Below are 72089 nucleotides of genomic sequence, written 5' to 3'. Positions count from 1 at the left end.
AACTAAAGGCCTATGGGAAGCCTATAAAACAGAATTCCCACAAGATTTCCAAATGTTAATAGCAATGGGAGCAAATCCTTATAATTTTACAAATAAGATACATAGTTTAATAACAGGAGAAGATCCAAATAGTGGATTAGTAGTATTACAGAAAAATGCTTTAATAAAACTAGAACAATTAAGTATAAGTAGTTGGTTTCATATAAAAAAGTTTTTAAATGATTATTTTTACTATTGTACTATAAGCGGGAATGCTTTCGATCAGAATTTAGGTAAAAAACTATTCGATAAATTACCAGGAGTTTTAGGAAGAGAAATAGAAGAAAGATGGTATAAAAGAGAAGGAGTAATACATAATCCTCATGCAAAATGGTCTATAGGACATAAAATACAGCATATAATGGAAGTACTACCAGAAAAATATACTAATTTACAAATACAGAAGCAATTAAAACAAAATAATATGAGTTTTTGTAGATCGACTGTATACACAACGCAGAGTTATGATAAAAATGAGTATAAAAGGAAAAAATATAGAAAATATAAACCGCAATATAATAAAGGATATAATAGAAAAAATTATTACCTTAGAAAATCATCAGCTAGAAAGCCATATTTAGACAAAGATAGACATGTTAGGAAATATAGAACAGACAGAAATTATAAAAATAAATTAGAATGCTTTACTTGTGGTAGTGTCGAACATCTGGCAAATACATGCCCAAAGAGAATTAATAATAAAACAAGGAATTCACAGTTAATAGAAGATTTTCAAGAAACTTTAATAAATGTAGATGAATATATGTCAGATAATGAAAGCATATACTCAATAGCAAGTGTAGAAATAGAAGAAAAAATCCCGATTGACACCTCAGAATCAGAAGAAGACGATCTAATAAATGAAGTGGGATTAGAAAGACTAAATCTAGAAGAAAATAATTTTGCAAATATATCAGAAGAATGTGCCCATAATTTCGAAAGAAATAAAGGGTTAGATAGTAACCAATGTTTATATGTAAATGGTACCCTAGTAGAAATAAGAGAGCTAAATGTAAGCTATGCTATTTAGAAGGATGTATAACTTGTATAGAAAAGGATTTTGAAACTAAAATAAATAAAGAAGAAAAATATCAAGAGACAAGTAATCCTACAATAAACTTGAGAATAATGACATTAGAAGCCAGAATAAATGAGTTAGAAGAAAGAATACAGAAAATAGAAAAGGGAAAAGAAAAATTAGGAGATATAAAAGAAAGCATAGCGACAGTAGAAGAAGAACTAATGAGTATAGAAAATTATGACGCACTCATATGTAATGAAGATAAAAGATTAAGTACAATAAAAATCCTAACAAGAATCAAAATAGAAGAATATGAAATAGAAACATTAGCTCTAGTAGATTCTGGATGCACAAGATGCATAATAAATAAAAGAATAGCCCCCCCAAATCTGATAAAAACTTTAGACAAACCAGTTGCAGCCATGCAAATGGATGGAACTCATAATATATATAAGCATTATATAGATAAAACACAGATTAGTTTTATAAATACATGCTTAGATTTTTATAAACCAAGCTATAAAATGGATAAAATTTGGGTAAGAGATTTAAATATAAATGTGGATTTTGTATTAGGATTAAGTTTTATATTACATAATAATAGTAGTTGTCTAATAAGTAGAGATGGAGTAATATTCTTTAAAAATCTTACACAAACACCAGTACAAACAATAGAAACTGCAACTAGAATAAGAACAAGACTAAATGCAAGCCAAAACAACTTAGAAAATCAAGAAGAATGTTGTAAAGATTGCAAAGATAAAAATACATGTTGTAAAGACTTAAAAGAATCTAAAACCTTAATATTAGAAGAAGATGAAAATAGAGATATATTAGAAAAAGATTATACCTTAATAGACATAGAAACAGAACTATACAACTTTAAAACAGGACTACAAAAAATAGGAATAATAAAAAACGAAAAAGATTTAGATAATATAATAAAGATATTAGATGAAATAGAGATAATAGGAGAAAAACCTTTAAAACATTGGGAAAATAATAAAGTAATGTGTAAATTAGATATAATTAATCCAGAATATATAATAAAAACAACATCAATAGAAGCTACAAACCAAGATTTAGAAGACTTTAAAATCCAGATTAAAGAACTTATGGATTTGGGAGTAATAAGAAGATCTACCTCTAAGCATAGGTCGGCAGCTTTTATGGTCAGAAATCATAGCGAAATAATAAGAGGAAAAGCAAGAATGGTAATAAATTACAAAAGACTTAATGATAACACTAGAACAGATGGATATAAGCTACCAGATAAGACAGAATTAATAAATAGAATACAAGAAAAAAAGATATTTAGTAAATTTGACTGTAAATCAGGATATTGGCAAGTAAAAATGCATGAAGAAAGCATTGAATGGACAACATTTACTTGTCCAGAAGGACATTTTGAATGGTTAGTAATGCCATTTGGATTAAAGACAGCTCCACCAATTTTCCAACGAAAAATGGATAATATATTTGGAGAATATAAGAGATTTGTCTTGGTATATGTAGATGATATATTAGTATTTAGTAAAGATATTAAAGAACATTTAGGACATCTACAGACTGTATTTAGATTATTTGCAGATAATGGAATAATAATTAGTAAAAAGAAAATGGAATTATGCAAAAATTATATAAACTTTCTAGGAGTAATTTTAGGGGATGGAAAAATAAAATTACAACCCCATATTGCTAAAAAGACCCTAGAAATGCCAGATAAACTAGATAACACCAAAGAATTACAAAAATTCTTAGGTATAGTGAACTATGCGAGAAATTTTATAAAAGATTTAGGAAAAATAGCGGGGCCATTATATGCTAAGACAGGCTCTACAGGACAAAAACACTTTAACACAGAAGACATTAAACTAGTACAAAAAGTTAAAGAAAAGATAAGGAATATTCCCGACTTAAACATGCCATTAGAAACAGACTATTTAATTATAGAAACAGACGGTAGTTTTGAAGGATGGGGAGCAGTTTTAAAAGCAAAACCAAATAAATATAGTGACAAAAAGACAGAAAAAATATGTGCTTATCAAAGTGGAAAATATAAAGAAAAGGGAAATATGAGTAGCATAGATGCAGAGATATTAGCAGTAATCTATGGATTGAATAGTTTTAAATTATACATATTAAACAAAAAAGAAGTAACAATTAGAACTGATTGTGAAGCAATAGTAAAGTTTCATCAAAAAATAAATACAAAAAATAGCAGTAGAAGAAGATGGTTAAATTTTATAGATACTATATCAATATATAACTTAGTTTTTGAACATATTAAAGGAAAAGATAATAATTTAGCAGATCAATTAAGTAGACTTAAAATTATGATCAATTAACAAAGCATATTTTGTATGTACAACATGAGACCAGCAGTTTCAAAGACTACAGACAAAGGGAAGGGCGTTCAAGCCTCACCCTCAGACAAATATTTACAGATAGTTTTAGGTAATCTCCATTTTAAGCCACAGTCTTTCTTAGAACAGACTAATTTAGAAAGAATAAATTTTGGGAAACATAGTCTTATATTTTTTCCACCATCTAATATGTCTTTTAGAATTTTACCAGATTCGTTCATGCGCCAATCAATTGACAGTGAAGCAGAGAAGGAAGAGTTTTGATCACCGTGTGGGTAGTCTCTATTAGGGTTTCCGTTTCATGTGCACTAAAAAGGAAGGAAGACTGGTGCGACTATAGTAATGCCAAGCATACGAGCAAAGGACTCTACCTACCCCATACTGACGAATGAAAGAAGCTCATCGCGGATGATAGGACAAGCGATAGCGGTTCCATTCTTGCTCTTCCTATTCCATACCATAAACAGACACCTTTGATTCATCGACATTGGCGCTAGAGGCTCTACCCCCACCCACCAGCCCTTTATGGAGTTAGCGGACCAAGAGCAAAAATTCCCCGATATAATATAGAAAAACCTCTTTTTAAGGGATTTAATGATTTTACTGAAGCATTAGATTATGCAAGAGGAGTATTAGGGCCAAATTACTATATTACCCCAGCTCTAAGACAAAATCCAGAAAAAACCCCTCAATACAACATCCGAAAAGACGATGGTAAAATAATATTTTGCGATCACTGCTCGTCAATGACAGAAGCCTTCAAACGGTTAAACCAAAAGAATGACATCTTGACACAAGAAAATACGAAGCTCATCGAGCAAGTAAAGGTATTAGAACACAGAATACAAGCACTGAGGTTCGAGTTAACACAATCACAGACAAACTCGCAGACTCAGATCATACCACAACCAGATTCAGAAATGAACAGTCCAAAGAGTTCTCCATCTCAAATAAAAATGGATGAGACGGGTGTGCATTCCCCAAAGAATGCAGTAAGATCCATTGTATCTGATAGTGATACAGCTAGTCCGGTTCAAATGGTAACCGGTAAAGACAAATCAAATCCGTTGATGGCTGTCACTTTGCCAAAAAGTGAAGATGAAGGATCATCAAGAAGAAGATTACCAAAAACCTTAACACAAGGAGAAATGCTAAAGAAAAAGGGAGCGATATCAAAAAAGAAAAAAAATGAGAAAATAGAAAAATAATTAAACAGACATTAGAGAATTTTTTCCAAGAAAAAGAAGAACAAGACAAGCATATAGTTAAAAATCCAAGTCTCAGTCCAAGAAGTCTAAGTCCAAGTCCGAGATTAAATTCAGGAAGGGAGCAAAGTTCTGAAGAAACTAATGACTTTCTAAATTATCAAGATGCCCAAGACCCGAATGATTATGATTCTAGTATGAGTTTCGACTCAAAAGCCATCCATAATCTAGATACATAAAACCATCAGAATAGGGCAAAGAAGAAGACCAACAATACAAAAGAAGACCAGACCAATAATGAAAAAGTGGAAAGAAAGACAAGACGAAGAAAAGACTGGTACCAGAAAAGAAGACAGTTGTGCTAAAAGACGAAGATGATGTGACCAGACAATGACACTAAAAGACAAGCCAAAAAAGTTGAGTGGACTAAAAGGGCGCATAAAAAAGGAATCTTCGACAAAGCAACGTGCAGATGGGGCCCAAAGTTGTACCCTGCGAAGCTTGATAGGCGGATTCCTAACACATTTTGAAATCCAATTTTCAAGTCCGGCTCAAACTCTCTATCTATAAAAGGAGAAGAATGAAGAGAAGGGAGATCATCGAGAAAAAAAAAAAAAGAACAACCAGAGAACCGTTCAAAAAACCCATCCTCTCAAACTATCCAAAAAACTCTCAACCATCTTTGTAAAATACCTCTATGTATAATATAGTAATTTTCCCTCCTCCTCTAAGTTTGTAAGAAAAATAAGTTCATCAGCTTGTACGAAATAATTTTCAAGGTTTTCAGTAAGGTTTTCGGGTTTCCCGAAAGGGAAATCTCTCTCATATAAGCATGTAAGTTATTCATCTTTATCTAAATTATGTTTCTGATAAACATTACCCCCGTTTGTATTTTACTAAATCTATGATTGTTAATTAGTTTGTATTTTATTGTTCTTATGATTATTAGTTAACACTATGTCTGTACATTAAATTATTATAGAACACTCTTAGTATATGGTTAGCTTCCCAATTTCTTAACAACTATGATGGATTAACCTGTAAATTCCTAGGAAAAAATTGGTTAAAAACCCCAATTAATGAAGAAAGGGTATAAGTGTTTAACCATGGCCAGGGTGAGGTTAAAGAAATAGAAGTTAAGAAAAGGGTAAAATCTTTAAACGATTGGGAAGAAGAGATGAACAGAGTAAAAAAAAGAGTTACGGGGTAATATCAGTTCATAATTTAGCTAATATGTTAACTTTTCAAGTCTATAGAATACGAGAGAGAGAGAGTACCGAGTAGGATTTTCACAAATATAAGATTTAACTGAAAAGAATTTTACTATTAATGTCCAATAACCGCAACAACTACACTCATCCAGAAAGTTTTGCTAGAAGCCTTACTCAAAATTTAGAAGAATTTATAATAGACATAGATAGTGGATTCTATTCTATAATAGATCTAGCAGTACATTTTATCTACCTAGAACAAAATAACAGCAGCTGTTTAGATAAATATAGAAAACAACTATACCTAATATCAGAAATATTCAGATATCACCAGTCAATCTACTCCCACTATCAGAGAAGAAGGTTTCAAAGAAGGAGAAGAATATACTACTAGACAATTGGTTTTAAATCCTAATCCCCCTTTACTATTAATATACTACTAGACAATTGGTTTTTAATCCTAATCCCCCGTTACTATATATAAAAGCACGAATGCCTTTAGCGAAATGTCGTTCTTCTTTTTTACCCTTTTATAATAGAGTTCATATTAGATAAAATAGTCATTTTATTATTTTCTTAATATTTAGTAATAGTAATTTGATTAGTTCCCTACTATTTAGGAAGAATTATTATTTTATTATTCCTCTAATATTTATAATATTGATTTCAATTCCTTTCAATTCTAGAATTCAATCGCTAACAATTCGTACAAAGGAAGTTTCTTTCACTTTCAACTTCATCAATATTTAGGAGTCTTCATATTTCTTCCTTTTCGAATTAGGGCTTTCTTTAGTTAAAGAGTAAAAAAAACAATTAATTTCTTTAATAGGAAACCTATCGTTAAATTTATTTATTTCCAACCAAAAGACTGTTTGATCCCAATGTCGCATTTATTATTCCAAAACTAGGTTCAATTGATTTTTAACAAAGTACAAACTCGAAAAATGTTATGTTATGTTTATCATGACATTTTTGTTTAATAAATATGAATATTCATTCAAGATTATCAATCAACAAATAAAAAATAAAAGAAACATCTTAATATTACTTTTTACATGACTTTTTAAAATTTTGTACTCATGACTAGAGGTACTTTCGTATTTATATATTGCAAAAATTGCTAAGTTAATAAAAATTAGTTGACCTAAATCGAGGTTATGTTGAAGCATTGTGCTATTAAGATTACTGTTTTCGAGCATAATATCTTAATATTTTACGATTAATATTGTTAGTGTTCAAGCTGTATAATTTAGCATTCTTATGAGATGACCGGAAGCTTAAATATGAGTATGTTGTTTGATATAGATAAAGAATGACAAAAATAATAATTATGTGATTCTACAAAGATGTTTGTGGAACACGAAAGTCGTTAGCGAAATGTCGTTCGTCTTTTTTGCCCTTTAAAAATAGATTATGCACTAGGCAAAATAGTAATTTAATTATTTTTTCTAATATTTAAGAGTTTGAAATCAATTAAAATATTGACTACTAAATAGTTTCCTAATTTAACTTGTATGAGTCCTAATTTGCACATACATTATATCTTTATAATTTATAAAAGCTTTATTATTATTTTCTTATATTAATTAATTAATTAATACCTCTAAGTTTTATACAAGGAAATTAATTGATTTTTAGGGTAGTCAAATCTCCTACTCCTAATAATTGTCTAACGAAGTAAAAACAAGTTATATAAAGAAAATCTATTTCTACGGACTCATTAATTAAGTAATTAATATTTCTACATCTTACACAAGGAAATTAATTGCTTTTTACGAATGGATTCCATTGTGCTACCTCATAACAATGATTACACAATGTTAAAATACACGTAAATATTATTAAATACAATGTTAAAATGTTAATAACAATTATTAAAATGATTATACGTATTATTATTAAATACACGTAAATAATATTATATTAAAAGGAGAGTAGTATGCATTGTGGTTAAGTCAAGTGGCAAGCTAAAATGAAGTCACATGGCAATATATATATACATATATATATATATTGATCAACTCATAGATTTTCTTCTATATTAGCTAGAAATATGGAGGTTAAAAATTAATTAAAAAAAACTATAATAGAAAAAAAATAAAAAATATAGAGATACGTAAATTGAGATAACCTATGACTATTTATATTTTGGAGTAAGTTAAAATATAAATAAAACTAAAATTTACTTAAGATATTAAAGATTTATTGAGTTTAAAAAATTAATAAATTCAAGCCGCAAAATAAGATCTTATTAAAGTATACAAATTATTTATACGGTAAGAAAAAAACTAAAGAATCAGTAAAAAAAATATTTTAATAACAATAATAATGAAGTCATATTATTATTGATAAGTCAGGCAAACAATTATCTTATACGTAAATATTACTACAACATTTAGATATAATGTGTTCAAACAATTAAGAAAATACTTTTGTATGATTAATATTTGAATTGAGTACAGTTAGTTTAAGTTTGAAAGCATAATATAAAATTTTGAAAATGCGATCCAATTTAGAAAATAGAATGATAAAAAAATATTTGAATTTGAGATGAGAAAGTTATTTAATTTTTATCTATATTATATTAGAATGAGTGTGATAGAAATATATATTAAATTCAATCAAGCTAATAAAAATCCACATGACAATGTAATAATATTAGGAATTGAATAATATAAAATCAAAAATAAAGACTAAATAGAGAAAAAATAAAAATTCAGATTTTTTATCATAGAGAAAAGGGATAAAACTAATTTAAATTTGAGATAAGAAAGTCTTTTATATTGTGATAAGAAAAGTCATAATATGGGTAAGTCCACGTAACTCAAGTCTAATATACAAAATCAAAAACTAAAAATATTGAATAATATAAATAAATTAGAGATAATGTGAGGATATTTATAAATCATGAGTTTAGAAAATAAAATAAAGTAAGTATATAATACTTAAGAATATTATTAAAATTTAAATAATTTAAAATTTTCAAGCAATATTTTTAAATCAAAATAAATACTTGTTTTATGATTAAAAAATTATATATTTATCTATATTATATTAAATAATAGTAGTTTATAATGATATTAAATAAAGTTACAAGTTGATGAAAAGCCACATAAAACGTAATAAGACTATATATCAGATTAAAAAATAGCAAAATTACGTTAAATTACTGAAAAATTACTATTCGAAATGAAAGGGAAAAACTATTTGAATGTGAGATTAGAGTTCTTAAAACTATGATGAGAATGCTCAAACTATGGATAATACCACAAAATTGAAGTCTTATTTATGAAAAAAAATAAAAAAATAAAAAATAAAAATTTAAAAATAAAAAATAAATTTCTATATAGGCAATTTTACTAATAAAAATTAAAAATTAAATTTGTATCTTAAAGCTAAAAGAGAAAGAAAAATTACATAAGTAAATAGTATGACAATGAAAATATTGCTACAACATTCAGATATAATGTGTTCAAAATAATTATAAAATATTTTTTTGTGATTAAAATAAAATTTTAATATAGGTAATTTTACTAATAAAAATTAAAAATTAAATTTACACCTTAAAGCTAAAAAGAAAGAAAATTTAACTGCAGCTAATACAAAAATAATTATAAGAGAACTCAATACATTTGGAACATAATAATCAAATAAATTAATTCAAAGTTACAATTTAAAATAAAATATGATATTATTTTGGTTATAGGTGAAATAGTAATATAAAAACTAATTAAAATATTGTAGTAGAGAAGAGAGTGTATAAAAAATAGAGGTAGTGTGAGGATACTTATACTTTAAATTAAATAAAAATAAATAAATTAAATAATTAAAATATATTTTAAAATATTACTTATAAATATAAATGATTAAAAAAATTCGAATAAAAGGTTACAAGCATAAAAATATACCAAATTTCAAGAATAAAACATTTATATTTATTAAGGACTACTAAAGGATAATAAGCAAGACATTAATTTAATGATTAAGCTAATAAAAACTTAATTATATGATAGTATAATAATATTAATTAATAAATAATACAATAACTATAAGAAAATAACAAAACAAAAAAATTGCATAAAAATGATGTGATAAATAAGATATATTTGACTTTCAGTCTTTCAGATAAAAACAAAGTAATAGTAAGAATTTTGTCCGCGCATCGTGCTATTCAAGTAGGATTACATTTATGACCAGTGCCAATTAAAAGAAGGCAATAATTGAGTTTAGTTTATATAAATGTCAAGCCATCACAATATACATGTCAAAAAGAAGGTCCTAAAAAGTTTTTGCTGCGTACTTTTGGTCTATTAGCAATCAAAAAGAAAAATAAAGAGATTGCTATATAATCTATATTTATTTATATCTATATATTATATTAAAAACACGAAGGCCATCAGTGAAATATTATTTGCCTTTTTTTACCCTTTAAAAATAATTTTTACAATGAACAAAATTTTAATTTAAGTTACTTTCCTAATATTTAAGAATTTAAAATCAATTAATTTTTTGTATATCAAATTTTTCCTTATTTAACTAGGTAAGAAGTCCTAATATTTAGGAATTTAATCAATAAATAATTTACCTTATATAAGCTATACTAATTGAACATAAATCCTTTCTGAGGAGACTTATATTGTGACTTCAATTGATTTTCAATTAAAAACTTAAAATATGGGAACATATAAGTTAAAAGTATTTAATATAACTAGTATTAGTGTACGTGCATTGTACGTGTACATCGCGTCAATTATTGTTAAACGTATACAAGATGAAACAATTATTGAAAAATAGCAGTTGAAGTTAAAATAAATTTAATCTATGTTTAAATAATAAAACAATTAATTTTCATTGATAGAATAGTTAAATTCAATATCTTTTGAACATGCAAAAGATAATAAATTTAGTTGGATTAGTTAAATAGTATAGTATTTGATTATAATAGTTAAATTCAATATCTTTTGAACATGCAAAAGATAATAAATTTAGTTGGATTAGTTAAATAGTATAGTATTTGATTATAAATAAATTATATAAAAAACATATATTTTATGTCGTTATATTTCACCTAACATCTCTTCATAAATGTTATATTCATAATATTAAGAAAATAATAAATTTTAAAAAAGGCAAGTAATGAATATAAGTAAATAACGAATATTTTAATATTAATTATAAATTTTGGACAATTGATCATTTTAACAGAACTAATAGCCTGTTTGGCCAAGCTTCTAAAATCTGTTTATTTTGAAAAGTACTTTTTTTAAAAGTACTTTTGGTGAGAAGTAATTTGTATTTGACTAATTAATTTAAAAAGCACTTTTGAGCAGTAATTAGTGTTTAGCCAAGCTTTTGAAAACTACTTCTCAGAATAGTGCTTTTGGAGAGAAGTTACTTTTTTCTGCTTCTAAAAAACAACTTCTGTTTCTCCTCAAAAACACTTTTTTTCCTTTCAAAAGCTTGGCCAAACACCTCATAAAAGCTATCTCTTTCAGTTGGTATAAAATGGAGTATAAGAACTTTATGCTAATTCGTATCGTGTAACGAATCAATTAGTTTTTTACTTTTCTAAAAAATAAAGAACGTAATATTTAATTTTAATTTATCAAGATTCTAAAATAGTTATTTTATATAGAAAATGAGCTTAAGCTACTTTTATAACAAAAGAGATTAAGAGTTTAAAAGGGTTCTATGCTCTTTACTTTCATTCTTTGTCCTTTTCTTGGATTGATTTCACTCACATTTTGTCGTTGATAAATATTTTGTACTTGAGTTTTATAATTTTATAAACTATAAATAAATATATATTATTTTGGAACTTTTAGTTTTAAATCATCTCAAATTTTAAATATTAAAGTGTATTTATAATTTTATTGAAAAAAACTTATATTTTCAATGTGTTCAAATAAGAAAATTTACGTAAGATGAAATATTAATTAATTTTAATTTATTAAACGTTAGGAGATACTACATATTCTTTCAAATAAGAAAAAATTTAATAAGCAAATTATAATTTTAGCTAATAAGAATTTTATTTTTAAAGTGCTTAATGAGAAAAGAATTTATAAAAATAAAATTTAAGTGATTTAGTCATAAACGTTAGGAATTCTTAAGTATAATCTAAATAAAAAATAATTTCTTAAGCTAAATGTTATTATTTCAACATTTTAAATATTAGAAAAATAATAAACTAATATTTTTGTCAAATGTAAAATCAAATTTACAAAAATTAAAAAGTCGATTTGTTCATGCATTTTTGGAGGTGTTTGACGGTGTTTTCCTCTTTTCACATGTAAGTTTCAATTTATCTTTTACGGAAGTCACTTTAGAATTTTTACAATTTATGAAAATCAAGCTATTCAAAAAGTAATTTTAAAATCCTAAATATTAGGACTTTATACATAGTTCAAATAAGGAATAATTTAATAAATAAAATTTTAGTTGATTTAAAATCCTACAAATTAAGAAAATAACTTAAATTACTATTTTGTCTAATGTAGACTTCTACTTTAAAAGGTAAAAAAAGCGAACGATATTTCTCTAAGACCCTTCGTGATTTTAATTAAGTTTAGCAAATTTAATTTTTAATACTATATTATAATGGATTTTGCTCTATTTTCTTATTTCTTTCACGACCGTTCTAATGAAAATAAATTTATGTACCTTAAAAGTTTTATCAACTTGACAAATAATTTTACTTACATAATGATTTTGAAAAATATTGAATTGATTTTTTTTTTGCTAATTTATTAATGCAAAGACTTAATTATTTGTTGAGATTTCATGCTTTTAAGATAGTATAGAAGATGCGAATTATTTTTGAACTTTTTCCTACTCGAACAATATATTATTCTCTTTATCAATTTGTATAATATTTATATAATGTCGTTCGCCTTTTTTACTCTTTAAAAATATATTATACTGGACAAAATAATAATTTGCTTATCTTCCTAATATTTAGGACTTCTAAATCAACTAAAATTTTATTTATTATATCTTTTCTTATTTGAATTCTGTAGAAAATAACTTTAATATTAACTCATGAAATCCTAAACTTTGGAAAACAAACAACTTATGAATATTCGTAGGATGCTTTAGGAGCGTTCTAATTTTTTATCGTGATTGTGTACACGTTCGCATGACATAATTATGATTCTCAAAATAACATCCAGGTATGCGTTTGCACGACTTTAGCCAAAACAATTTTAATTATTAATAAAGCGTGATTAATTGTGTACATGTACGCATGTCATGATTTTAGCGCCCCAAATAAAACGGATTTACACACATGTAATTTGTTTCGAAGATTAAATCCATAACGTCATAATTAAAAGCGGTAAAAGATAAAATGTACAATAAATTTGAAAATGAGATGGTCATTAGGTATACCCAAAAGAAAGAAGGAAGAAATCTGCAATACATGAGAGTTGCGCTCCTTTTTACGTTTCTTACTGACGGCCATCGAAAGGTCATTTGTGTGAGTTCTTTATTTTCTTCTTTCTTTGTAGGATAAGAATGTTATGTGGCATGATTGTTAACCATCCTCAATGAGCTTACTTTCAACAAGTGATGTGAGCATTAATATTTCACTTTTATACATAGTATATAGTATAAGATCGGGCAGGACATGATGCAACTTCAGATCTATGAGGACATGGCTCTGGATAGGAAGATGTGGAGGTCGAGCATTAGAGTTGTAGGTTAGGAGGGAGTCGAGCGTTTTTCTACGTTATTTCCGGCGGCAAGACTAGGCACGGACTTAATTTCCTCGAGAATATTTATCACGGAGTCCAATATTACGATGCATGCACGAACTTAATGTGATGCATTAGTTTAGGTCTCGGCTGGTGGAAATGCCAAGGGCAAAATACATAGATGGCTACCTAAACTATGGATCAAATCTCTCTTACATACTTTCTAACAGCGAAAATTATTTTACACATTCAACCTTTCAAAAGTGTGTCCAACACACCACTTTTGTAGTTGACCAGTTTCACAAAACATGTCTATGTCACGCACCAATGGGGTTTCGATATGTGTCCTTAACGCAAAAAATACTTAGATTTAAAAATATACCCTCATCTCCTTCCCTCTTAGATTCCTGGACGTTTTTTTTCCGGATTAAAGTTCTCTTTTAGTTGTCTTTTTTTTTTCTTTCAAAGTCACCCTAATCAATTTCAATTCATTCCAAACATTAGATTTAGCTTTGTGCAAGTGTTTTCATCAAGGACCTTGAATACCCACTTGAATTTGAACATCAAATTTCATATCCAAATTTTATTCCGACTTCAACCTTCGAAGCTTTGCCGGCAATGGTGATTTGAATATTACTCCACCCAAATCTCATCCCAAACAGTGATTACAATTCAATTTTCCATCTCACAACACCACTATTTTTAAAAATAAATTTTATTGTAATAGATTTGAGGTGAGTTCCATTGTTCGAGTCAAAAATAAAATTCAATTTTGAACTCGAATTTATAGTTGGCATCAATGGATAATAATTGTGTGGGTTATTGAAAGCAACTGCTGATTTCAAAAGACTTCAATGGCGAGCAGAATGCAAAAATAGTTACTGAGTTATAGGTTGATGCTAATTTACAACAACAACAACAACAACGACCCAGTATAATCCCACAAGTGGGGATGTTGATGCTAATTTGAGATCTAAAAATTATATGGATTGTTTACTGTTTGGAATTGATTAAGAACTAATCCTTGAGCTTAAAACCATTTGAACGGAGTGATTTCACGAGGAATTCTAAACTTCCATGGTTGAGTTCTCATGACTTCAAAACCGAGTTAAAGTTTTAAGTTTTTTTTTTTAATTTTTTTTTTTGGAATTCACTCGCCCTTTTTTTGTGTATAACACGTGAGTGCCAGCTAAGCAAAGTGGTGTGTCATAGAGACACTTTTGAAAGGTTGAATGTGTAAGTTAATTTTCGCCGTCAAAAAGTGTGTAACACAGATTTAATCCATAGTTCAGGTGGTAACTTATGTATTTTGCCAAATGCCAAGTAACATAAACAATAATGCTAATAGAATGTGGTTAAGAATACTTGGTAACATAATATTCTCTTTCATCAAAGAAGGGGCAAAATTAAGAATGTATACAAAATTTATTAACGCAAATAATAAGGGTAATAGAATGTAATGAGATTAATGTTGATTTAGTAATAATCGTGGCTGTTTTACTAGGTGGATAGTAAAATAGATGATAAAAGTGTATTATATGACATGATATAATTATAGTCTGTTTGGCCAAACTTCTCGCCATGCCAAAAGTGCTTTTTTTTTTTTTGAAAAAAATGTGTTTGGCTATAAGCAAAAGCAATTTTGAAGAAGTATAAAAAAGTAGTTTCTCTCTAAAAGCAGAAACAGAAGCAATTTTGACTTTTCTTCCTACCAAAAGTACTCTTTGCAAAATATTATATATACCAAAATAATCTTACTTAGTTAAACTATTAAGTAATATAAAATGACTTTTGGGATGAACTTTCATATTTATTGAATGATTATTTGATATATTTAAATTATCTTGAAAGAATAAAGTACTTTTCAATTTTATTTTTATATTTTACATAAATAAAATTTAAAAACTTAATTATTATCTTTAATAATAAATATTTGTAATTATTTATCTACTTATATAATATTAACTATTAAGCAAATCTCTTCATGCCCTTATTTGTAATTTGACACTTAAAAGCACTTTTTGAAAAGTTTGGCCAAACACAAAATTGTTCAAAAATGTTTTTCAAATTAATTAGCCAAATACAAACTGTTTTTTTTCCAAAAGTACTTTTTCGAAAAGCACTTCTCAAAATAAACTGATTTTTCCAGCTTGGCCAAACAGGCTATTAGTCTAATGAAGTCATTACACCAATTAAATCAGTTCTAAGCTCAACAGATTAATATTAAATTTTAATAGGTCAAGTTGTCTAACTTTAAATGTTGATAAAAATACATTATCTTAACCTTAATTAGGGAATGACACAGTAAATATACACATTAAACAATTGCATTTGTGCGTTGATATAATCTCTCTTTTTTTGGATTTGGAACTTATTAGCCTAAGTTATCTAATTCTTGTCGAGTAGGTTCATTAATAGAATATCATAATATTTTTTATTTTCAGAGTTTAAACACGAGCTGATCAAGATAAAAGTGAAAAGATCTTAATGACGCTATCACAATGTTCAATACTCAATATTATCTTATATTAATCACAAAAGGTGGTAAATATAATCGATCACATAATAGAATTTCAATTGTAAGTGTCTAGCACATAAGAGACCAAAATCATATATTCATCTTAAATTTTGTCTAGAAAAAAAATTAAGCTATAGTTTCCTTGCTTATAAGGCACTTTAAGTTTGTAGTTCTTTTGAAAATAAAATAAAACACAAATATTTTTATTTTTTTATATTTTATTTTTTTAAAAAAAAACACAAATATGAGGTAAACGGCCTTAGCACTACTTTGCTTTGGCCGCATCAAATAGGTGACGTGGCATGATATAATTAGTCTGCTGAGGTCATTACACCAATTAAATGTGGCATTTACTCCAACATGATACACAATTAATACTCCCTCCATCCGGTCCAAACTAAGTGATTTTTTGATTTTTTTCTTGACGTCCAAAATAAGTAATTTTTTCAAATTTTAAGAATGAATTAAGTATTTTTTTTCCTACATTGCCCTTGGAGTAATTAGTATTGGAGTATGTATTAGGAGTGTTTATGTGAAAAGACAATAAATGTTAATATGGTCAATTTCATTGTCAATTAATGTTAAAAGATTAATTTTTTAATATGTGTGAAAACAACCAAAAAATCACTTATTTTGGACCGGAGGGAGTATTTAATTAGTCAAAGTTATCAAACTTTAATGTTCCAAAAAATTTATTACATTAATCTTAAATAGCAAGGACAGAGAAAATGATATATACCCAACATTTTGGAGATTGATTTACTCTTATTTTAATTTCCTTAAATATTGATATTCAAAATTATATGCAGATATGAATTCACATCGGGTGAGTTCATTAAGAAAAGTTAAAACTTCTCAATTAAATATATTTTTATTTTCGAGTTTAAATTTAAAATCTTTAATTAAGAATAAAGTCAATGAATTAATTTAAGAATAATGGAGATCAAAGTTTTGGACTACCAAAGTGAACTAAAGAAAACAAAGCCTTGAGATGATAACTTAAAAGAAAGGAAGCATTTGAGATAAATTTGATAATAAAGGTAAATTCTGAGGTTATAATAGCAAATGAAGTAGAAAGCAAACTGTAGCCCCGATCTAAATTAGCTCCATTTTAAGCCGCCTACCTCCGCCCGGAGCTTCAGGCTGTGCGCTTCTCCGGCGACCGTTGGATTCCCTCCGCTGAATTTCCGTCCAGATATAACACCGGCGATCTGAATTCACTGTGAGTCAGTTCCTTCATTTCCATTTGCAGTTTTGTTAGGGCAAACAAATAGCTGAAGTTTTTTGGTGATAGATTGTATAATTCATAAATTGTGAATTCACATTTGTGTGAACTGATAAACTGATCTTCAATATTGAGCTCGTTTTCATTTTTAACTCGAACGGAAATATGTATGAATTTAGCAATTGCTGTTCAATTTCTGCAATTTTGCACAATAGTGTTTTCCATTGAATGAGAGGATGTGTGAGCATTTCTCCATGAGTCGGGATCGCCATTTCATTAGTGTATTCGGAGTACTTTTTCTGAGCTCATTTTTGTGAGGATAAATATACTATTGATAAAGTTTGAAGTATATAAATTTAGCTAAATTTATCTGAGCCACATTTTTTTTGCCCTTGAGTTTAAGGCTGGTGTGAGCCTTTTTTTGGATGTATTGTATTCTAATAGGAATGACCATTTTCAGGAGTATCTTTGCTAGAATCTAAGAGAAATTCAATATGGCGGCTTCCGAAGAGAACAGTGCACTTTTCCCCATCTTTGTCTTGACTTTAATGGCGCTGCCATTAGTTCCTTACACTATAGTCATTTTATTTGGTGCTTTCAAGAAAAAGGCTGCCAAAATCAACTGCCAGTGTTCGGTATGCGTTCGATCGGGGAAGTATCATAAATCCATATTCAAGCGGGCAAGTTTCTGTATAGTCTTGTTTCTGGGATTTAATATTGAAGTTAAATTCTGCAATCGGGATTTATTTTTATCATTTCTTCTGATTTTCAGATTTCAAACTTCTCAACATATAGTAATCTAACCCTAGTACTGCTGTGGGTTGTCATGGCTGTTCTTGTTTATTACATCAAGCATATCAGCACTGAGGTAAATGCTGTTTAATCTGATTCTTATTCTTAAACTTGATAGGATATCTCTGTAGCTAATGCAAGCATGTGGTCACCTTTTTCCCAAGAACTCCTTAACTTGAAAAAATGGTAGCATTTGGTAGTTATAGTAGCAGAAGACGTGATATGTTTTTTTGTTCTATATGTGCAAATTTATCAGCTTGGTTTAGGTGTTCTTGCGCTTTTAAGCTATCTCTAGACAGGATTTAATTTGGTTTTTGTTTTATAAGATAGTGTTGATTGTTCTTGAATGTAGTGCTGTCTTCAATAGTATGGAATTTGTGCTCTTAAAATGTAATGGTTTTGTCCCCATTGGTCGCATTTGTTAAGTCTTCTAATTCACATGGCATATGTTTTATTTACACAAGCAATGGGGTATTCTTATACTGATGTCAAGTTCTCATAGCTAATTTTTTTCTTTGGTTAAGTTCAACTTCTCCTGGTCACAAGGAAGCATTATTATTAATACCATCTTTATTAACCTTCGCACCGTCCTCTACGATTTCCCTTTTATCGTGGTTTGTTTTCTTATGCATTTAAAAAAAACAATGGATGGTGCTTGCGCTTAGTTTAAACATTTTATTCTGCAGGTCCAAATATTCGAGCCATTCAGTATTCTTGGACTGGAACATGGAGCTTCGGACTCTGAAATAAAGAAGGCATATCGAAGACTTTCCATTCAGTATCATCCTGATAAAAATCCAGATCCAGGTTGAACCCAGAGCTAGCACTGTGTGTTCGCGTCTAGTTATTACTGTGACAGAGCTATATTGGCAGCCACTTGGCCATGACTATTTGTCTCTTCTATTGCAGAGGCACATTCATACTTTGTTGAATACATCTCAAAGGCTTATCAGGCTCTGACAGATCCAATATCTCGGGAAAATTTTGAAAAATATGGCCATCCAGATGGACGACAGGTAATTCACTTCTATCATGTCCTTGTGGATGCGGAGGATAGGAGGACATGTAAATGTCAACATTGAATTGTCTTTTTTTTTTGGGTCCGAGACATGCTCATGATCATTTCATTTGGGAGGAATGTACTCATTTCTAATGAATTTTTTTTCTTTTTGTTTTTTCCTGTAGGGGCTTCAAATGGGCATTGCCCTCCCTCAGTTCCTTTTAAACATCGATGGAGCATCTGAAGGAATGTTATTGCTAGGAATTGTTGGAGTCTGTATAATTCTGCCCTTGACAATTTCTGTTATATACTTGTCTAGGTCGTCAAAGTATACTGGGAATTATGTCATGCACTCGACATTAGCCGCATATTACCACTTAATGAAGCCTTCTTTAGCTCCAAGGTATGTGAGAGTAGTAGTGTATTTGGCTTTCTTCTTAAGAATACGTATGTTAAATTTTGTGATTGTTTCATAGTATTGAAAAATCAAAATTGGTAGCTGAAATGTTGTTGAATCTTATATAGTTGCATTTCCATGTTTTGGTTACTAGTTTATCTTCTTGAACCAAATAGTTTTCTCTCCCCTTCCACTGTGCAATGTTCTTCGCTTTCACAGATGTTGCTTTTATATACTCCATTCTGTCTCTTGCAATGTTGCTTCAATGATGCAGCAAGGTCATGGATGTTTTCATTAAGGCTTCTGAATTCATGGATATTCCTGTTCGTCGGACTGATGAAGAACCTCTGCAGAGACTATTTGTCTTGGTTAGAAGTGAGCTAAATCTGGATCTTAAGAATATTCGGCAAGAACAGGCTAAGTTTTGGAAGCAGCACCCTGCATTAGTAAAGGTTAAATGCTTGCTTTCTTCTTCGTTTTCCAAGCTCAAAAAGCCTTGTCAGAGCTGTCCTTTTTTTCCTTAAAAAGAGAATCTAGCTATATGTACTCCTCTGCTTGCAGACTGAACTGTTGCTTCAAGCCCAATTGACACGTGAGACGGCAGCTTTATCTCCAACTTTACAGCGTGATTTCAGACGTGTGCTTGAACTCGCACCTCGGCTTCTGGAAGAATTGATGAAGGTATCTCCATTCTTTCTATTTCTACTCATAGTACTACTTTAGTGCTGCTTTTCTTTTTGATAATGATAGTGCTGGTGCTGTTTTTAATTTACTGTAGTTCTTGTCACAAGTTGGAACATTTCTGAGGGAGTTTCATTGTAACTTGCATGGTATAGGTGGTAATTATCATTAGGAAATGAAATATTTTTACTAATAAATTCGGATGTATATATAGGAGGATGAGCTGTTTTAACCATTCTGTTATTATCTTCAGGATGGCTATTGGTTAGTGTTCATGGTACTGCTGACTGATCCCACCCAAAAAAGGGTTATTTGTAGTAGCTAGTAAGCAAAGAGACTGACATATACATAGTCATAGACATAAAGACTTCAACAACAACAAACCAGTATATTTCCACAAGTGGGGTCTGGGATAGACATAAAGACTCAAAAAAATTGGAAATTAGAGGACAACGTGAATTATAAATTATACATGATACTTTATTTAGTGGATACAAGTTTCACATATCCATAATCAAGAAAAAGGTGTCATAAGAAATGTTAAGTGAATGTTCCTTATTGCCGAAGGAATTCTAAACACATATTCCAAAATCCTTTAGTGTAAAAAGCATCCGAATAACGCCATATAATGGAGTTAATTCACTTTTTCAACATTATATAATGGACTTGTTCTCAAATAATTGGACTTAAGCCATTTCAAACTTGGTAATGTCTACACTGGTATTTAGGATCAGTTTAATTCACTTCAGTATTACTCTAGTCACTATGTGAAGTAACCATAAAAAGTCAACAAATATCTGAAGCATAATTAAATAGAAAATAAAAAACACATATACTAAAAAATGGGAGAGAGAAAACTAAGGACGGGAAGGAGAATAATGTACTAGTATGTCAAAAAGTAGGACATCCAAAAATTGTGAAGATATGGCAACGATTAGTGTCTAGAAAATGAAGCTGAAATGAAGTAACACCCAAGTTATGTCCCGTAAATAATTTAAACAGCGGATTGCTGTTGGAAGTGTTCAGAGACCTCCAAATTGATTGTTTGTCCTTGAGCTGTGCATGGGAGAGAGGATGGGCAATGGCGTTATATTACAAAGGGATAAGATTGTTTAGCTTTTAATTCATCTTGTGCTCTGTTCTTTTCACCTTATCAAGTCCATATGTTTGTTTCATTGCCTAACATAATATGAGAGTTGCTATGGTAACGCAAGGAGTTTGTCTTGTTGCATGCAGATGGCTATTATTCCACGCCCTCCTGTGGGGCATGGATGGCTAAGACCTGCAATAGGAGTGGTGGAACTGTCTCAGAGTGTTGTTCAGGTTAGGTTTTCCAGAAAGCCAGTACTCTTCTGAAAGATCGTCGCTAGTTTTTACATCCGTTGTTTGGAGCCGTGCTTATCCCGCTTTATAACGTATCTCTTATCATTTTCTTCTCCGTTTCCCCTTTTCCAGCACAACGTCAGAAAAGCAACTTATTCTCGTGATTATTATTGAATATCATCTTGTGTACCTTAACTTCTAGCATTTTGACTTTCATCATTGCCGTCTGTTCTACATTTATATCTGAAAGTTAAAGTATTTGCATCATATTATCTGAAGATATAATCATGTATACATCATTGATACGAGCATCACTGCTTATTCTTGTTTTGCTAAATATTGTTAAGATTCATGTATTAAGATGAATGTTTTGGCAACCTTCATTTCCCCCCCACAGTTTTGATGAATTTTATGCATAAGTTTGGACTATCAGCAGTTATTTTTTAGGAATTGGTATCCATTTCCTTCCATATTTGAAGGGTTTAGGACCTAGAAGGTCCATTATTCTACTGAAATTCATTTACCCACATTGTAGGCACAATTGGTTTTCTTTCCTACTCTCATTTCTGATGCATTTTGCTGTTAATGATTCAGGCGGTACCTCTCAGCGCAAGGAAAGCAGCAGGTGGATCCAGTGAAGGGTATGCACCGTTTTTGCAGCTGCCACACTTTAGTGAGGCTGTTGTCAAAAAGATTGCTAGAAAGGTTGCAATTACTGCTTTTCATCTCTTCTCAAACTTGCTAAACACATCTGCTTCTTGCTAATGTTGGAGGAGGAGGTTGTTAATTATCTGTGTTGGTGCTTATAATAAGTTATCACAACGTGCTTTTGTGTCTCCGATTGGTTCCTCGGTGGAGTTGGGGCAAGTTTGTGCCTTACTTATCTGGTTTTGTATCTTAGTTTTATTTAATATTTATACTAAGGAAATTGTCCCTAGAATTTATACTTGATCACCAAAAAAAAAAAAGACGAGAAAGTGTCTCTATAAAGCTTTTTTTATCACATTTTGTGGTCTTGGTATCAGCGGGCCGTGCTATCCTTGCAATCCCAGCTCAAAATGAGGTGTTGAGTTGAGACAAGCCAAGTTCTGTAAACATTAAAAAGAAAAAAGCGCCAGCCTTTGAGTGTACAGGGATGTTCTAACTTGATTTTCATTATGTAGGATTGTCCGCAGTAACTGCTTATCTGCTTATCTAAACTCATCTCTACTGGTATGTATAGTGATACAATGTTTGTAAGGTAGTACTCTTGATTAAAAAAAAGGTAAGGTAGTACTTTGGTTTATTTACAAATTTTAATCTGGGATAAATATAGCTCTCCTCAATAACATTTTTTTGATGAAGTAAGATAATATCATTGAAAGGGCATCAGGAAGATGCCAAATTACAAGAACAGAAATTATGTTAGCTCCCGTACAAAAGACAAAATACATTGTAAGCTCCAGTACAAGAGTACCTATGCTAGAACCAGGGAGCTAACAAAATCCAAAAAAGTGTCAACCCTATTAACAGGGGAAAGAAAGTTCCAACTGAACAAACTAACTAAACTTCTAACTTTTAGGGAATGTGCTGGAGTTGATATTCCATCAAAACATCTGCCATTTCTTTCCTTCCAAAGTCCAAATAATCCAAAATATGACTGCTGGGATCGTTCTCCATATTCTTTTGATGGTTTTGTCAACTCTCCAAAATCTCCAGCTTATATAGGCTTCCTTGATGGTGTGAGGCATGATCCAAGTTATACCAAAAATGGATAGGAAGAAGTTCCTAATATCAGCAGTGACTGGGCAATGAAGAAACAGATGGTTAACACTTTCTGATCTCTGTTGGCATATATAACATCTGTTGACTAGAGTAATGCTCCTTCTGCTAAGATTGTCCTGTGCTAAGACAGCATCATTGAGGGCAGTCCATTTGAGGCATGCTACTTTGAGTGGCATTCTGGTCCTCCAGACATGTTTCCAGGGCCAATCCTCTAGTATTCCATTCTGTGAGCAGATAAGGTTGTAGCCTTCTTTGACTGTGTACTTCCCTTCTTTTGAATTCCCCCAGATGATTCTGTCTGGTTGTTGATCTTCCGTGATGAAATCTTCCCCCAGATGATTCTTTCACAGGACTTCCCTGTGAAAGAATGCTGTAAGTCATTGATTTCCCAATCATGAAGATTTCTTCTAAACACTGGATTCCAAATGTTCTCTCTGTTTTGAGCAATATTTGAGTCCTGATTGCAGGCTATTAGGTATAGACCTGGGTATGAATCCTTTAGTGCTGTATTAACAAGCCATACGTCTTTCCAGAATTTCACATGAACACCATTACCAACTTTGAATGATGTATTCTGAAAGAAATCATTTTGAAAGCTGCTGATGTGTTTCCATAAACCCATCAATAATGACTCTTACTCAATAATGACTGAAATGTTAATTTGATTTATGCAATTAGTTATATGGTGGTTACTTTCATGAATTACTCGATGTCATGAAAGACGTTTTGCTTGGTTTTTGTGATCTAGTGGTGTTTCATTAATTTTGAGTTTACGTCTAAGTTTTAAACATGTTACAAATTTACACCTTTTAATAGTTAATGTTTGACACTTGCTTTGAGTGTGTCACAGTGGCTACCTGTACAGTGCATTCTTTCACAGGGAAGTCTAGTGACATCTCTATTCAGTTTCTTCTTCTTTTTATTTCCTTGTGCAAAATCTGAAAATTGGTGTGAACTTGATTCACATTTATGAGAAAATGAAAATCATAATTTTATAAGGTCGTCTTGAATATTACTTGGGCCATTTTCCTTTGATGGTGTTTCTCTCGTATTCATAAGGATATTGTTGACTGTCCTAATTAAAGGAGTCAATATGTACATTGATTGTGCCACTTTCAGGCTAAATTAAGCCTGAAGTCTTAATTTTCCATGTTTTTCCTGTTCATACTGAAGCATCTTCTTTTGCTACCTGTGATGTAATGATGTTGCAGCCCATTTCCTTTTTTTTTTTTTTTTTTGCTTTCTGTGGCACATTTAGTTGATGAAGTATTAGGATGGGCTTTGACAAGTGAGCCTTTTGTTTTGTATATCCTTAACCCTTTCCTCTATGTACAGAAAGTTCGTACATTTCAAGACTTCCGTGATATGACACCAGATGAACGCGAAGATCTGCTGACTCAAGTTGCTGGGTTCTCAAACTCTGAATCCCATGATGTGGAGATGGTTCTTAAAATGATGCCTTCAGTGACAATTGATATCACATGTGAGACAGAAGGTGAGGAGGGACTTCAAGGGGGTGACATCGTTACCATGCATGCTTGGGTCACTCTCAACCGTGGTAATGGCTTGATCCGTGCCCTTCCACATTGTCCTTACTTTCCTTTTGACAAAGAAGAGAATTTCTGGTTGCTGCTTGCGGACTCCTTTTCAAATGATGTGTGGCTCTCCCAGAAGGTTAGTTTCATGGATGAATCTACAGCAATCATTGCTGTATCAAAAACGATTCAGGAGTCAAAGGAAGGGTCTGGTGCAAGTGCAAGGGAAATAAATGTTGCTGTTAAAGAAGCAATTGAGAAAGTGAAAAATGGTTCGAGGCTGGTAATGGGGAAGTTCCAAGCTCCAGCTGAGGGAAACTACAACTTGAGTTCTTTTTGCTTATGTGACTCTTGGATTGGTTGTGATGCAAAGTCGAATATAAAGTTAAAGGTAATGAAGCGCAGCAGAGCTGGGACCAGAGGCGGTCTCACAGCAGATGAGACTCCTGCCATGGAGGATGGAATTGAGGAGGACGAGGAAGAAGAAGAAGACGATTATGATGATTATGAAAGTGAATACAGCGAAGATGAAGAAGATACAAAGGAAACAAAGAGTAAAGGAGCGGTGGCCAATGGCTCGACCCACAATAAGGGCAGTGGTTCAAGCTCCGATGAATCTGGTTCAGAGGCCGATTAAGTCTCTTTCTTGGCTACTAGTTGTTTGTTCTCCTATTTCCCCTGTATGTTCCAAAGTTTTCGGGGAAGAGAAATAGAAACCTGTGAGAAGACATCCTCTCGTTCCTTTTGTTTGGGAAGCCGGGTGGGGGAGCGGCAGGTAAGAAGATAATTCAATATTTTTTTCCCCTGTTATATGACTATATCTCAGGCAAATTACTCTGGGCTTTATCTTTTTATAGTGGTATACTTAGAACCGTTAGTGTTGTAACTTGACATGAATAAAACATTTATAGGTCACTCTTTACAGCTTGAATAGTTAGTCCTTTTTTGGCCAACTAGACGGTTCTTGTCGTTTTATTGTTGATACATGAAATTAGCCCTGATGGTGAGATCCCCTTGCCTCCATCCGATCCAGTTCCCCCATTGTCAAGAATGTTTCAAAGAAAAGTTTATGAAGCCTGGTCTCCTTTGAGCTGGCTTGGCTCTGGTGGATGTTCACGTTTGTTTTCCTTGTAGCTCAAAATTTTTATCCCCGCCAGAAATAGAATTGCCATCAGAGTTTTCCTGCGCCTTTATGTGTCATTTGAAGAAATTCTACCACCTCAATCGCGTTAAAGTTGAGATATATGTTTCTCTCTAACTACTAAATTTCCTGGAATTCATACATTAGATTTGTTAGCACTGAGGCTGCAGTATAGCGGTGTGTATTTCTGGTGAAACAATCACTGTGGCTTTCGGTTCAATATCTCAGAAAGGAAAGAACATTTTAGCAGTAGTTTTATATCTTGAAAATTTGGTTGATATGGCTACACCAAATAAACTAACTGCAGGTCTGTTTATGCGCTGTTATTTAAGAACTTGGAATTTGATGAAATCCTGGGCCTTCCTATGAGATATTTTCTTTTCATTTTTTACTTCAACTCTTCTTTTTTTCTCGGTGGGACAGGATATGTTGAATGGTTATGGGGGTTGGTTTGGGGGGGAGGGGGGGACGACATAGAAGAGAGGAGCGCAAAGCATATGTTTCTGCCCACTAGAGCTTGAGTCGAAAACAGTATTGCTGGTTTTGATTTTTGCTGTCATTGCGCTTATTTTTTAAAATTCATGCCATTGCGAAATATGAAGTATCAAAGTTTCAAAACCCAGCGAAGGCAAAAAATTAAGGTGATTTCTTTCCATGTGTCCTAAGTCTTGGTGAACAGAGTTACTCGGTACCAGTACAATTGTACTGGTAAGGTAACCGGTATCTCGTGGAATTTGTCAAGGTGCACACAAGCATTTCTGGACATAATGGTTACTGGAAAAAAAAATGTAATGCTCTTTAATTACAAACAACAACAACAAAAGTTGCCCCTACCTTGCTCAACTTAACCCATCTTGCCAAGGTAGAGAGACTGTCATAACGCTCTTTAATTGAGTTTGCAAAATTCAACTAAAAGCAATTTGTTGTCCCCGACACACCTATTATTGTCTTAGAATGTTTCTAACGGGCAATCAAGATTGCATGTATAAAATAATAACAAGAAGATGAAATGCAACAATAGAATAATAACAACATAACCAGAAAGATAGTACCGGCGAGCCAAGAGTCGGATAATATACCTGGAAAAGGTAAATAATTTAACTACTAATGGGAAAGCCTCCTGTATACCAGGAGTATATCAAAAAGTAGAGAATCTACAATATAATATGATTCTCAACAGGCTTGAAAGTTTGTTCAGTACAGGCTTATTGTGTAAATCTATCGACTTCATCTACAACATAAAATATGAGTTATTTGTCGATCCAAAAATCACTGAGTCGAGCAGCACGATATTTTTACATTTTTTTTTTAGTTTTGCAATTTATTTTGGTTATTTCTGATTTAAACAGAAAGGGTCAATAACTGAGACAAACCATAATCTATTTCACCAAATGATCAGTATCCCTTACAACTTTCATTGAAGGAAGCACTACTGCAGCCACTGGATTATCTTCTAGTCCACCACCTTCATCTATTACCAGTCTTAAACCTTCTATATGGAATTTCCCATGGTGACCACTCACGACGATCGTTGGAGTTTTACTCAGTTCCTAAAAAGAATAATTATGCAACAACGAACAATTTCAGTTGGAGAATGGATTTGTGCCTTCTTTGAAAGCATATACATGATATAATGACAAACTGAATGGAGCTATTATCGAGTTTCCCTGAAGCGGTTACCTGAGGGATTTCCCATACATTCTTCCTTCCGCTAAGAGGCTCCACCTTAGAAATCCTTGTGTCCTTTGCTTTAAGGGTTTTAATCTGCTCATCAACAGCTTTATTTTTCTCCAGACCAGCGTGAACAGCAATTAGTTTGCAGCTTTTAATTCCCTCCTCAGTTTTTATGCAAACATTATCCTAGAAAGCAAAAGAACGAAACATGCTATTGAAAGTTGTCCAAGTAATGACATGATCAATGAGCCTCTTGAGTTTAGCTATTAAGCACGTATTTTTCGATAAGACAATCAAGAATTACTTAAGGTGGTCATGGAAAAATAGAAGGGAAGAAAAAGTTGGAAAGGAAAGAATAGTGAAGACAAAAGAACTTACCTCTTCGTGAATCCAGACCAAATCGGCAAGAAACTTCTTGTGCTCATCAGGAACTGCCTTCATAAGATCTGTAAAGAGTGAAACCTTACCGTTAACAAAAGGACTATTATGTGATTATGTAATAATGCGATAGGCAGAACTAAGAATTATTTTTTTGGGTAACTGGTGATTGAACTATAGAATGCACTATCAACAATCAAATTCTCCTCAGGTCCACCCAACACCATATAAAAAAGGACAATCTTGAGCACGACAGGAAGGAACATCGCCTATATTAAATGAGCATTCCTACTCAACAAGAGCTGCACGTCAAACTATACACCTATTTTTGAAGCGGAGGAAAATAAAAACTTATTAATACACATTTCTTTATGATATAAACAACTATAGAACATATTACGCTGATAAACAAGGGAAACCAGACAGAAGTTGAAAGAAAAATTGAACGATCACCACCCAAATCAGACTAGGTGATCCAACATGGAATTGACAGATAATCCACTGATATATAATTGGGATAGCACATTATGATAGTCAATCAATCAATAACGTATGCTGCAATCCATAATTAGTTAGAGTCAGTTATGTTAATCCTAAGTACCCATTGCGCTCGATAAAAACTCTACTAGATGATTTGACTTTTAAAGTAAATCAGTAGTTCTTTAAACTAAAAAGGATTTCTAAATCTCACACTTATTTCTACATTGGCATATAAGCCTAACGATAATAAGAAGACTCCCGGAAATTATCAGACCTAATGTAAGTGCAATAATAACTAAGTCCTAATCTAGCTAATTGATAACACCTATATGGATCATCTTCTTTCATTTTGTTCTATTCAGCTAAATCCATATCGATTTCAAAGTATGTCTTTTCTGACAACTTCCCTCTATGTGATTTTACGTCTACTTCATTCTCTTCACCTTCAGTTATTATAGTGACGTACCTATAGACTGGTGCATATGCAAATCTATGTAGAATATGGTCAAACAATCTAGGTTTTTTCTCATTTATAAGCTATTTGTGTTACTTGTACCCTTGTTGAAGATCTCATATATCCTTCTTGACACTTGCATTTTGTGACATTTGTTTTGTAGATATGTTGGGTTTCAGAGTCCCAACATTACATATAATATTACTATCTTCACAAGCATTCTATAGACATTTTCTTTCACTTAGTTATCTTCCAATCATATTACACTTCCCATAAAACTATCTCATTTCATCCATCCTATTTTAGTTCGTTGTGTTACATCTTCATCTATCATTCCGTTCTCACGGGAAGATTAAGCTTAGATTTTTGAACTGTCTTCATTTATACACCACAATTCTGTCTAATCTCACCTCACTGTCGTTCTTCTTATACTGCCAAAATTGCACATATTTCCTCTTGGTTTATTTTCTAAGGACTTTTAAATGTTCCAACTTCTGAATGACTCTCTTGTTATATTTCATCAATTAATACCATATGATATGCGTGATCAGTACTTCTTTCATTTTTTTCCTTTGATATCTTGGTTTTGGTTTTCTGAATGTCTTATCTTGTTATTACTTGCTTTCAGTGCTTCTTCCACCTTTTCTTAGCTGAGGGTCTATCGGAAACATCTTCTCAGCCCTTCCAGGGTAGGGATAAGGCTGCATACATCCTACCCTCCCCAGACTCCACTCGTGGGAATACACTGGGTTGTTGTTGTTGATGTTGTTGTAATACCATATCATATGCAAATAGCATGTATCGCGGAACATCATCCTGTATACTATTGGTACTACCCCATCCATGAGTAAACAAGTACTATGCAGTTCGGAACCATAATATGAGGATCCATAAGTAGAGTTAACCAGCTCGTAGTTAGGACTTAGGAACCACAATATGAGGGAAGCGAATATAGTGCATCACATGCAAGATAAAAGACAAGCTATTAATAATAGAAACCACCCCAAACAAAGCACCAGTAGAAAGCTCAACTTACAACCAACTAAAAAGAATCATCCAAAATCACTACCATTGTGAAAATAACCATCAAATGAAACACTTCCAATACCGTAAGACCCAAAAAAAAAAGAAGAATCCATCCTTAGAGCTAGCACATAGGTCCAATTTCATCGACTAGGAAGGTAAAATCAGAAAATCATACCTAATTTTCAATTTTTTTGTCCATCACATAACTAGCAACCCATTCCACAGACAAAAGCCAAAACAACTACAACATTTACACGCCTTCAGAGGCGAAGCCAGGATTTGAAGTTATGGGTTCTTAATTTGCCACCAAATCCATAGCTCGTCTTAGTTACTGGGTTCGTAATTAAATATTTATACCTATTTAATGGATCCACTAATACAAATACAGACTCTAAGTAAAAGCTATTGTATTCATCCAAACCCGTAAGTAATACTCTACCTCCACCCACATACACCTCAGTCCCAAACAAGTTGGTGTCCGTTATATGAATCCTCACTACACAGGTTACTCAATATAAGCTGATATTAAGCCAATATTATTATATAAACAAAAAATAAAATACAAAAGCCAAAACACACCAAAAAAAGATAGAGAGGAAATTAAGGAATTGTACCAGCAGAACCATGAGGAACACCATAAGATTCAAAAGTAGGAGCAGCATCATAAATAGAACCTTTATACTCAATACCCTTTATAGTATTAAACTTAACAGTATGACTTCCAGCCCATCTTCTCCCTTGCAAATGCATATTCTCAAAGTTTTCACCTTTATACCACCCTTCTCTTTCCTCATTCATTTCATATTCTTTCCATGTTTCTTTAAATTCAGATCCATCAACTGGACTTGGTAGTAAACCCAAGAATGCTCCAAAAGCAAAATCATGATTCCCACAAAGGTAAACATGGGTTTGTTTTGGGTATTTTGAGGGTAAAGAAATTAAAAAGTTTAAAACTTTATGAGTATCTGGGCCTCTATCACAGTAATCACCCAAGAAAATTATAAGGGCAGTGGAAAAATCAGATGGGTCAATGCAAGATTCAAGATTTGACCATAAATTTTGAAGCTTTGTTATGTAACCATGGATATCACCTATGCAACAGACCACCCTAGGTTTTGTGGGTGGATTTTTGTCCTCCATTTTTTTTTTTTTTTGTTAGTTTGTATAAATGGGGATAATTTGTTGGCTATGGAGTAAAGAATGGGAGGTTGGAGATGATTTATTTTGCAGCAGTGTCCGAGTGAAATGTAAAAAAGAAGAAAAATGTTTGTGTTCAAATTACCTGGAAAACAAAAAGAATACACAATGAAAACACGTTTCCAACGAGGTGTGGTGTACTTCACCTTGATATTTTGAGGAAGGGTTGAAGTGTGAGTACACGTGTCCTACCGATGAACTACACTTCAGTTAAGTACTCACGTTTTCAACAAAAGCATAGTTTGTATGTGAACCGATTTGATTGGTTTGGAGTTTAAAAAAAATATAAAAAAATTGAAATTTATAGTCTAAACAAGTGAAACAGGGTTTCAACATATTTACGTGGTTACAAAAGCTTTATATTAAGGATAGAATTATAAGTTTAAACTAAATTATTTTCAACTTTAAAAAGAAGTTATTTTTTTTTGGAATAGATCAAAATTTAAAAAAGGGTTCATATATATATATATATATAGATAGAGTTTACACATTCGAAATGACATACGAATTAAACTACCACAAATAAATCAAGTTGATTAAAAAATAATATAAAATCGCAATCAAAGAAAACATAACTTGACCTTCAATAAGGTAAGGTAAGGTTTAACCCGGTTTGTGTTGCCTTGGTCCTATGTCTTTGAAAAATATCCACACGGCTATGAGATTATATGCCCCCGTGAGACTTTGCAGGCAGCTACACCATAAATCCTCTACATGAGGCTGACATAGGCAATGTGAGGCGCAGATGAGTGATTATATAGCCAAGACATATGGGTAACAATATCAGTGCTATTGTCCCCCTTATTTGTACTTTTCCTAATTGTTGTATTTTTCTTTTCTGTTATTAATTAAAAAAAAATAACTTGACCTTCAACTATAAGTGTACAAATCGAATCGAAAAACCGTACCAAACTGAAAAGTCAAACCAAACCGATGAAAAAACTCGATTAGGTTTGGTTTGATTTGGTTTGGTATTGAGTGAAAAACCCGAACCAAACCGACATATAAATATACGAAAAAGGGACAAAATTGTCTTTCGAACTATCGAAAATAGCTCAAATATACCCTCCGTTTATTTTTTGTACCAAATTTGTCCTCGTCGTCCCAAAGTTGGACCATTATTGCCCTAAAAACTAATGGGTGCCACATCAGCTTTTGGACATACTTAAATATTACGGAAAATGGTCAAAATTGCCCTCAAACTATCGAAAACAACTCAATTATATATTATAATCATGTTGACATGCAAGTACAACATGACTAAAAAAACCTTCTCTACCCGCAAGAACCCATTTTCTATGAAGGGTTTTCGAGTTTTTTATGAGAGTGTTTTTAAAAGATATATCTCTGGAACTAATTTGGGACCTTTTTGAGCTATGAGCTTGGATAGCTAGCCATGGGAGTACTACAATATGCAGCTTTTTTTGTTTTCCACCATTTTTGTGATAAGATTTTTGATTTTAAGTGATAAAAGTTGGTATTTTATTTCTGTTTGATCAAAAGATGTTAAACCCTTTGATTAAACCAATCTTATGATTAGAAGAAGGATAAATCTCAGTTAAAATTAATAAAATCTAGATCAAGTGATAAAGGAAGTAAGCAAGATGAATGATAGTAGCTAATATGTTGGAATCAATTAAATGCTCATAATTGCCTCAACTTAAATGCGCAATCAATCTAAATAAATGCAGTCGGCACAGAAAAGAAATAAGTATGAAATGATTGTGGAATCTTCTGATCTTCTCAGTATCGTATAATGATGTATGTTAAGGTTGCGTAATCAATGAACAAGGATGTTCTTGTATTTACTTTCAGATGAATCTTTTACAAAGTGTTCTTTTGTCTTTTTTCCGATCTCCTCCTTCCTTACTCCCTATCCCTATTTATAAGGGACACTCTCCTATGAAACCCTAAAAAGTACAATATGAAGAATATTCGAAAAGCATATTCTTACTGTCTCCTTCTAAGTTTAAACTATCGATAACGTCTTGTTGCGGCTGACGGTTCTCGGTCGTCGACGCCGACCACCAGACATTGTGTTGTAGTAACCTCGTTCCGTACCTTACTTAACAGATGTCGCTATTGCCAAATTTGGACCCATACAATTTCTTGTATAATATATTGAATTTTTTTTACAGATTTATGAATCTTAAGAATAGTCCAACTAAATTTCTCATAATAAGATTGGTGTAGCTTTAATTATTTGGAAGGAGCAACACCTAGATGAATCAACGAATGAAAATGGAGAAAGAAATTTTATCCGTGGGGGCTTTTGTCAAGGTGGAGGATCGTATGTTGGAGATAGACTTTTGTTGTTCACATGAGCTCATGTGATGGCCGTTAGTTTTTAGGGCAGTAATGATCCAATTTTTAGACGTTAAGGACATATTTGGTACCACACACAAATATGTGATATAATTGAGCTATTTTCGATAGTTCGAGGGCAATTTTAACCCTTTCCCGTAATATTTAAATATGTCCAAAAACTGATGTGGCAGCCGTTAGTTTTTAAGGCAATAATGGTCCAATTTTTAGACGACGAGGACAAATTTGTTACCAAAAACAAACAGAGGGTATATTTGAGTTATTGTCGGTAGTTCGAGAATAATTTTAACCATTTTCTAATAAATATATAATTTGTATATATGACAAGAAGGGTTGCTCTGATGGTAAGCAACCCCCACTTCCAACCGAGAGGTTGTGAGTTCGAGTCTCCCCAAGAGCAGGGTGGGAAGTTCTTGGAGGGAAGGATGCCGGGGGTCTATTTGGAAACAGTCTCTCTACCCTAGGGTAGGGGTAAGGTCTGCGTACACACTACCCTCCCCAGACCCCACTAAGTGGGATTATACTGGGTTGTTGTTGTTGTTGTATATAATTTGTATATATACTTTTAAGACTTTTTATAGTATTTTCTTTAAAACAATATCTAGAAATATTTGCGATTCTTTTGTGGGATGTAATATTTAGTTAAATATGAAATGCCCCATTTTTATTAACTTTAAATAATAGGTTGTGTGATCACATTCTTATCAAGTTATTGAGGAAACCAAATGTATATAGTGTGAATGAGTCACAACTACTATACCAAAAATTATGACAACCACCAAATAATAAATAAGACAATAAAGCAACAATAAAAGGAACACCGGAATTTAGGAGGTTCGGCCAATTTTGCCTACTTCCTCGGACACAACCAATATTTTATTCCACTCCAAAAATACAAGTGAAATAATACTAAAGAGAGAAGATACAAATGTCTTAAGAAGATAAGAAGGTAAATGAGAGGTGTATTTAAATTCTAAACATTTGGCCTTCTTTTATAGGGTGAATTACCAACCAAAATTGGTACTTTACCGATGTGGGAGTTCTGCCACTCAACAAATCTCCACCTTGGCAAAATTCCACATCTTCAATTTTCTCTCAATAACAAATTTTGGTTGTGTCTTCATTTTCAATCTTCAGTGTTCAACAATGTTGATCAAATCCAAAAAATGTTGAAACTTGACCGCAATCACCACTTTTGTCAGCATATCAGCAGTATTCTCTGTAGTATGAATTTTCTTTACGGTGACTCCACCTTCTTCTATGATTTCTCGTACGAAATGATACCGAACATCAATGTGCTTCGTCCTTGCATGATAAACTTGGTTCTTTGCTAATTGAATAACACTTTGACCATCACAAAAAAATGTGATATTTGTTTATGCAATACCAAGCTCTTTTAGCAATCCCTGAAGCCAAATTGCCTCCTTCATAGCCTCTGTAATAGCCATGTACTCTGCCTCTATTGTACACAAAGCAACTGTTGACTGCAAAGTAGACTTCCAACTAACTGGTGCCCTTGCAAAAGTAAACACATAACCAGTAGTTGATCTTAGTTTGTCCAGATCACACGCAAAATCTGAGTTGCAATATCCAACTACAGATTGATTGCCTTCCTGCTAAAAAACGAACCCAACATCTACAATATTATGAATATACCGTAGAATCCACTTCACAGCTTGCCAATGCTCCTTTCCTGGATTATGCATATATCTGCTAATAACTCCAATAGCTTGTAAAATGTCAGGTCTCGTACAGACCATTGCATACTTTCAGACCTCTTTTTTTCCTACACCCTAGAAAGGGTATAAGGGAGTTTTTTCCAACTTAAAGTGACAATCGAAACGGGATTCATTTATTATTAAAAATTCAGAGTCGCCACTTGGGATAATTTATGGTGTCCCAAGTCACCGGTTCAAATCCCGAATCGAGGAAAAGATTGACTCTGTTTTACAGTCTGCGAACACAGAAATTCGGGTAAGAAATTCTGTTAACCCGGGAGAAGGTGTTAGGCATTCCCGGGTTTCGTAGTTCTAGCACGGTCGCTCAACTGTTATAATTGGCTTATTATCTGATTTTAATACATGTTTTAGCCTATGGTTCAATTTTAACTTATTAACCGCTCTTATTCATTTTTTAGGAAGATTGCAACGTCATTTAAAATATATCTTAAACCACGTCACATAAATGCACCCACGGTCCACGACACATTTTGTTTAACGTTGTTGGGATTTGGATTTGGGTCACATGAAATGCACACTCGAGTTTAGGAGGGTAATTTTAAATTACGCGCCTAAAGCAACTACGCATTTTTCAACAATAGAAAATTCGCTAAATGGCATGCCTCGAATTCTAAGGATTTAAAATTAATTAAATAAAGGCCATGAGTTTTGAGGTTTTATTGTGGATAGAGTGGTATAAATTGATAAGTACAAAAGACCTAAAGAAATGGGTTAGCTACATGTATATCACTGGAGCCTTTTGTTATAGCATACTACAATTCAGAAAGGTGAAGTTGACATTTATGTGAAAATAACAAAAGACAGGTGCCAGCTTTGGGTTCATCTCCATATCATCTTCAAAAGACCGACTTTCGTTTTCAAATTCTAGAGAGAAACAAACAAAATTTTATAACAAAATAATGAATTTTAAATGACCATATGAGCACAAAAAATAAAACCATGCTGAGAACTATTCGGATGAACCAGAAGGAACAAAACAAACATGGACATACAAAAAATGCATTTTAAACTTGATTATAACAAAGAACACTTAAAGTAATTAATTTATTTAACACTATGCTAAAGAGAAAGTTGTAATATCATCACTATAACTTCTACAGTACCATTTTGAAACAGAGGAAGTTGAATCTTCACATGGTTAATTTAAGAAAATATACAGCCAATAACATAAATTGAAGATAAGATACTTCCACTAACACAATCTATTTTTTTTTACATCTTAATGTTGACAAATTGTTCAACTTCACATACTTTTTTAAATTTCAAAATATGAACATGGTGCTACATGGGCTTGAAATCTAAATGTAAACAAAATAATACCTGCTGGTTACAAGTCATGAGCCAAGAAAAATAAAAAAAAGTAAAAAAATAATAAAGAAAAACAAAAACAAAAACGAGACAGAGTCATGAACATACTAAAATAACGTTAACATTTGCAAATCTCAATTCACTCAATCAAAGAAACATCATTCATGCGAACAGATCCAATACGAAAGAAACTTTATCAAAAGAACCAAATCAATTTGCTTCTGCTTCAATAAAAATGCTCCGATATTTTTTAACTCAAGAGCTTGAATTACATACCTACAAGAGAGTGAATTCAAATGAATAAAATTTGAAAGTTGTATAGTCAATACAGCAGTAACAACAAAATCTTTATCAATTCTTCTTCAAATCCAATATTCAAGGCCCGAAATGTTGAAAGAAAAATTTAATAAAAATTTTCAACCTAAATTTCTCTCCCCCCCCCTCTCTTTTTTTTTATTTTTTTTCCTTCTTCTCAAATTTTCTCTTCTATTTATAGCAAAATTTTCGAGATTTTTCAGTTTTATTTTTAAAATATTTTATTATTTTATTATTTTTTAATTAAACGAAATCCCACTTACAAATTTCTTTTATTTTTTTATAAAAAGAAATCACACCTTTATTTACTTTTATTTTTTATATTCCAATTTTAATTACTTTTATCTTATTTAAAATCCCATTTTTTTTACTTTTTAAAAGAGAATTCCACTTATTTAACTTTTCTTAAAAAAACAATCCACTTTCTTTTGCTTTTCTTTTAAAAATGCTACTTTATTTTACTTTAAATTTTTTTAATTTTCAGATACCTTTATATTTATTTTTTAATTCCAACTTTCTTTTACTTTTTATTTTATTAAAATTTCCACAAAACTTTACTTTTATTTTTTTTTAATTTTCTACTTTCTTTTACTTTTTAAAATAGAATTCCTCCTACTTTTACTTTTATTTTTTTTATTCAATACTTCCCTTTTTCTTTTTTTTAAATCACTCCTGAAAATTAAAAAAAAATTAATATTTTTCAGATTTTTTTATTTTAAAATAAAAATAAAAATAAAATAATATTAATAGTAATAATTCGCCTTTTAAAATTTTGTATTTTTACCCTATAATAAAAAGTATAACAAAGCTAAAAATTATAGGTTAAAACCCCTAAAATATTTACATAGAAGAAGTGATAAAAAATTAAATATTATAAAAAATTAGGTGCTCACAGCTGCCCATCTTTGTTTGGAAACATGAAGAGTTTTCAAGCAAAGATAAGATTAGCCATGTGACTAATTTTTGAAAATACTTTTATTCAAAAGGAAAGAAATAAGATTTTGAGAAAAGAGAAAGGGTGCAACCGAGTCTTGGTTTTGGATAACCTACATATCCCGGGTTATAGGGGAATCAGGTCGCGTGTAGTTCAAGAAGTTTTGGTAGCTGGTACTACCGAAGAGCTGTGATTTTGCTGCTATTGCTGCTGTTTCTGCTTACTGAACTCCTTATTACACCGTGACAAAATAAAAGAAGCCAGACTAAACTATGATATACGAATTACAAGAATCCTATCTATATCTTCAAACTTGAACTTGCAGTTTCTGCTGCCCTGCTGACTTGTACCCTCTGAGTGAGATTCCTTTGCTGCTGACTTGAATTGCATTCTGAGATGCTTTCCCTTTGTTCTTCAAGTGGGCTCCTGATTGTTGTCTTCCTTTGAACCTTGCTGCTTCCTTTCGTTCTCCAGGTGGGCTCCCGATTACCAACACTTGCGCTGCTTTTCCTCAAAACTTGAACTGCTTCCCTTTGTTTTTCAGGTGGGTTCCTAATTGCTGAACTCCTTTAAACCTTGTTGCTTCCCTTCGTTCTCCAGGTGGGCTCCTGATTGCCAATACTTGCACTACTTTTCCTCGAAACTTGAACTGTTTTCCTTCGTTCTTCAGGTGGGCTCCTGATTACCAACACTTGACTTGCTGCTTCCATTCGTTCTTCAGGTGGGCTCCTGATTACCAATACTTGAACTGTATTCCCTTGCTCTCCAGGTGGGCGCCTGATTGCCAAATATTGAATTGTATTCCCTTGCTCTCCGGGTGGGCACCTGATTGCCAAAACTTGAACTGTATTCCTTTGCTCTCCAGGTTGGCGCCTGATTGCCAAAACTTGAATTGTATTCCCTTGCTCTCCAGGTGGGTGCCTGATTGCCGAAAACTTAAACTGTATTCCCTTGTTCTCCAGGTGGGTGCCTGGTTACCAAAACTTGAATTGTATCCCCTTGTTCTCCAGGTGGGCACCTGATTTACAAAAACTTAAACCGTATTCCCTTGTTCTCCAGGTGGGCGCCTGATTACCAAAACTTGAATCATATTCCCTTGTTCTCCAAGTGGGCGCCTGATTGCCAAAACTTGAATTATATTCCCTTGTTCTCCAGGTGGGTGCCTGATTGCCAAAACTTGAATTGTATTCCCTTGCTCTCCAGGTGGGCGCCTGATTGCCAAAACTTGAATTGTATTCCCTTTCTCTCCAGGTGGGCGCCTGATTGCCAAAACTGGAATTGTATTCCCTTGCTCTCCAGGTGGGCGCCTGATTGCCGAAAACTTAAACTGTATTCCCTTGTTCTCCAGGTGGGTGCCTGGTTACCAAAACTTGAATCGTATTCCCTTCTTCTCCAGGTGGGCGCCTGATTTCCGAAAACTTAAACTGTATTCCCTTGTTCTCCAGGTGGCGCCTGATTTCCGAAAACTTAAACCGTATTCCCTTGTTCTCTAGGTGGGCGCCTGATTACCAAAACTTGAATCGTATTCCCTTGTTCTCCAGGTGGGCGCCTGATTACCAAAACTTGAATTGTATTCCCTTGTTCTCCAGGTGGGCGCCTGATTGCCAAAACTTGAATTTTATTCCCTTGCTCTCCAGGTGGGTGCCTAATTGCCAAAACTGGAATTGTATTCCCTTGCTCTCCAGGTGGGCGCCTGATTGCCAAAACTTGAACTGTATTCCCTTGCTTTCCAGGTGGGCGCCTGATTGCTGAAACTTGAACTGTCTTCTTCTTGAAACTACTTTTCTTTGACTTGTCCTCCCTTGTTTCTCCAGGCGGGTTCCTGATTGCTTGGGTATGAACTACTTTCTATTCTTTGAAACTAGTGTTGTCCTTCCCTGCTCTTCAAATGGGCACCTGACTTCCACAAAATAGACAAAACAAAAGAAAATTTTCTGCCCCAGTTTGGTAGTCGGGCATATCCGTGAGTGTCAATTGAATCATGTTATCAAATATTTATAAGAATTTGAAAGCTAGATCCCATTATCCAGGAGGGTCCTGAGAACTTCTAGTAAAATGTCTGTTTCAAAGCTACATTATATCTTCTAAAGGTATGACTTCTGTTGAATCTTGTTATCTAAGACAGTCTTAAAACTCATATCATTATCCAGGAGGGTCCTGAAAATCAAAATCAAGTTTTATCTTAAGAGTGACATTTTTAGGGCTAAATTATACTCCCTTATAGTAGAACTTACGCTAAATCTTGTTATCTAATGGAATTCTTAAAGCTAGGTCCCATTATTCAGGAGGGTCCTGAAAATTTCTAGTGAATCCTACCTCAAGCATGCAAACTTCGAAGTTCCGCTTATATTCCTTTGGGGTACATTTATGCTAGATTTTGCTACTCATGATTATTTTGAATTTTAAACTAAGTCTGATTTTCCAGGAGGGTCCTGAGAACTTTGCGATCAAACCTGCTTGGTACTTGCTCTTTCTTCACGTAGGATTTCTCCGAAATAAATTAAATTTTTGCCCCTGTTTCAAATCGAAGAAAAATCTTGTCAGTTTAAAACGTGGTGGTTAGTTGTGGTATTCTTGCTGAAGGTGGTTCTTCCTTTGTCATGCTTTGCTTTGACTGGCTGCCTTGAGCCGGACGAGAATTGTTTGACCTTCTGATTTATCCTTAACCCCAGGACCCTAGATGATCTGAGTGCTCTACATCCCAACCGTTGTTTTTCATTTCTGACCTCTGCATCTCCCGCGACATTATTGAACCATTTCATCGATTTAACTTTTGCTTACACTCTATGTCCCACTTTTCATCACACTATCTCTGGCATGTCTTAGTCGCATTTTGCTTTGTGCAATTTTGAAACTGGTAATAAACTTTGAAATTCCTTCTTATTTGTTGAAACAAGGCTAACCTTGAAAGAGCTTTAGAGGAGTAAAATTAACAGCAATGAAATGCGACGATTTTGAGAATTAAGAATAAAGAAGAAAATCCAAATTTGGATGATTGTTGGAGAGAGAAAAAGAAACTTATCTGAGTGGAGTAATTGGCACCAATAATCATGGTATGCATTTTGGATTAATCAACCCAGTCTATTTAACCAATCACTTTTCCAATTGTTTTACTTTGTGCTCAAGATCTCCGCAACCCGATGTTTACTTTCCGCCAGCTTACAGACCTTGTTCGGCTTGCAGTGCCCTGAAGGGTTTTCACCGACAAACCTCTCTCATTTGTTCATTCCTCAATTCCTTGTCGCCTCATGGTTCCCGTTAAGGTTTTCACCAATAAGACTCTCTCATTTTTACTTTCTCTTAGCTTTCGTCGCCTCATGGTGCCACGAGGGTTTTCACCAATAAGACTCTCTCATTTTTTGATTTCTCTTGCTTAAACTGGAGTGTTGCCCTTGATATGAATCCTCTTTACTTGCTTGACTTGGCATCTCTCGAAGACTGATCGGGAGGTCTTTCTTTGGACGACAATGTGGGCTCTTTGGATATGTTTGGAAAGAAAAGGGTATTAAAAAGGCTCAAAGCAACTTAAATGGGTCAAAATTACAACTTTTGGAATCTGATCTCTTATCACAATCACAACTTCTGCCCCAGTTTCTTGCTTGGGGATTTTTGATTTTTATTTTGATATGATATAACCGAGCCGTGAGGTTGCCTATGTATCCTTAACAGGAATCAGGTCAAACGTAGTTCACACCTGAATTTCTTTATTTTCTTGTATTTTCTCTTTTCGCTTCTTTTCTTTTCTTTTTTTTTCTCTCTTTTTCGTTATTGATTCCAAAAGAGGGGTATGAAATAAAATAAATAAGGCTCAAAAGGGGAAACAAAGGATAGAGTGTTTAGATAGCAGAACAAATTGCCTTCGTCATTCCAATCTTCGAAACAATGCCAAGTACAAACAATCCACAATTGAACCAAAGAAATCATACATAATATCTCTTGACTGCATCAGAATTGATAGCCATGTCTACACATTTGCCTTCGATATCTGTTAGATACAAAGCACCATTGGACAACACTTTTGTTACAATGAAAGGCCCTTGCCAATTTGGGGCGAACTTGCCCTTTGCTTCGGCCTGGTGTGGAAAGATGCACTTTAATACTTGCTGACCCACTTCAAACTTTTGGGAACACACCTTTTTGTTGTACGCTCTCGCCATTCTCTTTTGATATAACTGTCCATGGCACACTCCTGCCAATCTTTTTTCATCAATCAAACTCAACTGCTCTAAACGGGTTTTGACCCACTCATCATCATTAATCTCAGCCTCAGCGACAATCCGAAGAGACGAGATTTCAACTTCCGCAGGTATCACTGCTTCAGTGCCATATACCAATAAGCAAGGAGTTGCACCTACTGAAGTGCGGATAGTAGTGCGATAACCCAACAACGCAAATGGTAATTTTTCATGCCATTGCCTGGAACCTTCTACCATTTTCCGAAGTATCTTTATGTTTTTGTTAGCTGCCTCGACTGCTCCATTCGCCTTGGGACGATATGGGGTGGAATTGCGATGTGTAATCTTAAACTGTTGACATACCTCTTTCATCAAATTACTATTAAGATTAGCACCATTATCCGTGATGATCACCTTTGGGATTCCAAATCGACAGATGATATTTGAGTGAACAAAATCAACCACTGCTTTCTTGGTTACAAACTTGAAAGTTTTAGCCTCAACCCACTTGGTGAAATAATTAATGGCTACCAGAATGAACCTGTGCCCACTGGATGCTACTGGCTCAATTAGTCCAATGACATCCATGCCCCAAGCAACGAAAGGCCATGGTGCTGACATTGTGTGCAATTCCGATGGTGGAGAATGAATCAAATCTCTGTGTATCTGGAGCTGATGACATTTGCGCACAAAACTGATACAATCTCGCTCCATGGCGAGCCAATAGTAACCTGCTCGGAGAATTTTCTTCGCCAACACATATCCGCTCATATATGGTCAGCAGACTCCCGAATATACTTCGGATATAACAGTCGTAGCTTGTCTAGCATCTATGCATCTTAACAATCCAAGGTCTGGTGTTCTTTTATACAAAACTCGTCCACTAAAGAAAAATCCACTTCCCAACCATCGAATTGTTCTCTTTTGATCCCCCATGGCTTGCACCGGATATACCCCCATTCTGATGTACTCCCTGATATCATGGCACCACGGTTCACCATCAAGTTTTTCTTCGACCATGTTACAATAAGAATGCTGACTTGAATATGTAGAGGATCGACATAAGCTTTGTCCGAATGGTGCAACATTGATGCCAAGGTAGCCAAAGCATCGGCCACCTCATTCTGGACCCTTGGAATATGCCTGAACTCTACTGATCGAAATCGTTGACAAAGATCATGCAAACATTGTCGGTATGGTATGAGCTTTAAATCTCGTATTTCCCATTCTCCTTGAATCTGGTGCACCAGAAGATCTGAGTCTCCAAAGACCAAGACTTCCTAGACATCCATGTCTGCAGCTAGCCTTAAACCCAAAATGCATGGCTCGTACTCAGCCATATTGTTGGTACAATAGAAACGAAGCTGAGCTGTAACAGGATAGTGATGCACTGTTTCAGAAATAAGCACAGCCCCTATTCCAACTCCTTTCATGTTGGCAGCCCCATCAAAGAAAAGTTTTCAACCTGGTTTTTCAATCTGCTCCAGTTCGTCGATATGCATCACCTCTTTATCGGGAAAATAAGTTCTCAATGGCTCGTACTCTTTATCGACCAGGTTCTCAGCCAAATGATCGGACAATGCTTGGGCTTTCATCGCGGTCCGAGTCACATAGATGATGTCAAACTCCGTGAGCATAATCTGCCACTTCGCAAATCTTCCTGTGGGCATAGGCTTTTGAAAGATATACTTCAACGGATCCAAGCGCGAAATGAGGTAAGTAGTGTAAGATGACAAATAATGTTTCTATTTCTGTGCTACCCAAGTTAGGGCGTAACATGTCCTTTTCAGGTGAGTGTACTTAACCTCATAAGTCGTGAACTTCTTGCTAAGATAGTAGATGGCTTGTTCCTTCCTGCCAGTGATGTCATACTGACCCAATACACAACCAAATGAATTTTCCAGGACTGTCAAGTAAAGAATCAAAGTCTCCCTGGTTCTGGTGGAACCAACACATGTGGGTTTGACAAGTATCCTTTTATCTTATCAAATTCTTCTTGACACTCATCAGTCCACTAGAACGCAACATCCTTCTTCAGCAACTTGAAAATAGGCTCACAAGTTGCCGTGAGCTGAGCAGTAAACCTGTTGATGTAGTTCAACCTCCCTAACAGACTCATCACCTCAGTCTTGATCCTCGGAGGCGGCAATTCTTGGATAGCTTTGATCTTTGACGGGTCCAACTCAATGCCTCGACTATGAATCCCAACAATTTTCTGGATGGAACACCAAATGCGCACTCGGCAGGGTTAAGTTTGAGGTTGTACCTGCGAAGCCTCTGGAAAAATTTCCTCAAATCTCCAACGTGGTCGGCCTGCTGCTTCGACTTTATGATTACATCATCTACGTATACCTCAATCTCCTTGTGTATCATATCATGGAACACAGTAGTCATTGCCCTGATGTAAGTTGCCCCAACATTTTTCAAACCAAATGGCAGTACTCGGTAGCAATAAGTTCCCCATGATGTGATGAATGTTTTCTTTTCCACATCTTTTTCATTCATTAAAATCTGGTGATACCCTGCATAGCAATCCACAAAAGATCTAATTTCACGCTTGGCGCAATTATCGATCAAAATGTGGATATTGGGTAGTGGGAAATTATCCTTTGGACCTGCTTTGTTGAGATTGTGGTAATCAACACATACTCTGATCTTGCCGTCCTTCTTTGGTACTGGCACAACATTAGCTAATCAAATGGGATATCGTGTGACCCAAATGACCTTTGCGTCCAACTGCTTGGTGATTTCTTCCTTAATCTTCACACTCATATTAGTTTGAACTTTCTTATTTTTTCTTGATGGGAGGGAATGCCGGGTCAATGGGTAATTTGTGGACCACCAAATCAGTGCTCAAACCTGGCATGTCGTCATATGACCATGCAAAAATATCTTTGTATCCAATCAGTGCTTTGATTATCTTTTCCCTGATCTTTGGTTCAAGGTGGACGCTTATTTTAGTCTCTCTGATATTATCTGCGTCCCCTAAATTGATGGATTATGTATCATTCAGGTTGGGTTTGGGTCTTCCTTCAAAGTGATTTAATTCCTTAATAATCTCTTCAAAAGTCCAATCCTCATCATATTCTGATTCGTCATCACACTTTACTTCTTGAATTATTATTTCAAAATCAGATTGATGTTTAAGACTGGGCTGAGGATTCCTCATGCATACCATGTCATTAGAACCAACGAAAAAGAACTGTACAGAAAAGAAAAGAAAAACAAAAAGAAAAACTATCAGGAATGATGAAGAAAGGGAGATTGCATTTCATTGAATGATAAAAGATAACAAGGTTTGCACACTCAAACAGACTAAAAGATAACAATCTGGATTACAACCCTGGAATAACCCAGACAAACTGAAGGAAAATCAAAATAAAAACTACCAAAACTCATTCCGAGTGGGGAGAGGAGTAGCCTTCCAATTATTAAGCTTTGTTTTTGGCTCGACAAATTGCACTTCCGCGTTGCTAGAACCTTCTCCAATTTCCACCATGTTTACATCGTCGAACAATTCTCGAATTTTTCAATTAATTCCTTGTCAGGATCAATCACAGAACTAGGAATTGCTGTTACTAGGCGACTTCTGATACCGGACTTGACAAATGATCTGGAAAAACATGGGATCGACTTTGGAAGGACCCATGCCCTCTGTTCCTATTTCCTGGCTCTTTTTATGTCTGCGGCTGTGGGCTTGAATCCCAGGCCAAATGTTCCTAAGTTTTTAGGGAGGGACACCGGTTGTATGATAGCCTGTAGAGATGAACCCAAACCTTTGTCTGGTACAAAACCATTCTTCAACATTTCAAAGGCCACCCTGACTGATGTGGCGGTTATCTTCGGATTTGGAATGTGTTTCCCCTCTGGAACTTTCTCGACCAACATCGGGTCAAAAACCTAGTAGACCCACATCCCCTTGTCATCTTCCATTTCAATAAACGGCACAACGACATTGCTATGAGCGCACAAATTATCTTCGTCGTGCACAACTATTTCCTATCTATCCCATTCAAATTTGACTATCTGGTGTAATGTTGATGGGACTGCATTATCTGCGTGAATCCATGGTCGACCTAACAGAAGATTGTAGGAAACAACTATGTCTAGCACCTGTATGTCTAGCACCTGGAACTCTATTGTGAACTCAACTGTCCCTATTGTCAGCTCTAGTACTATATCCCCAATTGAATCTTTGCCTCCGCCATCAAATCCCCGCACGCAGATACTATTCTTATGAATCCTCTCATCTTCTACTTTCAACTTGCTCAGAGTGGAGAGAGGGCAAATGTTCGCACTGGAACCGTTATTGACCAATACCCGAGTAGCCATGGAGTCCTCACATTTCACCATAAGGTAAAGAGCTTTGTTGTGCTCAGTACCTTCTACATGCAATTCCTCGTCAGAAAAAGTGACTCTGTTCACTTCAAAGATTTTGTTGGCTATCTTTTCCAGATGATTCACTGAGATTTTATCGGGAACATGAGCCTCATTCAGAATTTTCATTAAGGCTCGACGATGCTCGTCTGAGTGGATTAACAATGTCAATATTGAAATCTGAGCAGACGTCTTTTTTAATTGTTCCACGATAGAATAGTCTTGCATCTTCATCTTTCTCAAGAATTCCTCTGCCTCTTCTTTAGTTACAACTTTCTTCACTAATACTGGGTTATCTTTAGCTTTTCTTAACTCCTCGGGGGCAAAGCATCTCCCCAAATGAGTCAAACCCTGGGTCTCACAGACTTCTTCTTTAACTTCTTTCCCTTTATAAGTCACTGTCACCCATTCATAATTCCACGGAATAGCCCTGTTATTGACTATCAGTAACTGGGTTACCGGCTTAATAATGACATGATCTACGTGGGCACCCTCCACAATTACAATAGGTCTGCTTGCCACTCCTGGCACAACCACTTTCACCCTTTCTTGTTTTTCTGCCACATCACTTGAAAACCTCTTCTTAACTGCCATAGATGGTTCACCGTGCGTTTTGCTCGACTTGAGCATTGATCTTTCACTTGTTGGTTGTTCAATTGGCTTGACCCCATTGGACCGAATCATCATGACGGTCTGTGAAGGCTTCTTGGGCTCCCCTCCCTTATGCATTATTTCAATCATATTTGTCTCTTGGTGGGTTGGCATCGGATTCCGGTTGATATTGGGCGCCTCTAGAGCTTGAACTTCAATTCTATTAGTATTAATGAGCTCCTGGATAGCACTTTTTAGGTGCCAGCACTTCTCCGTGTCATGACCTGGAGTACCAGAACAATATTCACAGCTTACAGAATAATCCAGATTTTTTGGGGGAGGATTTGGCAATTTGGACTGTATCGGCCTCAGCATGTCCAGTTGTCTTAGCCTGTGGAATAAACCGGTATATGACTTTTCCAATGGAGTAAAGGTTTTCTTTTTCTGCAACCTTTCATCCTTAAATGCTTGATTAGGCCGGAAACTTGGTCCAGGAGGGTTTCGGTAGGCTCGTGGTGGTGGATAAGTGTTTTGGGGAATGGGCGCACGCCATTGCACGTGGGCAGGAGGTTGGTTGTATGTTTGGGCATGGTGGACAGAAAAATGAGGTTCTGGTGGGGGTAATAGTGTTGGGGTGGATTATACTGGGTGTGAGGGTAAGTTCGGTGGTGGGGTCAAGGCTGATTATAGTGGTAAGATGATCCTCTAGGTCTGAACCAAGCTCCTGAATCAATTGTCGCCACATCCTCTCTCTTCTTTTTCCCAATTATTCCTCTCGCGCTGCCCTGAATAGCCTGAGTGGTTGCCTTAATAACCGAATAGCTCATGATTTTATTCGACTTGAGCCCTTCTTCTATCATGCCCCCCATTTTCACCACTTCGTTGAAGGATTTGCCTACAGCCGATACCAGATGACTGAAATAAGTGGGCTCCATGGTTTGCAGGAAATAATCCACCATTTCACTTTCTTTCATTGAAGGGTCAACCCTCGCTGCTTGCTCTCTCCAACGGAAACCATACTCTCTGAAAATTTCACTGTACTTTTTCTCAAGTTTTGTCAAGGACAGTCGATCCGAAATGACCTCGAGATTGTACTGGAAGTGACAAGCAAATGCCTGGGCTAGATTATCCCATGTGTACCATCTTCCGTGATCTTGCCAAGTATACCATTCCGACGCTGAACCACTCAAACTTTGACTGAACTATGCCATTAGCAATTCATCCTTCCCTCCAGCTCCCCTAATTTTGCTACAAAACCCTCTCAAGTGCGCTATTGGATCACCGTGCCCATCGTACAAATCAAACTTGGGCATCTTAAACCCTACCGGCAATTGCACATCTGGAAAAAGACATAGGTCTTTGTAAGCCACACTTACTTGACCTCCCAACCCCCACATGTCCCTGAATGACTGTTCTAAGCTTTTAACTTTCCTGAACATCTCCTCCTGTTCGGGATTTTTGGACGGTTTCTTAGCTTCCACAGGAAGATCGAAACGAGGAGTGTAAGAATAGGGTTCCGGAGCTTTGAAAGTGGGCTCAGGGGGATAATACTGGTTGTCATGAGCCTGGAATAAAGGCTCGCTGGAGGATTGGTGAATTGTAGCAGGCGGTGGTGCTACAAAGACAGGAGTGGCTGGTGGAGGTACAGAACTGGTTTGGGTGGTGGAGCTTGCGGGGTTTGGGAGGTGGTGCCTTGGTAGTGATGGTAAATAGGAAATCCTATAGATGAATCAACATCAGGATGTTCCTGGGTTTGAGTCAATGGCAGGATGAAAGCAGGGTTGGCGGGGTAAGCTGGTGGTGGTTTCCCTTTTGCCCAGGCCTGGTACATTTCGGCCATCTGCTGCTTCAACTTATACATCTCTTCTTTCATCGAATTAACATCCAATTCTTCCACCTCTCTTGAAGGATCGATGCTATTCACATCAAGTTCTTGGTTAGACATGATCAATTCGCCTTTGGACCTGGTGTTTTATGGATGGGTTGCCAGAATGCTCAACAAACTAACCACCTGCCTTAGTTCTACAGCATCAACAACAAACTCATTAGTGATTAGAGCTTAACAGATTGGTAACCGCATATTTGTGGAATGCAATGCACCTAAGTAATTAATAATTTATATCATGTATTTGCTCGATTACTTGTGTCATCCCGGCTTTTCCTTATTTCCATGTGCAACTTCCTTTTTTCTCTTTTTTTTTCTCTTTTTTTCTTGCCTTTCTTTTTTTGACTTCTCTTTGTTTTTTTATTCTCTCATTTCCCTTTCTTATTTTGTTTCCTTCTCACGGTTTCTTATTTTCTTTCTCTTTTCTTTTGGTTATGGTCGAATCCTATGGAGATTGCCTACGTATCATGACCCCGCATGAATCAGACCGAGCGTAGTTCTGGGGTATAAGTGTAAAAATAAGTAATAAAACATTTTTGGGATTTTCAAAAAGCAAATACTTTGATTATAACGACTCAAAAACTAACAGAATCAAAAGAAACTAACAGACTTTAACAGAAAGAAAATACAGACTCAAGTAAAAAAAAATCACGAATACATTAATGCCTCAAATGCTCCTGGGGCCCGCGGGACATCATTCGGTCTCACCATGGGCCTATATGCAAGATATATTTGAAGCCTCTCCAAGTCACTCATTATCTGTCGGACAAACATCATCACTGCCGCGAAGAAAGTGGTGCGATTCATATCCTCACATGCTTGGTATTTCACAACAATGTAGTCTGCAATGACTCTGACCCGCTCTCGGATTCTAGCTTCCTGAAGCAGACGCCCGACCTGTTGATTCCGGGCTTCTAACACCTAAGTGTCGTGGAGATATTGATTTTACAATTGTTGCATTTCTTCCTTCATCTGAGCCATCAAATCATAACAGTGTTCCCTATCAGCCTTGAAGTCCTTGGCTTGCTTGGCTGCTTCATTCTCGAGGGTAGTCATTTTTCTCTTCAGGCTGGTGATTGTCCCTTCATACTTTCTTTTCATTTGTTGTACAAACTTTGCCCGCTCTTTCGCCTACTTTGCCCATTGTGCCCTGACTTTGGCTAGGTTGACCTCAGAATTTTCCAGGTCATCTTGACACTCAAGGGCTTTCTTTTTCAGACTGCTTATAAGCCTTTCATCCGCTCGGCTTCTTTCCAAGTTTCTATCAGTTGTTCTCATTTTCTGAATTTGGGCTTTGAGGGCTTCATTTTCCTGAGTTAGCTTTTTCTTCTCGCCTTCATCCGTGGCGGCTTGCAAACCATTCTCAAACCGAAGGTCCATGACTTGCTTTTCTAGCCTGCCTATAGTGGCTCTGTACTCATTTTCTTTGGCCAACCAATCTCATTGCTCTTGTGATGCTCCGACAAATTCTTGAAGATGAGGTATTTTGCTCGGCCTTTCAAACTCAACTTCCCTTTTATACCAGGCAAGATATCCTGGTGCAACTTCACCTCTAGACAAATCACGCACTCGAGTGTTCGCCGTCAAGTACTGACATTTGCTCAAAATTTGGCGGACTGCTGCTTCATGAAACTGACCATTGGGACCAATCTCGACCACATGGCGACTAATGTCTTCATCCCTGGGAACCATTTGATATCCGAATTGTCTCAAAACCCGGTATGGGGCATAAGGCTGGATACTCCTGAGACCTATCAAAAGGAAATGAGGCCCGGTAGCTGGCATGTATATGATCTCATCTACGGGAAGCCACCCAAACGTCCACTCTATTTGACTTGCACTGATGGAACGGAGATGTGATACCTATTCTATAACCCTTTCTGGCAAGCTGATCCCATCAACCCTCGCATAAAATTCCTCTATGCAGTTTTCTCTGTCGACCCATAACTCAGGAATTGAGGACGACGTCATACATGTTCAATCATCCACATCTGCAGCAACAAGTTTCACCCCTCAAAAAAGTCTCCTCCGGCTTTGTAGGCTGTGAGAGCGCGGAAGATTTCAGCTATTATCATGGGTGCGAGGGTGCTTTTAGCCTGAGTAAGCAAAGTGTTGACAACCCCAGCTATTCGTATGTCGATATTTCCATCTTTCCTAGGAAACACCAGAAGTCCCAAGAAGACCACCATAAAAGCAAAACACCTGTGTTCTTCCCATTTGAGGCAGTTCCCTTTGCTACAAATTTTGTTTCTGGATTGTTAAACTCTCCTATGTGACCGTATCTTTAGTATATAAACTGCGGAGTGGAAAATCCTGCGGCCAAATCTGGGTTATAGACCCCCTGCTTATCTTTAAGGAATCTAGGAATCTGTCCACAGCGACGACTCTTGGAGCAACCAGATACTTGTGTCTCAGAGGAACTTCAGTGCTCCCAATACATCCGGCTATTTCTTCCAGAGTTGGGGTGAGTTCAAAATCTGAGAAACGAAAAACGTTGTGGGTCGGGTCCCAGAATGTAACCAATGCCTTTATGATGTCCCCTCTAGGCCTGATCTTCAACAACCCGGTGAGTCCTCCCAAGTATAGATTGACCTTATCTTGCCCTGATTACCCAGATCTTCCCACCACATACACAGCTCCAAAGGGATCTTGTTCATGACTGTTATTGACAAATTTTGACTTGTGCTCATTCTGAACATTTATTATAGTGATTAAGCAAAATCATAACTCATTTAACTCAAGAAAAGTTAATTTTTGAAATTGTCATTTCAAAAATAAAACCCGACTTTGCAAATACGGCCTTTCAGCACTTCCTGGGAGAAGATTTTAAGGCTGTGCTTGCTAACCGGCCAAAAATTCGAAAAAGAGACCAAAGGTGGTTGTTCTTGCTAAAACAGCCTCCCGGCGTCCTTTTGGGGACATTCGGCTATTTTAGACAAAAATGGCATCACCCTGCTTATTTAAAATAAAATAAATTTTTTTGTTCTTTTGGGCTATTTTTGCAAACGGAAAGTTGGATCCGATGGGGGTTGCCTACGTATCCCACATCCGGCGAAAATCAAACTGGCTTAGTTCAGGCAATTCTGACAAAACAAAAACCAACTTTTTTTTTTCTTCTTTTTTCACAAAAAATTTCTCTTTTTTGTTTCAAAATTTTGGCAGAGTTTCGGTATGTTTTGGACATTGGTTTTCAAAAACAGACAATTATCTCTCTCAGTCCCCACATTTTTCTTTTCAACTTTTTCTCTATGAGCCGATCAACATGCAAATCCGAAGCAAATGAATGCACAAGTAGCAAGTAAGATGCATCAGGATGGTCTTTTCATTTTGGGTAGAGTAAGATGCATCAGGATGGTCTTTTCATTTTGGGTAGACCTGTCCTAGACAGACCCAACCCCTATGTTGAGTCTCCAAAGTCAAATGCACATGATGTAAACAAACGTTCCTACTAGGGATCCGGTATGAGGTTGAGTTATTGTAGGTTCAAAACCTGGGTATATGTTCTAGACTGTGTACCCGAGCGGACAACTCGAGCCGAGGAGGGGGCTACGTACCGGGAACCAAAAGGCCAGCCGGCTTAGTAACTTGTCCGAGCCTCTTTCTTATTTCAAGGTATGACACTAACAAAATAGGGAGTCTCGACCAGCGAGCACATCCCCGAAGATGAGAAGATAAGGGTTTCATAGCAGTTTATATACAGTTCAAATAGTATCAAAGCGGTAAAAGCAATATTTAGCACATTAGGCCCAAACATGTAATCAGATAATAAATAAAGCCAAATATAACAATTCATCTAAGCTCGAATTATGAACCCTGAACCAGAAGTTTTGGGTTCACGTCCCCAGCAGAGTCACCAGAGCTGTCACACCTCCTTTTTTCCTACACACCGAAAAGGGTATAAGGGAGTTTTTTTTCCAACTTAAAGTGACAATCGAAACGGGATTCATTTATTATTAAAAATTCAGAGTCGCCACTTGGGATAATTTATGGTGTCCCAAGTCACCGGTTCAAATCCCGAATCGAGGAAAAGATTGACTCTGTTTTACAGTCCGCGAACACAAAAATTCGGGTAAGGAATTCTGTTAACCCGGGAGAAGGTGTTAGGCATTCCCGGGTTTCGTGGTTCTAGCACGGTTGCTCAACTGTTATAATTGGCATATTATCTGATTTTAATACATGTTTTAGCCTATGGTTCAATTTTAACTTATTAACCGCTCTTATTCATTTTTTAGGATGATTGCAATGTCATTTAAAAAATGTCTTGAACCACGTCACATAAATGCACCCGCGGTCCACGACACATTTTATTTAACGTTGTTGGGATTTGGATTTGGGTCACATGAAATACACACCCGAGTTTAGGAAGGTAATTTTAAATTACGCGCCTAAAGCAACTATGCATTTTTCAACTTTGTGAGGGCCATAGAAAATTCGCTAAATGGCATGCCTCGAATTCTAAGGATTTAAGATTAATTAAATGAGGGCCATGAGTTTTGAGGTTTTATTGTGGATGGAGTGGTATAAATTGATAAGTACAAAAGGCCTAAAGAAATGTGTTAGCTACATGTATATCACTGGAGCCTTTTGTTATAGCATACTACAATTCAGAAAGGTGGAGTTGGCATTTATGTGAAAATAACAAAAGACAGATGCCAGCTTTGGGTTCATCTCCATATCATCTTCAAAAGACCGACTTTCGTTTTCAAATTCTAGAAAGAAACTAACAAAATTTTATAACAAAATAATGAATCTTAAATGACCATATGAGCACAAAAAAAAACCATGCTGAGAATTATTCGGATGAACCAGAAGGAACAAAACAAACATGGGCATACAAAAAATGCATTTTAAACTTGATTATAACAAAGAACACTTAAAGTAATTAATTTATTTAACACTATGCTAAAGAGAAAGTTGTAATATCACCACTATAACTTCTACAGTACCATTTTGAAGCAGAGAAAGTTGAATCTTCACATGGTTAATTTAAGAAAATATGCAGCCAATAACATAAATTGAAGATAAGATCCTTCCGCTAACGCAATCTATTTTTTTTACATCTTAATGTTGACAAATTGTTCAACTTCACATACTTCTTTAAATTTCAAAATATGACCATGGTGCTACATGGGCTTGAAATCTAAATGTAAACAAAATAATACCTGCTGGTTACAAGTCATGAGCCAAGAAAAATAAAAAAAAGTAAAAAAATAATAAAGAAAAACAAAAACAAAAACGAGACAGAGTCATGAACATACTAAAATAACGTTAACATTTGCAAATCTCAATTCACTCAATCAAAGAAACATCATTCATGCGAACAGATCAAATACGAAAGAAACTTTATCAAAAGAACCAAATCAATTTGCTTCTGCTTCAATAAAGATGCTCCGACATTTTTTAACTCAAGAGCTTGAATTACATACCTACAAGAGAGTGAATTCAAATGAATAAAATTTGAAAGTTGTAGAGTCAATACAACAGCAACAACAAAATCTCTATCAATTCTTCTTCAAATCCAAGATTCAAGGCCCGAAATGTTGAAAGAAAAATTTAATAAAAATTTTCAACCTAAATTTCTCTCCTCCCCCTCTCTTTTTTTTTCTTTTTTTTTTCCTTCTTCTCAAATTTTCTCTTCTATTTATAGAAAAATTTTCGAGATTTTTCAGATTTTTTTTTAAAAATATTTTATTATTTTATTATTTTTTAATTAAACGAAATCCCACTTACAAATTGCTTTTATTTTTTTATAAAAAGAAATCACACCTTTCTTTACTTTTATTTTTTATATTCCAACTTTAATTACTTTTATCTTATTTAAAATCCCACTTTTTTTTTTTACTTTTTAAAAGAGAATTCCACTTATTTAACTTTTCTTAAAAAAACAATCCACTTTCTTTTGCTTTTCTTTTAAAAATGCTACTTTATTTTACTTTAATTTTTTTTAATTTTCAGATACCTTTATATTTATTTTTTAATTCCAACTTTCTTTTACTTTTTATTTTATTAAAATTTCCACAAGACTTTACTTTTATTTTTTTTAATTTTCTACTTTCTTTTACTTTTTAAAATAGAATTCCACCTACTTTTACTTTTATTTTTTTTATTCAATACTTCCCTTTTTCTTATTTTTAAATAACTCCTGAAAATTAAAAAAAATTAATATTTTTTGGAATTTTTTTATTATTTTAAAATAAAAATAAAAATAAAATAATATTAATCGTAATAATTCACCTTTTAAAATTTTGTAGTTTTACCCTATAGTAAAAAGTGTAACAAAGCTAAAAATTATTGGTTAAAACCCCTAAAATATTTACATAGAAAAAGTGATAAAAAATTAAATATTATAAAAAATTAGGTGCTCACACATACATCAAGCTACCAACAGCATTTGCGTATGGTACCTTTGACATATACTCTCGTTCAGCTTCATCTTTTGGCGACATAGTAGTACTTAGCTTAAAATCGGGAGCAAGTAGAGTACTAACTGGCTTAGTCTTTTCATCTATGCCAAAACGTTGTAGTACTCTTTTCAAATATTCTTTCTGAGATAAACAGAGTTTCTTTGAACGTCTATCTCTTATTATCTCCATGCCAAGAATTTTCTTTGCCTCACCCAGATCCTTCATCTCGAACTCCTTCTTTAGTTGAATCTCCAACTTATCAATTTCTTCCGAATTCTTGGACGCTATCAACATATCATCAATATATAGGAGAAGATATATAAAGGAACCATATTTAAGCTTGCGCAAATACACACAATGATCGAATTTGCTTCTCGTGTACCCTTGCCGCAACATAAACTTGTCAAATCGTTTGTACCATTGTCTAGAAGATTGTTTCAATCCGTATAATGATTTTTCAAGTTTGCACACCATATTTTCTTTTCCAGCAACTTTGAATCCTTCTGGCTGAGTCATGTAGATTTCCTCCTCCAAGTTGCCATGTAAAAACGCGGTTTTTACATCCATCTGAACTAGTTCTACATCCAACTATGCTACCAAAGCCAACATAATTCTAATGGAGGAATGTTTTACAACTGGATAAAACACTTTATTGTAATCAATTCCCTCCTTTTGAGCATATCCTTTGGCCACCAATCTTGCTTTGTACCCGAATATCTTCTTGGTTAGGAAATCCTTCTTTCTTTGCAAATACCCATTTGCATCCAATTGCTTTCTTTCCCTTCGGGAGATTGCCCAATCTCCATGTATGATTCTGATGAAGGGACTGTATTTCATCATTCATGGCAATCCTCCACTTATCTTCTTTTGAACTTTAGACTGCGTCTTTATAAGTGGTAGGAACATCATCAGCTACAATTGAGGCGGCACAAGCAACCGTCTCTATAAGACGAACATGTTTTGTTATTGTCCTTTTTGGCCTGCTGGTTGCTATTGATTCAAGTTGTTGTTGAGGTTCCTGAGTTGGAATCTCCCTCTCTACTGGCTCTTCTTCCAGAGGATAATCTTCATTTGTTTCCTCTTTTGCTTCTTGTGTAGGAAAAATAAATTTTTCCTCAAACTCCACCTGCTTAGAAGCACCCTCATTTTGTTTGGTATCTTCTGTTACCTTATTTACCATAGCAGATTCATCAAAGGTAACATCCCTGCTGAATATTACTTTCTTTGTCATAGGACACCATAAGCGATATCCTTTGACTCCAGAAGTAATCCCCATAAAAATAGTCTTTTTTGCCCTTGGATCCAATTTTGACTCTGTCACATGATAATATGCAGTTGGGCCAAATACGTGCAAAGAGTCATAATCTACAACAGGCTTTCCATACCATTTTTTAAATGGTGTCTTGCCATCAATAGCAGCAGATGATAAGTGATTAATGAGGTGGCATGCATATGTAATTGCCTCAGCCCAAAATTCTTTGCCCAAACCAGCATTGGACAACATACACCGTACCTTCTCCAGCAAGGTCCGGTTCATACGTTCTGCCACTCCATTTTGTTGTGGTGTATGTCTGACAGTGTAGTGTCAGACGATGCCATCATTTTCACAGACCTTATTGAAATGATCATTTTTGTATTCACCTTCATTGTCTGTGCAAATACACTTGATCCTCCTGCTTGTTTGATTCTCCACCATCGTCTTCCATTTGAGAATTCTCAACCCTTCATCTTTGCTCTTCATTGTATACACCCACACTCTTCGGGAAAAATCATCAACAAAGGTTACAAAATAGTGTTTCCCCCCCAATAAAGGTATTTTGGAAGGACCCCAAATATCAGAGTGTACATAATCCAAAATGCCTTTAGTATTATGAATCGATGTACCAAATTTAACCCTTGTCTGTTTCCCTTTTGACACAATGCTTGCAAAACTCCAAGTTGCAAACCTTTACTCCCTTTAACAATCTTTGATTTGATAGAGTTTTCAAGGATTTTCCTCCAGCATGTCCCAAGTGCATATGCCATAGCCTGGTTGTTTCTGCCTTTTTTTCGTCACTGGATGTCACTATCGTTGTCCCAATAACTGTACTACCGCAATAATAGTACATGTTATTGTTTTTCCAATTGGCCTTCATTACCACTAGTGCACCGGAACATACTCTCATCACTCCATTTTTTGCAATGATTTTGAACCCTTTTGATTATAGGGATCCCACAGAGATGAAATTCTTCTTCAAATCCGGTATATATCGAATATTTGTTAATGTTCTGATCATTCCGTCATGGTTCTTTAATCATATTGAACCAATTCCATATGAGGTAAGAGGGCTATTACTCCATATTCTCCTTCTTGAAAATCCACGAACCAGTCCCTTTTGGGACACATATAATAGCTACAAGCCGAGTCCATCAACCATATGTCTAATGATGTTGATGACTCTGTTGTAATTAATGAGAAGTCTGAATCATCACAATCAGCTATATTTGAATCCATAATGGCCTTTCCATTGTTATGTTTGGCCTTATTCTTCAACTTCGGACAGTCTTTCTTCCAATGCCCCTTTTCGCGACAAAAGGCACATTCATCTTTGCTGGGTCTAGATCTTGACTTGGATCTTCCTTTCCTTGTCCTCGTTTGATTTTGAGGACGACCCTTCACAACCAGTTTTCTCCTTCTCCGCCCTTCTGTTTTTCTCCTTTTCTTTGTTCATTACTGTACAAAGCCGAACAAACTTCTCTGAGATGTTGTCTCGTATATAATCTTGGACTATGATTATAATTAGACCTTGCAATGAAAAATAAAATAAAAGAGTAACTCAGTGCACTAAACTCCCGCTATACGCGGGATTCAGAGAAGGGTCGGACCACAAGGGTCTATTGTATGCAGTCTTACCCTTCATTTCTGCAAGAGTCTGTTTTCACGATTTGAACTCTATGACCAACTGGTCACATGACAATATTATTTTGGGTAAAAATACTAAAATAATATTTCAAAAATTTATTTGATAGAGAACATCGTTCAAGTTGCATAGCGTTATTTGTTTAGTTTCCATTAGTTTTTTTAACCACATCCAAGACTAGGGGTGTTCACGGTTCGGTTTGGTCGGTTTTTGATTTTAACCAAAACCAAACCAATTTAATCAGTTTTTAAAATTTTAAAACTAAAACCAAACCAAATTAAATACAAATCATCGGTTTGATTGTTCTTGGTTTGGTTCGGTTCGGTTTTTCGGTTCTTAGTAAGCTAATGATAAGTCGATAATAGTAAAACAACGCTAGACAACAATCTGAGAATAATTTGCTAAATTTATGCTTTTTATATATTTCTTTCAGAACTGAAAGTTTATTTACTTGTTTATATGAAAAGAATGAACAAAAAACAAACTAAAAGTTTGCTTTCTCAAGCTTTAGCCACTGTTGTCTTGCAATTTGAATTTGTTTTCTTTACTCTTGTGGTGATTTTTTTTTAACTATTCTGTTAGGCAAAAGTATGTGCGGAGGGTTAGAGAATTAGAGTCTCTTAACGAAAAGAAAATTGGTCGAGTCCTATTATTTTGGGCTTAGGCAATCTTTTAAGATATAAAAGGATAAACCAAAATTCAAAATAACAATTAAAATGCATAAAATATTTAAAATTATTTACAAAAAGATATTATATTGTATATAAATAATTATTAAATTTTGTATATAATTAGTCGGTTTGGTTTGGTTTATTTTTCGTTTTTTTTAAAATAGAACCAAAACCAAATCAAATATTATCGGTTTTTAAAATTTAAAACAAAAACCAATCCAAAATCAAAAAAAATATCGGTTTACTTAATCGGTTTGGTTCGTTTTCCGTCAAACAGTGAACACCCCCTATCCAAGACTTCTAAAGAATTTCTAAGACTTCTGCCCTAAGTGAATAATGCAGAAAGTCTTCTATTCAAAAGAAATAAGAAAATAGAAAGTCCCAAACAGTATTGCTGGTTTTGATTTTTGCTGTCATTTTGCTTATTTTTTAAAATTCATGTCATTGAGAAATATGAAGTATCCGGTTTCAAAACCCAGCGAAGACAAACATTTAAGGTGATTTTTTTTTATTTGTCCAAGTCTTGATGAACAGAGTTACTCGATACTTATATAGTTGTACTGTGAAGCAATCGGTATCTCGTAGAATTAATCGAGGTGCACACAAACTTTTCCGAACTTCATGGTTACTGAAAAAAATAAAAAAAATCGTAATGCTCTTTAATTACAACCAACAAAAACAACAACAAAAGTTGCCCCTACCTTGTTCAACTTACCCCTATCTTACGAAGGTAGAGAGACCATCATCTAACAACAACACAATATAATCTACTCTCGGCAACCTCTTAATTGGAAGTGGAGGATGCGCACCACTAGAGCAACTCACTCTTGTTGTAGAGAGACTGTCATAACGCTCTTTAATTGAGTTTGCAAAAATCAACTAAAAGCAATTTTTTGTCCCCGACGCACCTATTATTGTCTTAGAATGTTTCTAACGGGCAATCAAGATTGTATGTATAAATGGGGATTAACTCAACTTTTTGACCCAATCAAGCTAGAAGAGACCATACCAACAATAATAACAACCCAGTATAATCTCACAAGTGGGGACTGGGGAGGATAGTGTGTACGAGGACTTTACCCCTACACTGGGATAGAGGTTGTTTCCGATAGACCCTTGGCACAAGAAGAAGAAATGCGACAATAGAATAGAAACAACAACCAGTGGCGGGTCTAGAAATTTAAGTTCGTGGGTGCTTAGCTTTTTCTAACATAAAGTTATTAGCAATCACATTATATAAATGCATAACTATTGTAACACGATGATGAAAAAAGTTAACGAGAAAACTCATAGTATTAATATTATGAATGCCGTAAAATTGTGATGGATAACATAACTGACAAGAAAAGAGATTGATGGTTTTGTCCCTTCGGGAGGAATTGCTCGTCTTCAGAAGGGTCGAACTTTGGAGTCCTTTTTCTTTTTCTTTCTTTATAGTGAACTACATTTTGTAAATAAGAAGAGATAAAACAAAGTCAACAGAAAGGAATTCTAAAAAGTAGTATTGGGTAAAAAAACGGCGGTTAGTGAAAAAAGGGAAAGTACCTTGATAATATGAGGAGAAAAAAAGGGAATAATTTGTTTGTTTTAAAAGGCTTGTCGGGACAAGGATTTGAACCCTCACCCATTCAATTTTCGTAAACTTCCGGCACCCTCCCTTAACCAAAGAACCCACTAGACTATTTGTCTCCTGGGTGCTTTCTATTTTTTTAATATTCGTTTTCTCAAATTTTCTACACAATTATATATACTCGGAGCCGAGATTAATGGTTGCTCGAGCACCCAAATTCAATGAGTAGATCCGCCCTTGACAACAACATAACCAGAAAGATAGTACCAGCGAACCAAGCGTCTGAAAATATACGTGGAAAAGGTAAATAATTTCACTACTAATGGGAAAGTCTCCCGTATACGAGCAGTATATCCAAAAGTAGAGAATCTACAATATAATATGATTCTCGACAGGCTTGAAGTTTGTTCAATACAGGCTTATTGTGTAAATCTATTGACTACATCTACAACATAATATGATTCAACAAAATACGAGTTATTTGTTGATACAAAAGCCACTGGAGTCGTGTTTTTTTAGGTTTTGCAATTTACTTTGGTTATTTCTGATTTAAACAGAAAAGGTCAATAAATTTGACACAAACCATAGTCTATTTCACCAAACGATCAGTATCCCGTACAACTTTCATTGAAGGAAGCACAACTGCAGCCACTGGATTATCTTCTAGTCCACCACCTTCATCTATTACCAGTCTTAAACCTTCAATATGGAGTTTCCCATGGTGACCACTTACGACGATTGTTGGAGTTCTAGTCAGTTCCTACAGAAAAATGCAACAACAATCAACTTGCGTCTTCTTTGAAAGCATATACATGATATAATGACAAACTGAATGGAGCTATGATCGAGTTTCCCTGAAGCGGTTACCTGAGGGATTTCCCATACGTTCTTCCTTCCGCTAAGGGGTTCCACCTTAGAAATCCTTGTGTCCTTTGCTTTAAGGGTTTTAATCTGTTCCTCAACAGCTTTGTTTTTCTCCAGACCAGCATGAACAGCAATTAGTTTGCAGCTTTTAATTCCTTCCTCAGTTTTTATGCAAACATCGTCCTAGAAAGCAAAAGAACGAAACATAACTGTTGAAAGTTAGCTAAGTAATGACATGATCAATGAGCACTCTTGAGTTTAGTTATAAAGCAGAAACAAAATTTAAGCACATATTTTTTCGATAAGACAAATCAAGAATTACTTAAGGTGGTCATGGAAAAATAGAAGGGAAGAAAAAGTTGGAAAGGAAAGAATAGTGAAGACAAAAGAATTTACCTCTTCGTGAATCCAGACCAAATCGGCAAGAAACTTCTTGTGCTCATCAGGAACTGCCTTCATAAGTTCTGTAAAGAGTGAAACCTTACTGTTAACAAAAGGACTACAGTCAAACCTCTCTATAACAGCCTCGTTTGTTCCGAATATTTTTGGATGTTATAACGAAGTGCTGTTATATAGAACATATATTATAACATAGCATGAAAATTGGTTACGAAAAGCTTGACTTTTATAGTGAAGTGTTGTTATATAGGAATGCTGTTATCGAAAGGTCTGACTGTATTATTTGATTATGTATTAATGCGATAGGCAGAACTAAGTTTTTTTTTTTGGGTAACAGGTAATTGAACTATAGAATGAACTATCAGCAATCAAATTCTCCTCAGGTCCACCCAACACCATATGAAAAAGGACAATCTTGAGCACGACAGGAAGGAACAACGCCTATATTAAATGAGCATTCCTACTCAACAAGAGCTGCATGTCAAACTATACACCTATTTTTGAAGCGGAAGAAAATAAAAACTTATTAATACACATTTCTTTATAATATAAACAACTATAGAACATATTACACTGATAAACAAGAGAAATCACACAGAAGTTGAACGAAAAATTGAACGATCACCACCCAAATCAGACTAGGTGATCCAACAAGGAACTGATACAGATATTCCGCTGATATAGAATTGGGATAGCATATAATAATAGTCAATCAATCGATAATGTATGCTGCAATCCCAAATTATTTAGAGTCAGTTATATTAATCCTAAGTAACCGTTGCGCTCAACAAAAACTCATTTCATTCCAATACTAGATGATTTGTCTTTTAAAGTAAATTAGTAGTTTTCTAAAATTAGAGGGTTTCTAAATCTCACACTTATTTTCTACATGGGAATATAAGCCTAACTATAATAAGAAGACTCATGCAAAATATCGGACCTAATGTAAGTACAATAACAATTAAATCTTAATATAGCTAATTGATAACGCCTATATGTATCATCTTCTTTCACTGTATTCGAGTCTTAGCTAAATCCATATCAATTTCGAAGTATGTTTTTTGAGACAACTTCCCTCTATGTGATTTTGGTTCTGCTTCATTCCCTCTTATCACCTTCAATTATTATAGTGTCGAAACTATAGACTGGTGCATATGGAATTATATGTAGAATATGGTCAAACAATCTTAGGTTACTTGCACCCTTGTTGGAGATCTTGCACAATCTCATATGGTCATATATCCTTCTAAGCACTTTCATCTGTGCAACATTCAATTTGTAGATATGTTGGGTTTTAGAGCACCAACATTCCATATAATATTACTATCTACACAAGCCTTTCACTTTGTTACTTATCTTCCAATCACGTAACACTTCCATAAACCATTCCATTTCAACCATCCTATTTTAGTTCAATGTGTTATATCTTCATCTATCAGGTCATTCTCCCGGAAGATTGAGCTTAGATTTTTCAATTGTCTTCATTTAGAAACCACAACTATCTAATTTCATCTCACCATCGTTCTTCTTATGGTGCTAAAAATGCACATGTTTCTTTTTGGTTTACCTCACTTACTCTCTATCGTACTTCTAAGTAGTTCCAACTTCTAAATGACTCCCTCGTTACATTTTGTCAATTAATACCATATCATTGTTGGGATAAAAAATAATCTCGCCCAAGAATAATATCCACAACAAATAATAATAATAATACAAGAGAGTAACAATGACACCAAATATTTTAGCGGGATAAAATACAATACCCGAGTGGAGCAATATTACCACTATAATATTACAACTCAGTAGTGTCAAGAGACTACTACAACTTTGAAAGAAATAATACTCTTTATTTAAAATACCTCACTACAATATTACTATCACTCATTAGTTATCTCACAGACCACAATCTGCGGATTACTCTCACTGCTTTATGCTTCTCTCATTATTTTGGTGTACTTAAACTGAACGAATGAAGCTCATATTTATAGGCACATTTTCACCAACCCAACCAATCTGATTGGTTCCTCAATTTGTAAAGTCCAGATTTCAGCCGCCCTTATTGAAAATTTTAGCCACCCTAATTTGACTTCACCAACTTTTTTAACTTTTTCTTTATTTCCTTTTTTCCTTTTATGGGTCCTACAAATCTCTCCCTTAATTTTGATTTTTCTTCTTTATCCCAAGTCTTGATCTCAATCTTTGAAAATCTTCAAACTTAAGAGGCTTTGTGAAGATATCTGCAACTTGATCATAAGACTTCACATATTTGAGCCCGACTTCCTTCTTGGCAATGCACTCTCTGATGAAATGATACCTTGTATCTATATGCTTGGTTCGATCATGATATACCGGATTCTTGGCGAGTGCCTGTGCTGATTTGTTATCAATACAAATCTTTGTAGCTTCCATTTGTGGCAAATTGAGCTCCTTAAATAATCTCCTTAGCCAAATAGCATGACAGGTACATGATGTTGCTGCTATATATTCGGCTTCACAAGTCGAGAGAGTAACAATGGACTGTTTCTTTGAACTCCAAGAAATAACAGAATCACCCAAGAAAAATACAAAACCAGTTGTACTTTTTCTATCATCAATATCTCCCGCATAATCACTATCACAAAATCCCACAAGATTGAAATCATTAGAAGAAGAATAAAATAACCCAAAATCGATCGTACATTTTAGGTAACGAAGAATTCTTCTAGTGATCTTCAAGTGAGTAGAGGTAGGAGCCTCCATGAAGCGACTTACTACTCCAACTGCAAAAAGTATATCTGGTCTGGTACAAGTCAAGTACCTCAAACTTCCCACAAGACTTTTGAAGAATGTGGGATCCACTTTTTCTCCTTCATCAAACTTGGACAATTTTGTCTCACTTTCCATCGGTGTGTTCACGGGGTTGCAATCGAGCATGTTGAACTTCTTCAATATCTCCTTTGTATAGCTTTCTTGAGAGATAAAAATTCCATCCTCCATCTGCTTCATTTCTAGGCCCAGGTAATATGACATGGGCCCTACGTCTGTCATCTCGAACTCACGGAACATATCTTTCTTGAAAGCTTCAAACAAACTTGGGTTATTACCCGTGAAAATAAGATCATCAACATAAAGACAAACAATTAAGATATCTCCATTAGTATGAACTTTAAGGTAAAGAGCATATTCATGGAGACAACGAGTAAATCCATTGTCTTGAAAATACTTGTCGATGCAACTATTCCATGCTCGTGGGGCTTGCTTTAATCCATAAAAAGCTTTCTTCAACCGCAACACTTTATCTTCATGGTTTTTGACCACGAAGCCTAATGGTTGTTCAACATAGACTTCTTTTTCAAGATAGCCATTCAAGAAGGCTGACTTGACATCTAGTTGATGAATCTTCCACTTCATTTGCGCCGCCAAAGAGATCAACAAACGAATAGTCTCCATGCGGGCAACATGTGCATAGACTTCTTCATAGTCAATGCCTTGCCTTTGCTTGTAGCCTTTAGCCACAAGTCGTGCCTTGTATCTCTCCACATCTCCATCAGCATTCTTCTTTGTCTTGTATACCCATTTCACTCCAATTGCTCGATGACCCTTGGGAAGAGTTGTTAACTCTCAAGTGTTGTTCTTCTCTATTGACTCAATCTCCTCCTCCATGGCTTGTCTCCACCTTTTGTTTGTAACAGCTTCATCAAAGTTCATTGGTTCACTGTCAGCAAAGAGACAACATAAAAAATCAAAATTAGTAACTTCTTCTGTGTCCTCATAGAGCTCTTGAATGCTCCTTGTCTTTTGCGGCTGTTCATTTGAACCTTCTTGAGAAGAGGGAGATGCAACATTTGTTGGAGAAGAAGGTGGAGTTGTGTCCTACACAGGTTCCACGGTCTCTGGTTCTTCTTCATCACCAAAGTATGGAAGAAAATCATATGAAGTTTCTTCCTCAGCTTCCCAATTCCATGCCAGTTCTTCATCAAATTCAACATCACGACTTACCACCACCTTACCGCTGCTTGGGTTGTATAGCTTGTAGCCTTTTGAACTCGTATCATAGCCAACAAACACATGCTTGACACTTCGATCGTCAAGCTTTGCTCTCCCTTGATATTGCACATGAGCATAGGCTATGCTCCCAAAGATTCTCAAGTGCTTGACACTTGGCTTTCTTCCACTCCATGCTTCTTGAGGGGTTTGATCTCTAACATTTCTTGTTGGAGACTTGTTATTCAAATAAACTGCACAAGAAACAGCTTCGGCCCAAAATTCCTTAGACATACTTTTAGCTTTCAACATACATCTAGCCATATTAAGAATCATTCGATTCTTTCTCTCTGCAACACCATTTTGTTGAGGTGAATAAGGTACCGTTAGAGGGCGACGAATTCCATGAAGTTGACAGAAGTCATTAAATTCGTTTGAGGTGAATTCGCCTCCTCTATCGGACCTTAGAGCTTTAATTTCATAGCCACTTTCTTTCTCCACAAGTACTTTGAAATTTTTAAAAGCAGCAAAAGCTTCAGATTTTTGGTTCAAGAAATAAACCCAAGTCTTTCTACTGAAGTCATCAATGAAAAGCAGAAAGTATTTTCTTTTACCAAAAGAAGGTGGATTGATTGGTCCACACACATCAGTATGGACAAGCTGGAGCGGCTTGGTTGATCTTGACATGGCCTCCTTTGGAAAACTCCTCCTTGCATGCTTTCCAAGAAGACAAGCTTCACACAATTGATTGAGATGGTTAATTGATGGTATCCCATGCACCATGTTATTTTCTCCCATTGATTTGAGCGCTTCAAAATTTAGGTGCCCAAATCGCATGTGCCAACACCATGATTCATCTTGCACATTAGCCTTCAAACACTTTGCATCAATTGTTTTAAGATCTAGAGGAAACAATCTATTCTTTGCCATATGCACTTTAGCAATTAGAATTCCACTTGAATCTCTAAGCCAAAGATGCATATTTTTTATGTGGATGTCATATTCTTTTTCAAGAAGTTGGCCCAAACTTAAAATATTACTTTTTAATTTTGGCACATAATAAACATCTTGAATTAACTTGTGACTATCATCTTTACAGGAGATCAGAATCGTACCTATCCCTTCGATTTGAACCTTTGAGGTATCTCCAAAGGACACATTATCTCTCACTGTTTTATTGATCTCCACAAACTTCTCTTTGCATCCACACATATGATTGCTTGCTCCATTGTCCAAATACCACGAGCTGCAATCATCTCTGTCTTCTTCCTTGAGTGCCATCAACAACGTTGACTCATTTTCTTCTTTCTTGTCGTCCAACAAGGTTAGCCTTTTCTTCAACATTGCTACGACATTCCCAAGAGTAATGGCCAAATTTATGACAATTATAACATTCAATTTTTGATTTGTCATACCTTTGTCCATTATTTTCTTGGTAGTATCCACGTCCTCTTCCTCCTCTTTGTCCACAACCACGACCTCTGAATGTTTGGTGGATTTTAACTTCATTGTTGAAATTATTACCATTACTTCTTGCTCTTCCATGACCTCCTCGGCCTCGGCCTCGTCCTCGACATCGTCCGTTTCCTGATAGCTTGTTTCACCTCCATAATCCTTGAAGGATGCCTGAGTTTTAAGAAGTTGCTCCGATGACACTTCTTGTCTCCTTTTGATCTTTTCTTCGTGAGCCTGTAAAGAACCTTCCAATTGCTCCACCATCATAGAGTTTAAATCTTTAGATTCCTCAATAACACACACCACAAAATCAAATTTAGGTGTTAAAGTGCGAAGGATCTTTTCTACCACATGGACATCTTCTATGTCTTCCCCGTATCTTCTTAGTTGATTTACAACAGCCTTCACTTTTGAAAAATAATCCGAGATGCATTCGGATTCTTTCATTTTTAAAACTTCAAAATCAGCCCTTAGAGTTTGAAGTTTTACCTTTTTCACCTTGTCAACTCCTTGAAGAGAATTTTGTAAAATCTCCCAAGCTTCCTTTGAGGTGGTAGCATCTGCCACCTTCTCAAACATGGCATCATCCAAACATTGGCGGTTGAGCGTGAGGGCTTGTTGATCCTTTTTCCTTGTCTTTGCCAAGACCTCTTTTTTATTTTGGGACAAAGCTTCCTCATTATCGGGTTTTGCATACCCTATGTCTACGATTTCCCATACATCCTGAGAGTCAATGATGACTTTCATACGTAGACACCGTTTCTCATAATTATCTTTTGTCAGACGGGGTAACTGAAAAGATGGCGGACCATTATTTGTCATGGCTATGATACCACGTTGTGGGATAAAAAATAATCTCGCTCAGGAATAATATCCACAGCAAATAATAATAACACAAGAGAGTAATAATGACACCAAATATTTTAGCGGGATAAAATACAATACCCGAGTGGAGCAATATTACCACTATAATATTACAACTCAGTAGTGTCAAGAGACTACTACAACTTTGAAAGAAATAATACTCTTTATTTAAAACATCTCACTACAATATTACTACCACTCACTAGTTATCTCACAGACCACAATCTGTGGATTACTCTCACTGCTTTATGCTTCTCTCGTTATTTTGGTGTACTTAAATTGAACGAATGAAGCTCATATTTATAGGCACATTTTCACAACTCAACCAATCTGATTGGTTCCTCAATTTGTAAAGTCCAAATTTCAGCTGCCGTTATTGAAAAAAATTCAGCCACGCTAATTTGACTTCACCAACTTTTTTAACTTTTTCTTTATTTCCTTTTTTCCTTTTATGGGTCCTACAATCATTTGCAAATAGGATGTATCGCGGGACGCCATCCTGTATAATATTGGTATTACCGCATCCACGACTAAACAAGTACTATGTAGTTAGGAATCATAATATGAGGATCCATAAGTAGAGTAAACAAGTATGTAATTAGGACTTAGGAACCACAATATGACGGGAAAAAGGACGAGCTTTTGATAATTAGAACCACCCGAAACATCCAAAGTCACTATCATTGTGAAAACAACCATCAAATGAAACACTTCCTATATACACAAGACCACTAAAAAAAGGAATTTTTAGAACTAGCATAGAGGTCTAAATCCGTCATCAGCTAGGAAGGGAAAATAAACAATCATACGTAATTTTCCATCACTGCTAAACCCCTCTCCGAAAATGTCACCTCACTGCGTGTCGTATCTGACATGGGTGCGGCAACATTTTGGAGAGTTTGTGCAACATAACTGCTAGCAACCAATTCAACAGACAAAAGCCGCAACAACAACCCCAACTACGCCTCAATACCAAACAAGTTCTGTCAGCTATATGAATCCTCACCGATCACATTACTCCATATAAGCTCATCTTAGGCAAAAATTATATAAAATAAACATAATAATAAAGCCAAAACACACACACACACAAAAAGAGGGGAGAGGAAATTAAGGAATTATACCAGCAGAACCATGAGGAACACCATAAGATTCAAAAGTAGGAGCAGCATCATAAATAGAACCTTTACATTCAATACCGTTTAAAGTATGATTTCCAGCCCATATTCTCCCCTGCAAATGCATATTCTCAAAGCCTTCACCTTTATACCACCCTTCTCTTTCCTCATTCATTTCATACTCTTTCCATGTTTCTTTAAATTCAGATCCATCAATTGGACTTGGTAGTACACCCAAGAATGCTCCAAAAGAAAAATCATGATTTCCAGAAAGGTAAACATGGGTTTGTTTTGGGTATTTTGAGGGCAAAGAAATTAAAAAGTTTAAAACTTTATGAGTATCTGCACCTCTATCACAGTAATCACCCAAGAAAATTATAAGGGCAGTTGAAAAATCAGATGGGTCAATGCAAGTCTCAAGATTTGACCATAAATTTTGAAGCTTTGTTATGTGACCATGGATATCACCTATGCAACAGACCACCCTAGGTTTTGTGGGTGGATTTTTGTCCTCCATTTTTTTTTTGTTAATGGAGTAAAGAATGGGAGGTTGGAAATGATTTATTTTGCAGCAGTGTCCGAGTGAAATGAAAAAAAAGAGAAGAAAATGTGTGTGTTCTTTTCCCAGATAATATTAATATAGAATATAAAAAGAAATATACAATGATTAGCACGTTTCCAACGAGGTGTACATCACCGACACACGTTTCCCAACACAAAAGGTGATGAACTACGTCCTAGCGGACGAAATAAAATAGACCACTGGATAAAGAATGTGTTGTTTTCCAAGTGCTCCAAAAAAAAGTATAATTTATATATATATATATATATATTGTGTGAAAAGGTTTACATATTTGAAATGACAAATAAATCAAACTACTACAAAAATAACATAAAATGCAAAGAAAATATAATTTGACTTTCAACAAAGTAACGGTGCTAAAGAATTTGGAATAAGAAAATAATACATGTCAGACCCTTAGCTTTGACGAAAATAGTATCAAAGCTAGTTTTTATTCTTAATTCACTAAATGTCAGACCCTTATGTAACGTTATCCACGAACATTGGACGATGTTAAGCCTCTCAAGTTGGTTGAGGAAATTAGATGTTATTGTGTATATAGTCTTGGACTATGATTTTACTTTGACCTTGCAATGGAAAAAACAATATACTAAAATTATATTTTAAAATATTTATTTGATAGAAAACATCGTATCAAGTTGCATAGCTTTATTTGTTTCGTTTCCGTTAGGTTTTTACCATATATAAGATTTCTAAAGAAGTTCTAAAGACAAGAAAGATCAATTTGAAACAAAAAAGAAAGAGAAAGAAATCTAACATAAATAAACGCAGGGAAAATATTGCCATTGTCATGTACCAAAGTGCTAATTTAAGTTAGATTATTACTCCAAAACAAGTTGAGAAGATAGCAAAAGATATTTACATTTGCATTACTTAATGATATTTACATGCATTAACCTCTGTTTCACAATTCCAAGCCACTTAACTTCTGTTTGTAGTTTGCCCAACTAACCTCTGCTTTGCTAATTTGAGAATCAGCCAACTCTTTCTTTAAATCAAGAAATTCTGCTTCCAATTCTTTCAATGCAGATAACTTGGCAGACAATGTATTTTTCAGATTCAATCCTTCTTCCTGAATGGTTCTCTTTTTCATCTCTACTTCTTTTAGTCTTTCATTCAACTCTAGAATTTGACTTCTGATGGAATTCCTATCAAGTTCATTGAGATGTTGTTTGAGATTGTTGTAATGCTCCTGGCCTTTAATGAGCTCGTCCATCAGGATTACCTTCTGGTGAGCCTTACTATTACACTCATCGTGCTGCTTCTTCGCTGTATGGAAGTCAACGAATAAGGATTGAAGATTCTCTTTGAGTTCCTTCAAAGCATGTATTTCCTCAACAGAGAGACCGGGCGATTCAGCATATATAGGAAGGGCAGCCATTAAAGTTGAAAAGTTCACAGGGAGAAGAACTTTGTGCAAAGGCATCATAAGCACATTCTGGACTTCCGCTTTGCTTTTGTTAGGTACTTCTGCTGAGTATCGGGGCTTTTTAAGTGCAGGTGAATTAACATAATTTCCTGGTGATTTAGCATGTCGGAGTTGTGCTGGAAGTCATGCAAAGTGTTGAAGTTTGGCAAAATGCCAAAGTCCCACATCAGTTGGGAGAAGAGTTGGGGGATTTTTCCCCCTATAAAAGAAGGCCTAATGTTTAGGATTTAAACACTCCTCTCATTTGCCTTCTCATCTGTTTAAGGCATTTGTATCTTCTCTCTTTAGTATTATTTCACTTGTATTTTGGAGTGAAATAAAATATTGGTTGTGTCCGAGGAGTAGGCAAAATTAGCCGAACCTCGTAAATTCTGGTGTTCCCTTTATTGTTGCTTTATTGTCTTATTTATTATTTGGTGGCTGTCATAATTTTTGGTATAGTAGTTGTGACTTATTCACACTATATACATTTGGCTTCCGCAACAATTGGTATCAGAGCCAAGGTACTGTCTAAGTATGCTCTGTGGTTGCAGCATAGTCTGATCTTCCACATCAGAAAAGATTTATCTTGGTAACTGAGTCAAGGTTCTGTCTGAGTATGCTCTGTGGTTGCAGCTTAGTCTGATCTTCTACATCAGAAAGGAAATAATCTTGATTTGTGTCGTCAGCTATTAAATAATATTTGTGTCAAATATGGGAGACAATAAACAAGAAGAATCTACATCAAGTGTCAACAATACGTCATCATTGGCATCTTCGCTTATGACAAGAATTGTGTCAAATGCGAAATTTGCGGTAGAAATTTTTGACGGGTCCGGACATTTTGGGATGTGGCAAGGCGAGGTTCTAGATGTCCTTTTTCAACAAGGGCTAGATCTGGCCATTGAAGAAAAGAAACCAGATGTTATTGGAGAAGAAGATTGGAGAATTATCAACCGTGTTGCTTGCGGTACCATTCGATCCTACCTTGCTAGAGAGCAGAAATATCCATACACAAAGGAAACTTCTGCAAGTAAATTATGGAAAGCACTGGAGGATAAATTTTTGAAGAAAAATAGTCAAAATAAATTGTACATGAAGAAGAGACTGTTTCACTTCA

General features: G+C 34.7%; 5 protein-coding genes across 5 annotated transcripts; 1 reads left to right on the top strand and 4 right to left on the bottom strand.

Moving 5' to 3' along the window:
* The first annotated feature begins 17061 nt into the window (after nt 1-17061).
* On the top strand, nt 17062-25724 carry LOC104215545 (dnaJ protein ERDJ2-like). The gene is made up of 11 exons (XM_009765368.2): nt 17062-17276; nt 17740-17959; nt 18052-18147; nt 18758-18878; nt 18981-19087; nt 19257-19474; nt 19743-19920; nt 20030-20149; nt 21386-21472; nt 22067-22177; nt 24572-25724. The coding sequence occupies exons 2-11, from the start codon at nt 17774-17776 to the stop codon at nt 25406-25408; spliced, it is 2061 nt and encodes a 686-aa protein (XP_009763670.1). The 5' UTR covers nt 17062-17276; nt 17740-17773; the 3' UTR covers nt 25409-25724.
* Nucleotides 25725-26941: 1217 nt separating this feature from the next.
* LOC104215546 (tyrosine-protein phosphatase RLPH2-like) lies at nt 26942-31238 on the bottom strand. Its single transcript, XM_009765371.2, has 4 exons — nt 30539-31238; nt 27965-28032; nt 27593-27772; nt 26942-27462 (listed from the first exon to the last, which is right to left on the bottom strand). Exons 1-4 carry the CDS (start codon nt 31062-31064, stop codon nt 27292-27294), a joined length of 945 nt encoding a protein of 314 aa, XP_009763673.1. The 5' UTR covers nt 31065-31238; the 3' UTR covers nt 26942-27291.
* Nucleotides 31239-34822: 3584 nt separating this feature from the next.
* On the bottom strand, nt 34823-35206 carry LOC138874131 (secreted RxLR effector protein 161-like). Its single transcript, XM_070152634.1, has 2 exons — nt 35120-35206; nt 34823-35059 (listed from the first exon to the last, which is right to left on the bottom strand). The coding sequence occupies exons 1-2, from the start codon at nt 35204-35206 to the stop codon at nt 34823-34825; spliced, it is 324 nt and encodes a 107-aa protein (XP_070008735.1).
* Nucleotides 35207-45916: 10710 nt separating this feature from the next.
* On the bottom strand, nt 45917-47754 carry LOC138874130 (uncharacterized). The gene is made up of 2 exons (XM_070152633.1): nt 47603-47754; nt 45917-47276 (listed from the first exon to the last, which is right to left on the bottom strand). The coding sequence occupies exons 1-2, from the start codon at nt 47752-47754 to the stop codon at nt 45917-45919; spliced, it is 1512 nt and encodes a 503-aa protein (XP_070008734.1).
* Nucleotides 47755-60606: 12852 nt separating this feature from the next.
* LOC104210364 (tyrosine-protein phosphatase RLPH2-like) lies at nt 60607-69599 on the bottom strand. Its single transcript, XM_009759259.2, has 4 exons — nt 68985-69599; nt 61576-61643; nt 61183-61362; nt 60607-61075 (listed from the first exon to the last, which is right to left on the bottom strand). The coding sequence occupies exons 1-4, from the start codon at nt 69493-69495 to the stop codon at nt 60905-60907; spliced, it is 930 nt and encodes a 309-aa protein (XP_009757561.1). The 5' UTR covers nt 69496-69599; the 3' UTR covers nt 60607-60904.
* Nucleotides 69600-72089: the final 2490 nt, after the last annotated feature.

This window comes from Nicotiana sylvestris, chromosome 7 (genome assembly GCF_000393655.2).
Source record: "Nicotiana sylvestris chromosome 7, ASM39365v2, whole genome shotgun sequence".
Lineage (NCBI taxonomy): Eukaryota > Viridiplantae > Streptophyta > Magnoliopsida > Solanales > Solanaceae > Nicotiana > Nicotiana sylvestris.
This window is presented reverse-complemented; position numbering and strand designations above follow the sequence as displayed.

Coding starts and splice junctions, on each gene's coding strand:
- LOC138874130 (XM_070152633.1), bottom strand. CDS start 47,754: ATGGGGGGCATGATAGAAGAAGGGCTCAAGTCGAATAAAATCATGAGC. Junction 47,277..47,602: donor ACAATTGATTCAGGAGCTTG/GTTCAGACCTAG, acceptor TTTATTCCACAG/GCTAAGACAACTGGACATGC.
- LOC104215546 (XM_009765371.2), bottom strand. CDS start 31,064: ATGGAGGACAAAAATCCACCCACAAAACCTAGGGTGGTCTGTTGCATA. Junction 28,033..30,538: donor TGTTCCTCATGGTTCTGCTG/GTACAATTCCTT, acceptor CACTCTTTACAG/ATCTTATGAAGGCAGTTCCT. Junction 27,463..27,592: donor ATGTATGGGAAATCCCTCAG/GTAACCGCTTCA, acceptor TATTCTTTTTAG/GAACTGAGTAAAACTCCAAC.
- LOC138874131 (XM_070152634.1), bottom strand. CDS start 35,206: ATGGTCTGTACGAGACCTGACATTTTACAAGCTATTGGAGTTATTAGC. Junction 35,060..35,119: donor GAAAGGAGCATTGGCAAGCT/GTGAAGTGGATT, acceptor GTTTTTTAGCAG/GAAGGCAATCAATCTGTAGT.
- LOC104215545 (XM_009765368.2), top strand. CDS start 17,774: ATGGCGGCTTCCGAAGAGAACAGTGCACTTTTCCCCATCTTTGTCTTG. Junction 18,148..18,757: donor TCAAGCATATCAGCACTGAG/GTAAATGCTGTT, acceptor TTTATTCTGCAG/GTCCAAATATTCGAGCCATT. Junction 19,475..19,742: donor AAGCCTTCTTTAGCTCCAAG/GTATGTGAGAGT, acceptor TCAATGATGCAG/CAAGGTCATGGATGTTTTCA.
- LOC104210364 (XM_009759259.2), bottom strand. CDS start 69,495: ATGGAGGACAAAAATCCACCCACAAAACCTAGGGTGGTCTGTTGCATA. Junction 61,644..68,984: donor TGTTCCTCATGGTTCTGCTG/GTATAATTCCTT, acceptor CACTCTTTACAG/AACTTATGAAGGCAGTTCCT. Junction 61,363..61,575: donor TGGTCTGGATTCACGAAGAG/GTAAATTCTTTT, acceptor TTTGCTTTCTAG/GACGATGTTTGCATAAAAAC.